The following is a 72,089-nucleotide window of genomic DNA, read 5'->3' as shown; positions in this document are numbered from 1 at the left end:
TAGATGTTGACTCTGGAATTATTGGTATATCTGAACACTTCTTAAATAAGGAGATAATTCAGACGCTTCCTTTACCGGGATACAGGTTGGCTGGCAGCTTTTCTAGGAGCTCTTTGCGGTGTGGGGGAGTAGCCACGTATGTGAAAAACGGTATCCCATTTGAGTCAATTGATGTTTCAAAGTACTGCACTGAAAAGGTGTTCGAATGTTGTGCAGGTGCGGTTAAATTTAGTGGAACTAAACTTCTAACTGTTGTTATTTATAGATCCCCAGACTCCGATTTCACAACATTTTTGCTAAAGCTAGAGGAGGTTCTTGGTTCACTTTATTGTTGTTGTTGTGGTCTTCAGTCCTGAGACTGGTTTGATGCAGCTCTCCATGCTACTCTATCCTGTGCAAGCTTCTTCATCTCCCAGTACCTACTGCAACGTACATCCTTCTGAATCTGCTTAGTGTATTCATCTCTTGGTCTCCCTCTACGATTTTTACCCTCCACGCTGCCCTCCAATGCTAAATTTGTGATCCCTTGATGCCTCAAAACATGTCCTACCAACCGATTCCTTCTTCTAGTCAAGTTGTGCCACAAACTTCTCTTCTCCCCAATCCTATTCTATACCTCCTCATTAGTTACGTGATCTACCCACCTTATCTTCAGTATTCTTCTGTAGCACCACATTTCGAAAGCTTCTATTCTCTTCTTGTCCAAATTAGTTATCGTCCATGTTTCACTTCCATACATGGCTACACTCCATACAAATATTTTCAGAAACGACTTCCTGACACTTAAATCTATACTCGATGTTAACAAATTTCTCTTCTTCAGCAACGATTTCCTTGCCATTGCCAGTCTACATTTTATATCCTCTCTACTTCGACCATCATCAGTTATTTTACTCCCTAAATAGCAAAATTCCTTTACTACTTTAAGTGTCTCATTTCCTAATCTAATTCCCTCAGCATCACCCGATTTAATTTGACTACATTCCATTATCCTTGTTTTGCTTTTGTTGATGTTCATCTTATTTCCTCCTTTCAAGACACTGTCCATTCCATTTAACTGCTCTTCCAAGTCCTTTGCTGTCTCTGACAGAATTACAATGTCATCGGCGAACCTCAAAGTTTTTACTTCTTCTCCATGAATTTTAATACCTACTCCGAATTTTTCTTTTGTTTCCTTTACTGCTTGCTCAATATACAGATTGAATAACATCGGGGACAGGCTACAACCCTGTCTCACTCCTTTCCCAACCACTGCTTCCCTTTCATGCCTCTCGACTCTTACAACTGCCATCTGGTTTCTGTACAAATTGTAAATAGCCTTTCGCTCCCTGTATTTTTCCCCTGCCACCTTCAGAATTTGAAAGAGAGTATTCCAGTTAACATTGTCAAAAGCTTTCTCTAAGTCTACAAATGCTAGAAACGTAGGTTTGGCGTTTCTTAATCTTTCTTCTAAGATAAGTCGTAAGGTTAGTATTGCCTCACGTGTTCCAACATTTCTACAGAATCCAAACTGATCTTCCCCGAGGTCCGCTTCTACCAGTTTTTCCATTCGTCTGTGAAGAATTCGCGTTAGTATTCACTTTATAGGAAATACAAAAAGTTAGTTATATGTGGTGACTTCAATATTAATTGTGACTGTGCAAGGGAAAGAATGTTAGTAGACCTCCTTAATTCATATAATCTTATGCAAACCGTATTCTTTCCAACGAGAGTGCAAGGGAACAGTAGAACAACCATAGACAACATTTTTGTTCCTCATTACTAGATTTAGCAATAAGGTGAATGGCCTTTCAGATCATGATGCACAAATTTTAACTCTAAAAGATTTTTGTGCTGCAACACATGTTAAATATAGTTACCAACGTTTTAGGAAAGCTGATCCAGTTGCTGTAGAGACTTTTGTAAACCTTATCAAGGAACAAGAGTGGCAAGATGTTTAAGTGCTGATACAGTAGACGATAAATATAATGCTTTCCTCAAGACTTTTCTCGTGCTCTTTGAAAGTTGCTTTCCGTTAGAACGTTCAAAACAGGGTACTAGCACAAACAGGCAGCCTGGGTGGCTGACTAGAGGGATAACAATATCCTGTAGAACAAAGTGGCAATTACATCAAAACGTTAGAAATAGTCAAAATCTAAATGCAGCAGCCCATTACAAACGGTATTGTAAGGTGCTTAAAAAAGTTATTAGGAAGGCAAAAAGTATGTGGTATGCAGATAGAATAGCTAGGTCTCAGAATAAAATTAAAACCATATGGTCAGTCGTAAAGGAAGTGACTGGTCTGCAGAGACAGGTCGAGGATATAGAATCAGTGCGTAGTGGGAATGTCCGCGTTACTGATAAGTCGCATATATGTACAGTATTTAATAATCACTTTCTGAATATAGCAGCTGAACTAAATAGAAACCTAGTCCCAACAGGGAATCATATAGCGCTCATAGAAAAAAATGTTCCGAGACTGTTACCTGAAATGCTCCTCCATGATACTGACAAGAGAGAGATTGAGTTAGTAATTAAATCACTAAAGACCAAGAACTCTCATGGATATGACGGGGTATCTAGCAGAATACTGAAGTATTGTTCTATGTATGTTAGCCCAGTATTTAGCCATATCTGCAACTTTTCCTTTAGGAGTGGTCGGTTTCCTGACCGATTAAAGTACTCGGTAGTGAAGGCACTTTATAAAAAGGGAGACAGGGATATTGCTCACAATTATAGACCTATTTCTATGCCATCGGTGTTTGCTAAAGTTATCGAGAGGGTTGTATATACAACGTTACTGGAGCATTTAAATTCACATAATTTGCTGTCAAATGTTCAGTTTGGTTTTAGAAATGGTTTAACAACTGAAAATGCTACATTCTCTTTTCTCTGTGAGGTTTTGGACGGATTAAATAAAAGGTTGCGAACGCTACGTGTTTTATTTGATTTAACGAAGGCTTTTGACTGTGTTGACCACAAAACATTACTGCAGAAGTTGGACCATTGTGGAGTAAGGGGAGTAGCTTACAATTGGTTCGATACTTACTTTAAGAACAGAAAGCAGAAGATAATTCTCCGCAATACTGAGAGTGGTAATGATGTTCAGTCCCAATGGGGCACTGTTAAGTGGGGCGTTCCCCAAGGGTCGGTGCTGGGGCCATTGCTGTTTCTTATTTATATAAATGATATGCCTTCTAATATTACAGGTGATTCAAAAATATTTCTGTTTGCTGATGACACCAGCTTGGTAGTGAAGGATCTTGTGTGTAATATTGAAACTGTATCAAATAATGTAGTTCATGAAATAAGTTCGTGGCTCGTGGAAAATAATTTGATGCTCAATCACAGTAAGACTCAGTTTTTACAGTTTCTAACTCACAATTCAACAAGAACCGATAAATTTGATGAGACGGAATGGGCGTATTATAAGCGAGACGAAACAGTTCAAGTTCCTAGGCGTTCGGATAGATAGTTGTGGAAAGCCCATGTTCAGGATCTTGTACAGAAACTAAATGTTGCTTTATTTACCATTAGAGCAGTATCTGAAATAAGTGACAGTTCAGCACGAAAAGTAGTCTACTTCGCATATTTTCATACGCTTATGTCATATGGTATTATTTTTTGGGGTAATTCTTCTGATTCAAAAGGGGTATTTTTGGCTCAAAAACGGGCTGTTCGAGCTATGTGTGGTGTAAGTTCGAGAACCTCTTGTCGTCCCCCATTCAATAGTCTGGGAATTCTGACATGGCCCTCACAGTATATATTTTCTTTAATGTCGTTTGTTGTTAGCAATATTAGCTTATTCCCAAGAGTTAACAGGTTTCACTCAGTTAATACTAGGCAGAAATCAAATCTGCATGTGGAATGCACTTCCTTGACTCTTGTGCAGAAAGGAGTGCAGTATTCTGCTGCATCCATTTTCGATAAGCTACCACAAGAACTTAAAAATCTTAGCAGAAGTCCAGACACTTTTAAGTCTAAAGTGAAGAGTTTCCTCATGGCTCACTCCTTCTATTCTGTCGAGGAGCTCCTGGAAGAGCTGAAAAATTAAGCAGATTCCAGTGTTACATTGTTGATTTTCTTTATTTAAACTTACGAACTATCGCCTGAATATGTTACTTATATTTCATTTTATCTGTCTCTATTAGCGTGTTATAATTTCATGTATTGACTCGTTCCATGACCATGCAGGCTTCTCCTTAATTTGGTCCCACGGAACAATAAACAAATAAATAAAAAAGCTTCTAAAGTGACTGACAGCACAGTTTAGCCTGCTGTCGCAGTGGCGCCGACAACGGGCGCGAGACTCCTTCGCCAGAGATCGCGCGATAATGTCAGCCTACAGCTTCGTCACAGCGCGTCCGTTCTACTTCACCAATTTTTTGATACTGAAACGACGTCGAATGTATGTGAATCAGCTACATTTGTCTAGAAAAGGACGTGGCGAATAACATACTGCCTTTCATCAGTTACTATAACAAGTAGACAAGTTTTACAAGTATATGAGCACAAAAGCCGGTCGCTGTGGCCGAGCAGCTCTGGGCGCTTCAGTCCGGAACCGCGCTGCTGTTACGGTCGCAGGTTCCAATCCTGCCTCGGGCATGGATGTGTGTGATGTCCTTAGGTTAGTTAGGTTTAAGTAGTTCTAAGTCTAGGGGACTGATGACCTCAGATGTTAAGTCCCACAGTGCTCAGAGCCACTTGAACCATTTGAATTTATGAACCCAAAGAGAGATATACCCTGTTACGTTCTCAAGATAATTCCTCGTGACTTCAGGAAATACGTATCAGCGGGAGAGAAGCCAGTCTTAACCATGGGGTAACAGTTTTTTTAGTTATTCTATTCGACATCTTATTTTAAAAATGTGGTTGTTCCTTATTAACTTCAATTTTACTGGAGCACTACCCAGGAAAGCGTCTCACACTGACACTGGTGCATTAAGGTAATAACAGGATACAATTTTGTAACTGAATTTTGCTCGCAAATTAACTGTATCCTTTAGTTAGTGCAATCAGTTCACAGCAAGCAAATAATTTTGATATATAGTGTGTTTGAAAAAGAACTCCCTAGATTTAATGTGTTCTAGAATCTGTACAAAGTGACATACACTATTCTAGTTTGTGGTGTTTGATTCATAAACTCTCCAAAGTTGGCTCCCCGGCAGTTGGCAAGTCTGCTTGACCTTGAGACGGCACCAGTGCTGTTTTTTTTTCTTCCTCTGTTCACTCAGTTCAGTGCAGGCGCGCGTGCAGTGCAGTGGAGAGCAACTCAGCATTAATGTGTACTCCACAACAGAAAGCGCAGTGTCTTATTTGGATTGTGAAAACTGAGTCAGTTATAACAGTGCAACCTAATTTTAGACGTCATTATGGTGGTGAAACACCAACAGCAAAACCTATCCGTCATTGCCTAAAGTCTTTGAAGGAAACCAGTAGTGTTATAAAAGCAAAATCACCAGGTAGACCGAGAACTTCTGAAGATGTGGTTGAAAAGATCCGTGTTTCGTGTGTTTGGAGCCCGAAGAAGTGATTGGCCTGACGTAGTCTACAATTAGGAGTGCCTAAAGGTACTGTGTATGATGTGCGTAAAAGACTTGAGTTGCGCACCTACAAATTACAACTGCTACATGGAATGAAACCTAATGATAAAGTCGAAAGGTGTGAGTTTGCAATTGACGTTAAACAAAAGTTGAAGGAATTCTCTTTCATTATATGTACTCATTTATGTTCTTTTTCATTAATTTCCCCATTAAATTTATACTTAACACTAGGGAGTTCTTTTTCAGACACCCTGTACTTATAGTGAATATAATATTTCATAAAGGAATATTCTTGCACATTCGAAATGACGATGAAGTTAAAGCAATTTATAACAAAAATATCGGATTACATTTTCGAGAGTATTTCTCAGTTTAAAAATATTTTCGGCCTTCAAACGGAAACTTTTTGATCGTCCTTGTGAAAAAATGAAGGAATAGTGATGAAAATCTAAATGGTGAGCAGGCGGGGGAGGCAGAGGGGTAGGGGAGGGGGGGAGGAGGGGGGTCAAAGATGCGTGAACAGTAGATACGAAGTAGTGGGATGGAGAGTGAGTTGGCGGGAAAGGGTGAGGAGCAAAAGGTAACATGAAATGGGAAGTCGGACGGGCAGTGGGTGGGGGGAGGTAGTGTGAGAGAGAGTGAAGGATGGGAAAGCACTCACTCCGTCTTCAGGCCACGAGTGGCCTACCGAGACCATCCGACCGCCGTGTTATCTTCGGTGGAGGATGCGGATAGGAGGGGTGTGGGGTCAGCACACCGCTCTCCCGGTCGTAAGATGGTATTCTTGACCGAAGCCGCTACTATTCCGTCGAGTAGCTGCTCAATTGGCATCACGAGACTGAGTGCACCCCGAAAAATGGCAACAGCGCATGGCGGCCTGGATGGTCACCCATCCAGGCGCCGACCACGCCCGACAGCACTTAACTTCAGTGATCTCACGGGAACCGGTGTATCCACTGCGGCAATGTCGTTGGAAGGATGAGAAAAGGAGACTATTTTTTATTTTTCTGATAACTGAAGGAACGCAGATGCAAGTAAACAGGTAAATTCTGTCTTTCTGCATTTCCGGAAGGCATTCGGTATAGTACCACATTGTCGAATAATAACCAATATACGATGATATGGAGTATCTCCAGAGATAAAGAACGTGTTCGACAGATTGTTTGGCAAATAAAGTTCAGCACGTCACGCAAGACAGCTAATGTTCTCAACAGAGCCGAAAGTAACATAACGACGAGTCGCAAGGAATAAATGGGTGCTCTCTTTAAGTGTGAACGAATGCAAGTTTTTATTTAGCAGTGCATATCAAATTGCTGATGTGTTATTTATTACAGGCTGCTGAAATTTTAGCAACAGAGATTATTTTTAACAAATTATCCTTGGAAATTTTCATTTTATCCCTCAAGGGGCAATTACCCCCAGGCTGGGAGCCACTGTTGTAGAACGTTGCGACGCCATTACCGCTGAAGTAGTCGTAAGACAACATGGACGCGAAACAAGCATTGAATTGTTGAACTACCTGTAGTACGTGATGGCTCTTAGTTTCGTTGCTATCACCTTCACAGTTTACAGAATACAATACACACTTTCTCTTTTGTGAAAGCTGTCGGGTTTTGAGTAACATCGCTACCACTGGAGGTAGATCTTTTCTGTTTTTATAACACACTGTCCACCTGCTTAGCTGAGTGGTGACGTGTTTGCTTACTATGCCGTGCGCCCAGGTACGATTCCCGGCCCGGTTGGAGTTTTTCTCCGCACGTGAATTGGGTGTTGTGTTGTCCTCTTCAACATTTCATCATCACCGACACGCAAGTCGCCAAATGTGGCGTCACCTGAAATAAGACTTGCAACTCGGCGGCCGTACTTCCCAGATAGGGCCCCACGGCCATCAATGCCACACGACCATTTCAATTATAACAAATTATCTTACAGTGATCAGAGGAAAAGTAAGGTTTCTGCAGCTGTTGACGCGCCGAGAACGGTGCTGAGAAGTCACAAGTAAGTGGGTCCAAGCAGTAGCAAGTGACCAGCACAGTACATCAACAGCTACTTAACTTGGTTCATTCATCTGCTTTTCTCAAGAAACCAACTCTGGCGTAGGAACTGTTCAACATATTTGAGCTGCCATTTTCAAGAAATTAATCCTGCTCTGATAAAGGTTGAAATTGTGACTTTGTAATCTTTCCTGGCGAAATAACTTGTGATACTTTCATACTTTCCTCAAGTTTGCAGCAATGTCTTCAAGTGAAGTTGACACAACGTTTGGTCTGTCCAACTATATGTCATCTACAGGTGAGGTGATGCCGTTGCTGTCTCTCGTCGAACTCAAGCTACGCTGGAGCAGGCCGGCAGAGAGCACCAGGTGTGATGAGCGCTGCTCCCATAGCAAAGTATAAGAGCAGCGCCGCCAGTGTAGAAGGCGGTTCAGCTAAAAACGGATGTTTTGATTATACAGGTGGATATATGACCAGCGAATATATTTTGAGCATTTGTGGTTGAAAAATTCCGGCATAAGAAGGCACCCCTCATTCCGCCAACGGCCTTGTCAACTAGAGCGGAGGAGCGGACAGAGGCTCAGGGCACTTTCTTGTCCTTGGGGCGGGAAACTGCCCCTAAAGGCGGAAGACTCAGCAATGATCAACGGCATGAGGATGCAGAAGGCAATGGAAACCACTGAATTAAAGACACGTAAGGTGTATCCAAAGGACATGTGGCCTGTAGCGGCCGCTGTGGCCGAGCGGTTCTAGGCACTTCTGTCCGGAACCGCGCTGCTGCTGCTGTCGCAGGATCGAATACTGCCTCGGGCATGGATGTGTGTGATGTCCTTAGGTTAGTTAGGTTTAAGTAGTTCTAAGTCTAGGGGACTGATGACCTCAGATGTTGTGTCCCATATTGCTTAGAGCCATTTGAACCATTTTTGTTGCCTGTAATTGAAGAAGTGTCATGATGGTCTCTCCTTTAGCAAAAGATTCCGGAATAGTCCCCCATTCGGATCTCCGGGAGGCGACTGCCATGGGGGAGGTCACCATCAGAAAAAATTGAACAATCAACGAAATAATAACGTTCTGCGAGTCGGTGTGTGGAATGTCAGAAGCTTGGACGTGGGAGGGAAACAAGAAAATCAGAAAAGGGAAATGCTAAGGCTCAATCTAGATATATTAGAGGTCAGTGAAGTGAAGTGGAAAGAAGACAAGGATTTCTGGCCAGATGGGTAGAGGGTAATATCAACATCAGCAGAAAATGGTATAACAAATGGCTCTGAGCGCTATGGACTTAACATCTGAGGTCATCAGTCCCCTAGGACTTAGAACTACTTAAACCTAACTAACCTAAGGACATCACACACATCCATGACCGAGGCAGGATTCGAACCTGCGACCGTAGCGGTCGCCGGTTCCAGACTGAAGCACCTAGAACCGCTCGGCCACCTCGGCCGGCGGGTATAACAGGAGTAGAGTTCGTTATGAATAGGAACGTAGGGCACTAAGTGTGTTACTGCAAACATTTCAGTGATACAGTTGTTCTTATCAGAATCGACACCAAACCAACACTGACAACGATAGTTCAGGTATACAAGCCGACGTCGCAAGCTGAAGATGAAGAGATAGAGACAGTGTATGAGGACATTGAGAGGGTAATACAGAATGTAAAGGGAGATGAAAATCTAATAGTCATGGGGGAATGGAATGCAGTTGTAGGGGAAGGAGCAGAAGAGAAGGTTACAGGAGAATACGGGCTTGGGACAAGGAATGAAAGAGGAGAAACACTAATTGAGTTCTGTAACAAGTTTCAGCTAGTAACAGGGAATACTCTGTTTAGGAATCACAAGAGGGGGAGATACACTTGGGAAAGGCCAGGTGATACGGGAAGATTTCAGTTAGATTACATCACGATCAGACAGAGATTCCGAAATCAGATACTGGATTGTAAGGCGTACCCAGGAGCAGATATGGACTCAGATCACAATGTAGTAGTGATGAAGAGTAGGATGAAGTTTAACACATTAGTCAGGAACAATCAATACGCAAAGAAGTGGGATACGGACGTACTAAGGAATGACGAGATACGGTTGAAGTACTCTAAGGCTATAGATACCGCAATAAGGAATAGATCAGTAGGCAATACAGTTGAAGAGGAATGGACATTTCTAAAAAGGGCTATCACAGGAGCTGGAAAGGAAAAATAGGTGCAAAGAAGGTAACTGCATAGAAACCACATAACAGAAGAAATACATCAATTGATCGATGATAGAAGGAAGTACAAAAATGTTCCAAGAATCTCAGGAATAGAGAAGTACAAGTCGCTGAGGAATGAAATAAATAGGAAGTGCAGGGAAGCTAAGACGAAATGGCTGCAGGAAAAATGTGAAGACGTCGAAAAAGAAATGATTGTTGGAAGGACAGACTCAGAATACAGGAAAGTCAAAACAACGTTTGGTGATATTAAAAGCAAGGTGATAACATTAAGAGTGCAGTGGGAATTCCACTGTTAAATGCAAAGGAGAGGGCGGATAGGTGGAAAGAATACATTGAAAGCCTTTGTGAGGGGGAAGATTTGTTTGAGAAGAAGAAACAGGATTCGATTTAGAAGAGACAGGGGATCCAGTATTAGAATCAGAATTTAAAAGATGTTTGGAGGGCTTGAGATCAAATAAGGCAGAAAGGATAGATAACATTCCATCAGAATTTCTAAAATAATTGAGGAAAGTGGCAACAAAACGACTATTCACGTTGGTGTGTAGAGTGGATGAATCTGGCGACATACCATCTGACTTTCGGAAAAGCATCATTCACACAACTCCGAAGACGGCGAGACCTGACAAGTGCGAGAATTATCGCACAATCAGCTTAACAGCTCATGCATCCAAGTTGCCTACAAGAATAATATATAGAGGAATGGAAAAGAAACTTGAGGACGCGCTATATAACGATCAGTTTGGCTTTAGGAAAGGTAAAGGTGCGAGAGAGGCAATTCTGACATTGCGGTTAATATTGGAAGCAAGACCAAAGAAAAATCAAGACCCACGCCCGGGTTCCCGGGTTCGATTCCCGGCGGGGTCAGGGATTTTCTCTACCTCGTGATGGCTGGGTGTTGTGTGCTGTCCTTAGGTTAGTTAGGTTTAAGTAGTTCTAAGTCTAGGGGACTTATGACCACAGCAGTTGAGTCCCATAGTGCTCAGAGCCATTTGAACCATTTGAGCCAAAAATCAAGACACGTCCATAGGATTTGTCGACCTGGAAAAAGCGTTCGACAATGTAAAATGGTGCAAGGTGTTCGAAATTCTAAAAAAAGTTGGGGTAAGTTATAGGGAGAGACGGTCATATCGAATATGTACAACAGCCAAGGGGGATTAATAGGAGTGAACGACCAAGATCGAAGTGCTCGTATTAAAAAGGGTGTAAGACAAGGACGTATCCTTTCGTCACTACTGTTCAATCTGTACATCGAGGAAGCAATGATGGAAATAAAAGAAAGGTTCAGGAGTGAAATTAAAATTCAAGGTGAAAGGATATCAATGATACGATTCGCTATCCTGAGTGAAAGTGAAGAAGAATTACATGATCTGTTGAACGTAATGAACAGTCTAATGAGTAAAGAGTATGGATTGAGTGTAAATCGAAGAAAGACGAAGGTAATGAGAAGTAGTAGAAATGAGAAGCCAAGAAAAGTCTACTAATATCAAATATCGGCCTTAATATGAGGAAGAAATTTCTGATAATAAACGTATGGAGTACAGCATTGTATGATAGTGAAACATGGACTGTGGGAAAACCGGAACAGAAGAGAATTGAAGCATTTGAGATGTGGTGCATCAGAATTTCTAAAATCTTTTGGTGTGTAAAGCCTGTCGATGGAAATTCCGAAGACTGCAAGAGCCGATAAGTGCGAGAAGTATCGCACAGTGAGCTTAACAGCATCCAAGTTGTTGGCAAGAATGATATACAGAAGAATGGAAAAGAAAACTGATGATCGTTAGATGACGATCAGTTTGGCTTGGGAAAAGATAACGGCACCAGACGGGCAGTTCTGACGTTGCGGTTGACAATGGAAGCAAGAGCAAAGAAAACAGCGAGAAACTTAACATAGGAATTGATGATCACGAAGTAGATGAAGTTAAGGAATTCTGCTACCTAGACAGCAAAATAATCCATGACGGACGGAGCCAGGAGGACATCAAAAGCAGACTAGCACTGGCAAAAAGGGCATTCCTGGCCAAGAGAAGTCGGCTAGTATCAAACATAGGTCTTACTTTGAGAAAGAAATATCTGTGAATGTACGTTTGGAGCACAGGATTGTATGGTAGTGAATCGCGGACTGTGGGAAAACCAGAACAGAAGAGAATCGAAGAATATGAGATGTGGTGCTGCAGAAGAATGTTGAGAATTAGATGGACTGATAAGGTAAGGAATGAGGAGGTTCTCTGGAGAAATGGCGAGGAAAGGAATGTATGTAAAACTCTGACAAGAAGAAGGGGCAGCATGTTAGCACAGCCATTTACACGTCATGGAATATCTTCCATGGTGTTAGAAATACCTGAGAACGTAGCTTGTAAGTGCTACTCTGAGATAAAGGGGTTGACAAAGGACTGGAATTTATGGCGGGCAATAACAAACCACAAAAAGAAGAGTCATGACGGTCGGTAGTTGTACCACGGTAGCCGTAATTTGACTATATCTATAGAGTGGTTTTGCTCGTTGTTGTTGTTGTGGTCTTAAGTCCTGAGACTGGTTTGATGCAGCTCTCCATGCTACCCTATCCTGTGCAAGCTTCTTCATCTCCCAGTACTTGCTGCAACCCACATCCTTCTGAATCTGCTTAGTGTATTCATCTCTTGGTCTCCCTCTACGATTTTTACTCACCACGCTGCCCTCCAATGCTAAATTTGTGATCCCTTGATGCCTCAGAATATGTCCTACCAACCGATCCCTCCTTCTAGTCAAGTTGTGCCACAAACACCTCTTCTCCCCTATTCTATCCAATACTTCATCATTAGTTATGTGATCTACCCATCTAATCTTCAGCATTCTTCTGTAGCACCACATTTCAAAAGCTTCTATTCTCTTCTTGTCCAAACTATTTATCGTCCATGTTTCACTTCCATACATGGCTACACTCCATACAAATACTTTCAGAAACGACTTCCTGACACTTAAATCTATACTCGATGTTAACAAATTTCTCTTCTTCAGAAACGCTTTTCTAGCCATTGCCAGTCCACATTTTATATCCTCTCTACTTCGACCATCATCAGTTATTTTGCTCCCCAAATAGCAATAATCCTTTACTACTTTAAGTGCCTCATTTCTTAATCTAATTCCCTCACCACCACCCGACTTAATTCGACTGCATTTCATTATCCTCGTTTTGCTTTTGTTGATGTTCATCTTATATCCACCTTTCAAGACACTGTCCATTCCGTTCAACTGCTCTTCCAAGTCCTTTGCTGTCTCTGATAGAATTACAATGTCATCGGCGAACCTCAAAGTTTTTATTTCGTCTGCATGGATTTTAATACCTACTCCGAATTTTTCTTTTGTTTCCTTTACTGCTTGCTCAATATACAGATTGAATAACATCGGGGAGAGGCTACAGCCCTGTCTCACTCCCTTCCCAACCACTGCTTCCCTTTCATGCCCCTCGACTCTTATAACTGCCATCTGGTTCCTGTACAACTTGAAAATAGCCTTTCGCTCCCTGTATTTTACCCCTGCCACTTTTTGAATTTGAAAGAGTGTATTCCAGTCAACATTGTCAAAAGCTTTCTCTAAGTCTACAAATCCTAGAGACGTAGGTTTGCCTTTCCTTAATCTTTCTTCTAAGGTAAGTCGTAAGGTCAGTATTGCCTCACGTGTTCCAATATTTCTACGGAATCCAAACTGATCTTCCCCGAGGTAGGCTTCTACTAGTTTTTCCATTCGTCTGTAAAGAATTCGCGTTAGTATTTTACAGCTGTGGCTTATTAAACTGATAGTTCGGTAATTTTCACATCTGTCAACACCTGCTTTCTTTGGAATTGGAATTATTATATTCTTCTTGTAGTCTGAGGGTATTTCGCCTGTCTCATACATCTTGCTCACCAGATGGTAGAGTTTGGTAGGACTGGCTCTCCCAAGACCATCAGTAGTTCTAATGGAATGTTGTATACTCCCGGGGCCTTGTTTCGACTCAGGTCTTTCAGTGCTCTGTCAAACTCTTCACGCAGTATCGTGTCTCCCATTTCATCTTCATCTACATCCTCTTCGATTTCCATAATATTGTCCTCAAGTACATCGTCCTTGTATAGACCTTCTATATACTCCTTCCACCTTTCTGCTTTCCCTTCGTTGCTTAGAACTGAGTTTCCATCTGAGCTCTTGATGTTCATGCAAGTGGTTCTCTTATCTCCAAAGGTCTCCATAATTTTTCTGTAGGCAGTATCTGTCTTACCCCTAGTGAGATAAGCCTCTACATCCTTACATTTGTCCTCTAGCCATCCCTGCTTAGCCATTTTACAGTTCCTGTCGATCTCATTTTTGAGACATGTATTCCTTTTTGCCTGCTTCATTTACTGCATTTTTATATTTTCTCCTTTCATCAATTAAATTCAATATATCTTATGTTACCCAAGGATTTCTACCAGCCCTCGTCTTTTTTCCTACTTGATCCTCTGCTGCCATTGCTACTTCATCCCTCAAAGCTACCCATTCTTCTTCTACTGTATTTCTTTCCCCCATTCCTGTCAATTGTTCCCTTATGCTCTTCCTGAAACTCTGTACAACCTGTGGTTATTTCAGTTTATCCAGGTCCCAACTCCTTAAATTCCCACCTTTTTGCAGTTTCTTCAGTTTTAATCTACGGGTCATAACCAATAGATTGTGGTCAGAGACCACATCTGCCCCTGGAAATGTCTTACAATTTAAAACCTGGTTCCTAAATCTCTGTCTTACCATTATATAATCTGTTTGATACCTTCTAGCATCTCCAGGATTCTTCCATGTATACAACCTTCTTTCATGATTCTTGAACCAAGTGTTAGCTATGATTAAGTTATGCTCTGTGCAAAATTCTACCAGGCGGCTTCCTCTTTCATTTCTTAGCCCCAATCCATATTCACCTACTATGTGTCCTTGTCTCCCTTTTCCTACTCTCGAATTCCAGTCACCCATGACTATTAAATTTTCGTCTCCCTTCACTACCTGAATAATTCCTTTTATCTCATCATACATTTCTTCAATTTCTTCATCATCTGCAGAGCTAGTTGGCATATAAACTTGTACTACTGTAGTAGGCGTGGGCATCGTGTCTGTCTTGGACACAATAATGCGTTCACTATGCTGTTTGTAGTAGCTTACTCGCACTCCTATTTTTTATTCATTATTAAACCTACTCCTGCATTACCCCTATTTGATTTTGTGTTTATAACCCTGTATTCACCTGACCAAAAGCCTTGTTCGTCCTGCCATCTAACTTCACTAATTCCCACTATATCTAACTTTAACTTATCCATTTCCATTTTTGACTTTTCTAATCTACCTGCCCGATTAAGGGATCTGACATTCCACGCTCCGATCCGTTGAACGCCAGTTTTCTTTTTCCTGATAACGACGTCCTCTTGAGTAGTCCCCGCCCGGAGATCCAAAATATTTTACCCAAGAGGACGCCATCATCATTTATCCATACAGTAAAGCTGCATGCCCTCGGGAAAAATTACGGCCGTAGTTTCCCCTTGCTTTTAGCCGTTCGCAGTACCAGCACAGCAAGGCCGTTTTGGTTAGTGTTACAAGGCCAGATCAGAAAATCATCCAGACTGTTGCCCCTGCAACTACTGAAAAGGCTGCTGCCCCTCTTGCTCAGCCTCCCTGTATTGTAAGTATTTCTAGCTTAGTGGCACTTTGTCCAATCTGGACTAATCTACTGTATGTATAATAGATTTTGATGACCCTGCCTCCCTGGTCAGTAATCTGTTGGCTCCGATTATATTGACGCTGCTGATTATTTTCTGTTTAAGACATTAGTGTTGTGGATATTGATTATCCTGTTGTATGTGTGTGCCTTAAAATGTTACCCTAGCGGACTTACTTTTTATTGCCGCTCTGCTGTATAACTTGCTTCCTTTTGGAGAAAAGAATAAAGTGCAAATTAATTGATATAATAATAACTTATTTATCCTGGGGTGTGCGTGTTCAAATTTTAAAAGCAGGGTGAGCGAGCCTACTTAAATTTGCTAGCACTTGGTGCTACTTCTTGTGCGCTGTCCTTTCCCGTGTTACATTTAATCATTGGTCTAACCAAACTTCTTTCTGGGGCTCCTCGCGACTCGCTTACTATTCCGAAAGACAGATAACACCTTACACAAATTATTCATTGTGTTCTTAGCTCGCCGAAGATTATGTTTCGTCAATCCGTCCTAAGCTGACTCTAGACCCGACATTGCGACTGCTTGCTTAAATTGATATTTAATTGGCATGCGTGTTTCTAAGAGAGTATTTTGTGTTTAATAGACATGTTCTGTTCTAATGCTTAGCCCAAAGGTCAGTGCAGAGAGTCAGTTGGCCAGTCGGCGCCGAACGTAATAACGTACTTCCTCCTGAGCGACTAAGGCGATTTGTGCTAATTCTTATGCTTTTCTGTATTTATGATACCACTGCTATTCTGTTACTGCTCTTAGTTGTAAAATTTTATTTGAGATTTAATACGGCTTTTGGAACAATTGATCTTTCCCATTTGGGACTCTGATTAGTAAAAGTATTTCTTGTTCCTTTAAAGTCCAAACTAAAATCTACTCAATATTTCTTGTTTCATTATATTCAGTTTGGGTGTTGGTTTGCCTTAGTATTTCAGGATAATTGTTGTTTCAAAGCTCTAACGAAACCTAAAGACTCTTGTTCTATATTTATCGGAATATTGTTCTCACTACTAAATCCTATAGTAATTGACTTAAATATTCTCTGAAGACAGAATTGCAAATCTCTTCTGTGGTTTTAAGTAAATTTTATTATGTATTTTACGAATGGTGCTTAATCTTTATTTGGATCTAGTCCTTTCACTCCGTGAGCAATCAATAAATCGCTGGTGGCATGCCAATACAATGTTCAAAGTACTTCACATCACTTTTATAATCATCACGGACTCATACAATAAATTCACTTCCTATATTAATGTGGTAAGTGACTCTGAACAGTCCAAATTTCTAGGCGTTGAGATAGATCGTAAGCTGCCATGGAAATTCCATGTACAGTATCTTATTAAAAAAGTGAAGGCTGTTATGTTCACCGGTGTTCACTATCTGCAATAAACGAAAATTTTTGTACCTTACTTAGTTTCATTCGTTTTAACACATGGAATTATAGTCTTCGGTAACTATTCCTATTACAATGGTACTTTTGGCTCAGAAACGCGCCGTTCGAACAGTGTTGGATGTAAGTTCAGGAACCTCTTGTCCACTATATTTCAGAAGTCTGGGTATTCTGATATTGGCCTCTCAAAATAAATTTTCTTTAATGTCGTTTATTATTAACAATATGAACTTAATGTGAAGAATTAGTAACATTCCTTTAGTTAATTATAGGCAGAAATTCAATCTGCATCTGGGTCGCACCTCCTTGATTATTGTGCAGAATGGCGAACAGTATTCCGCTGCATTCATTTTCAATCAGCTAGCACAATAATTAAACAATCTTAACAGTAACCCTGTCAGCCCCCGGTAGCTGAGTGGTCCGCGTGACTGAATGTCAATCCTAAGGGTCCGGGTTCGATTCCCGGCTGGGTGGCACATTTCTTTTCCGCTCACGGACTGGGTGCTGTGTTGTCCTAATCATCATCATTTCATCCCCATTGACGCGCAAGTCGCCGAAGTGGCGTCAAATCGAAAGACCTGCCCCCGGCGAATGGCCTACCCGACGGGAGGCCCTAATGACACGACATTTATTTATTTATAACAGTAACCCTCACACTTTCGTGTCTAAATTGAAGAATTTCCTCATGGCTCATTCCTTCTACTTTGTGGAGGAGTTCCTGGAAAAAATTAATCAAATTAACAAATTTTATGGCTGGTTATGCTAATAAGAACAGAGCATTTTGTCGCCTGCATAGGATAAAAAAAAAAAGAGGTCGCGTTCAAACAATCATATGTGTGAGAGCTCAGCATGATGTGGAATGTGTCGGTAGGTTTGCAAATAAGATCAGCTTTTCTTTGAAAATATGACAACAAGCTGACTTTTTACATACCTAGATATTTTAAAATTTTGATCTACAACGAAATTTGAAGTGTTTTACCATGCAACATACTTCTGTCTACACTAAAGTTCGTCCATGAAGCAGGAAGAATTGTCAAGTAGAAACGATTTAAATTTCTTTTTAAATTTTCATTACCTTCTAGAGCATTTAACTAATAAGTGAGGCAATCAAATATTTTGTGACTGCATACTTAGCTAACATCTGCGCAATAGTATGGTTAAGTGGTGGATAGTGGAGGCATTTTTTTCCTAATATTGTACTTATCTTTTGATAGAAATCGTGCTGATTTATGGAACATGAAATTATCAAACCAGCTAAGTTTGCTGCAGGATGGATCACCATTAAAAAAAAGCAATGGGTGCACATTATGGGTCTATCGAGGTTCCCTATCGCTTGCTGGTGACAGTAATGGCAAACGAATTAGAGACCATGTTTCATGTAATGTGAACATCTGCCACACTAGACGACCTACTCCACTTGCCTATGTGGTGTCTTGTTGAAACCCATCTGCTACAAACGTCTTTTACGTCAGTAGGTATTCTATGTGGTTTCTGGCACAGTGTGTGTGACGGATGACATAACAGATGACATCACTGATGAGTCATGTGATTTCCTCACCCTCACCACAACCCCTCCTCCTCCATTTCACCTCTCGCTACTTCCCCTTTCCCTCTCAGCCCTCCCGCTCCGCCTTTGACAAGGGTCAAATGCCTCATGTATAAAATAGAAGGAAATTCAAATTTTGGTGGGAAATTCAAAAATGGCGGGAAATTCCCAAAATGTCCAAGAGCACAAGTGTGTTCGTACTACTGTGGTAGTAGTGTTGTTGTGCTAAGTATAAGCCCAAAATGGTGCATTGTCATACTGACTGAACTAGAATAGTGGCACAAGGTCTTTGACATCAAAATCCAAGATGGCTGACCGAGAATACTGGCTCTATAGCGTCAGAATCCAAGACTTGGAATGCTGAGACAGGATCTGTGACAGGTACAGTGTCACTGACAGTTTGTAGCAGAAAAGTCGAAGATTTAGATTGCAATTTATCTTTAGCTATCTAGTTAGTTTAAAATGGCCATTTAGTATCATGTTGCCCTTTCAAAGTTGGTTCATTACCGCATATTTCACTAAAAGTAATGAGATAGCGTTATTGTTCATTAGGGAGCCAAATTTAATACAAGGGGTAATGTTTTCAGTTCATTACAACAGGTGCCATAACATTCTGTGTACTCATAAGTTAAAGTTAGATATCAGTGGCCACTTTCACTGTGGGAAAGTAGGAGGCATTGTCTCAACTGGTTTTCGATGTACTCGTACCTTGCACTGGCGTTTACCAACTTCGTACTTCGCTCACCTATTCAGGTGGCTATTTTGCATGCTACGAATGATCAATGGCGTTCCTGCATTCTTTGCTTTGTGATGTGCGTACGTGAAGGAATTACCCTCTACAGTCCTTAGGGGGCGGTGGGTCTGAGCGGTATGGCTGCTCACAGGTTGTTGTCCAGAATTCAATTAGCGAGTGATTTGCTGCACTGTGGTCGCTTCAGGCTATTAAAATACACACATCAAAAAAAGTTTTGCATCACCTCTGTTCCGAGAGTTCCGGAACCTGTACAGAAAATTGGAATAGAGATCAACATAAACATCATTTCCACCCATTTTATTGCTAATGAAAACCACACATTGGATATTGTACCACCATATAACGAGACCTTCAGAGGTGGTGGTACGTCTAATACCCAGTAGCACGTCCTCTTGCATTGATGCATGCCTGTATTCGTCGTGGCATACTATCCACAAGTTCATCAAGGCACTGTTGGTCCAGATTGTGCCACTCCTCAACGGCGGTTCGGCGTCGTCACAGTGTTTGGTGGGTCACGTCGTCCATAAACAGCCCTTTTCAACATATCCCAGGCACGTTAGATATGGTTCATGTGTGGAGAACATGCTGCCCACGCTAGTCGAGCGATGCCGTTATCCCAATGGAAGTCATTCACATGGTTGCACGATGGGGGCACGAATTGTCGTCTATGAAGACGAATGCCTCGCCAATATGCTGCCGATATGGTTGTACTATCGGTCGGAGGATGGCATTCACGTATCGTACAGCCGTTGCGGCGCCTTCCATGAACACCAGCGGCGTACGTCGGCCCCACATAATGCCACCCCAAAACTTCAGGGAAACTCCACCTTGCTGCACTCGCTGGACAGTGTGTCTAAGGCGTACAGCCTGACCGGGTTGCCTCTAAACACGTCTCTGACGATTGGCTGGTTGAAGGCATATGCGATACTCATCGGTGAAGAGAACGAGATCCGAATCCTGAACCGGCAGGGGGGGCTGAGCCGTTCTAGGGGCTACAGTCTGGAACCGCGCGACTACTACGGTCGCAGGTTCGAATCCTGCCTCGGGCATGGATGTGTGTGATGTCCTTAGGTTAGTTAGGTTTAAGTAGTTCTAAGTTCTAGTGGACTGATGACCTCAGCAGTTAAGTCCCATAGTGCTCAGAACCATTTAAACCATTTTTGAAGCCAATCCTGAGCGGTCCATTCGGCATGTTGTTGGGCCCACCTGAACCGCGCTGCATGGTGTCGTGGTTGCAAAGATGCACCTCGCCATGGACGCCGGGAGTGAAGTTACGTAACATGCATCCTATTGTGCACAGTTTAAGTCTTAACACGACGTCCTGTGGCTGCACGAAAAACATTATTCAACATGGTGGCGTTGCTGTCAAGAGTTCCTCCTTGCCATAATCCGTAGGCAGCGGTCATCCACTGCAGTAGTAGCCCTTGGGTGGCCTGAGCGTGGCATGTCGTCGACAGATGCTGTCTCTCTGTATCTCCTCCATGTCCGAACAATATCTCTTTGGTTCCTGGCACAAAGTAACAATCAGACGCGATCGAACCGCGGTATTGACCGTTTAGACATGGTTGAACTACAGACAACACGAGCCGTGTACCTCCTTCCTGGTGGAATGACTGGAGCTGATCGGCTGTCGGATCCCCTCCGTCTAATATGCGCTTCTCATGCATGGTTGTTTACGTCTTTTGATGGGTTTAGTGGCATCTCTGAAGAGTCAAAGCGATTGTGTCTGTGATACAATATCCACAGTCAGTGTCTATCTTCAGGAGTTCTGGGAACCGAGATGATGCAAAACTTTTTTGATGTGTGTATTATCTTAACAGCGTAATGCTGAATGACTTCATTCAAAAATTCCGCTAAAGCTGTGGACCCAATCCTCATCAAGGTTCATCATCTATTCTTTGCTAAATCCCTTTCCGTCAACTATCTTTAACGCGTTGTTGCCTACTCCTTTGATTCCGAATAGAGGCACTCATGATATGCAGTGGACACGACGGCAGGTGTAAAATCAAGTGCCTGCACTTTCTCAGAGGTGGAAATTTCCCTGTGTTGGACAGCCACGATCTGGCCGTTACCTGTTGAGCCGCATCTTGTCCACCCCGCACTCGACCGACCGTCAAGAAGTACCCCAAAATGTTCAAGTTGTCGCGGGTAGACGAACACGCTTCCTCGCACCACAGCAGCCAACTCAATTTCCAGTAACTGTGATATACAACTGATAACTATTGGCTCCATAAACATCGCTTAACTGCGACCACTCTCGTGATCCTTTAGAGTCTTATCTGTTTCATTAGTAATTTAGTCCATGAAACGCTGACGGACGCTTACCCATACCTGAAGTTTGTACCCGGAATTTCTAAGACCTTTAAAATTAAATACAGTTGTAAGATAAGGTAACTGATCCTTCAACTGTATTAGAATAAATAGAATGTGGCATGAAAAATTAAAAACATCAAGTACATCAACGAACCTGGGAACAAAGAAACAGCGAATTGAAACAAACTGCCTGGTATTTGCAGCCAATTCTGCTGTACTGTCTGAAAATATAGCAGATGAGGAAACATAAGTCAGTCTCTGGAAACAATCTCTCTGGAAAGAATCTCTTTGTAGAAAACCAAGTTTATCACTGACATGAAAGAGGCACAAAATTTTTTGGCGACAGACATTATTCAAATATAATAAGGTCAAAAAGTTACGTGTCTAAGCCAGATGTTGAAGAAAGTGGGGTAGAAAATGTGCCACAAATGAAAGTATTTGGAAAACGAAAGGGCATATGGAATAACAAGAAATATTTGCTAAGGAAATACATGTTAAGAAATGCAAAAAGAGTATAGTACAACAAAGTAGAGTAACCAAAATGCCTTGGGGTAAGCAGAAGGCCTCTGTGCAAGTGAACGCTTATTATAAATTATGCGAACTAGAAATATTAGAGAGAAGGATCATGAGGAAAATTTTGGCTACAGTAAGAAGCACAGAAGTTTAGAATTTGAGAAAAATGATGTAATATATCAAAATATAGAATCACAGCAACAGTTAAGAAGATAAGACTGACATCTTGGACATTGATACAAAATGAACAACAATCGACTAACGAAACAAACCTTGAAATAATTAACAATAAGTTCCATCCGAGAAGCTATAAAAGATTTAGAAATACATAAAAAAACAGAAGGAAATATTTTCAGTAGGAAAGTGTTAAATTTAGTAGGATCCGATGGCAGAAGCAGTTAAGAGAACACGAGTGAAATGATCTGAAGAAAGAAAAATCAAGACTTTGTAAAAAGATGAATAGCTATTGAAGGAAATGGAAGGAACAAATGAAAATGGTTCCTTGCTTATAACTCTAATTATATAAACAAATAAAAATTACTCTTGTTGCTGTGTATTTGATTATTCGCCTTCTCAAAAATTCTCGTAAGGAAACGCCTCCACTTGGAGTTTAGCGTATAAATACACTGTGCTGCAAAATTTAATGACGAGATAGACAAAGTAATACAACAAATTAATAAATTTGTAGAAATTAGTGAAAGTGCTGGAGCATGTTGTCCACTCATGCACAGAAAGCGGTTGAAGGAACGGGAAAAGGTAATGTGTGAAAGGTAGTGTGTGTCAGTCAGTGAAGACTTACAGTGCACTGCATTGGTGCTCTTCAATACAAAATGACCCAGAGACAACATCTGGATGACGTCAGATGGGAGAAGATTCGTCGGGAAACTGGAAGAAGGACAAAAGTGACGAGTGTAGCCACACAGTTTGGGATTTCTCGCAGCTTTGTTTCACGTCAAACACCGACTGAAATTGCAACCACATTTTACAGGACTGCATGACACGCTATATCACTCTCCACATTGCCACGGCGACTGCATAGCGATGATCTCTTTGCTCGACGATCAGTACGTTGTGCCCCGTTGACGCTCGTACATCGGTAGCACTGTTTGCGATGGTGCTAAGAGCATAGGGACTGGAGCAACGACTAGTGGGGTCACGTGCTCTTCTCGGATGAGAGCAGATACCATTCGGTGATTCTGGACATACTCTCATATGGCGGGATGTGGGAATACGTAATGCACTCAGGAACAGTGTCGAATATTTTGGTGGTCCAGACATTGCGATAAGGAGAGTCATACTGTTGCATGGACATACTGAGCTACGTCAATTAAGATCTTTAAACCTAAACGAAATTTGGCGGTATCTCATTCCATTTCAGATCTTTCAGCAAACTTATTGTGATACTGTACTCCTTCCGAAAGTTCGTCTTTTCGGAGGTGCATTCGGTTTTGACTTCCTTTCTGTGGATAACAATGGCCGGCCGCATCGAACAGTGCACGTGGCGGATTTCATGGAACGACAGGATATTCGGCGAAAGGACTTACCTGTCCGTTCCCACAACTTAAATCCTACCGAGCACTTGCGGGATGCTTTGAGCAAACGTATCGCAGCACGTCAACATGCAATAATGACCATTCAGCATTTGTCAACCGCTCTGGTGGAGAAATGGAACGTCTTACCTCAAGAACTCCTTCCTAGCCTTGGGGTCAGCATGGGAGAACGCTACAGAGCGCGTGTTGCTGTCTGTGATGATCACACACTTTATTAAGAACCATCCCTCCTTTTGTAATGTCCAGCGGACCATCAATTTTTTTTCTCTCTGTGTATAGTCCAAGTTTCATTGAGCTATGATACTTAGGAGTGACACTTCATGCGAAAGTTACTTCCGTCCTTAAGTTTCGCACATCAGTGTAGCATCATCTGCGTTTCGTCACGGATGGAGGAGCGCCATTTACATCGATGATACAGACGAGTAGTAGCGCAGGCACGGCGAATGATGTCCTCATGCACGGCTTCTTAGCGCCGTAGCACAAGTTGTAACATAATTTTCTTCCATGTAGCCCCTCTTCAACTTAGTCTTGCTCTTTGACACTCCGTGATCCATACGGAAGCTGGCAACCAGCATTAGGTGTCTCCTTAGTGTCCTAGAATCCTCCTGGTGTTCCACCTTTAGCGGCTTCCAGATGAATAGGAAGGTGCACTTGCTGCCATAGTTTGAACAAAGCTCTGCCGTGACCTCATCGTTAAGGATAAAGTACGTGTCGAAAAACTCATTGTTGCTTCACATCAATAAAAATACCTGGTTAAAGCCATCGTTATAATAGGAAATGTTCATCTTATATATGGGATAGGGATACAGTACATTTATATTATCTGTTAAATTGTTTCGAAATTATAGTTTTCACTGGGAACAAGGGCCACCAATCAAGATAACTAGCACTTGGTTCCAAAATATATAAGGGGCGTGTACTCAATTGTAATTCGTCTGCATTCATATGTCAACACTGTTGTTGTGAAGGACATGCAGTCAAGCTCTATACAAACTCTATATAAATCACAATTTGTTACATATTCAATAAGCTGTATAAAACTGCACAGGTTGCAACATATGATTAATTATAGTTCATTATATGATGAAATGGAGTGACAGTGTTGGTGTTGTAGACTTCAGTCAATATTCTTCCAAACTTTTATTGATAAAAAGTTTGTTGGTGTGGTCATTGTATTTACATTCTTATTAATAATTTGCATTTTTAATTCTCCAGTTCGAATTAATATTAATGGATGACTTCTTGACACAGTAATGGGTAAAAGATTTATTTATAATAAATAAAAATATTATGAAGATAAGTATTTCACTTTGCTCCTCTGATATGTGTTTCTCAAATTCTACAGTATGTACATCAGTGATATTCACAATTCGGGATTCCTTTCATTTACTGTTACACCGAGGACAACTTCCCTCTTCAGTCTGATGTTACTTTCTTCCCAGATTTTGATCCATGGTTTCTTGCAGCAACCGATCACACATTTTAGCAGAAATCTGCCGTAAATTCCTTTCCTCTCTTATTTAGTTCAGTACCTCTTCATTAGTTATCTGGTCTAACCGTATAACTTTCGACATTCTTTTGCAACAGTCAAACTAAAAATCTTGTCTACATGTCTTTGCTGTTTATGGTCCACGTTGTCTTTCCATAAAGGCTGTATTGCAGACACACTCTAAGTTGTAGTTTTGAAATACAGTGTGAGTTTACCAACAATTCTACCGGTTATTTCACACTCTACTGGATTGTCCTATAATCTGTAGCAACACACACTAGTTGGGACATTCATACAGTTCTTACCATATACCCTAAGAAAAAAAAGAACAACGTATCACGAAGGTGTTATCAGAATGGGGACAGAAATCGGTAGATGTGATATATATGTACAGACAAATAAACGGTCACAATTTCAGAAAAAAATGGATGATTTATTCAAGAGAAAGAGCTTCACAAACAGAGCGAGTCAATACAGCGTTGGTCCACGTCTGGTCTTATGCAAGCAGTTATTCGGTTGGGCATTGGTTCATTGAGTTACTGGATGCCCTGCTGAGGCATATCGTGCCAAATTATGTCCAACTGGTGCGTTAGATCGTCAAGAGCCCTAGATGGTCGAAGGCCCTGCCCATAATGCTCCATACGTCTTAAATTGGGGAGAGATATGGCGAACTTGCTGGAAAAGGTAGGGTTTGGCAAGCACGAAGAAACTCTCGCCGTGTGCGAGAGGACATTATCTTGCTGAAATGTAAGCCTAGAGCGGCTTGCTATGAACGGAAACGAAACAGGGCGTAGGATATCGTCGACGTATCACGATGCTATAAGGGTGCCGTGGATGACAATCAAAGGGGTCCTACTATGAAACGAAATGGCACCACAAACCATCACTCCTGGGCGTCGGGCCGAATGTCGGGCGGCATTCAGGTTAGTATCCCACCACTGTTCGGGGTGTCTCTAGACAAGTCTTCGCTGGTCATCTGTGGTCAGTTTGAAGCGGACTCGTTACTGAAGGCAATTCTGCCCCAGTCAATGAGATTCCAGGACCACAATCATAATTACATCGATTTATGTAGTTTAGTTGCTAGACTGGTCAACAAATTGAGACATTTTTTTCTGTATTTGGTTAATAAGTGAATGGAACTACCTAGGAGAACCGCGGCTATTGTGGGTCACTTTAGGTTCAAATGGCTCTGAGCACTATGGGACTTAACTGCTGAGGTCATCAGTCTCCTAGAACTTAGAACTACTTAAACCTAACTAACCTAAGGACATCACACACATCCATGCCCGAGGCAGGATTCGAACCTGCAACCGCAGCAGCAGCGCGATTCCGGACTGAAGCGCCTAGAACCGCTCGGCCACTCCGGCCGGCTCACTTTAGGGAAACTTCTGAAACAAGGTATAATTGCATGAAAGCTTTGAACAGTTGTTTTCGTGAAAATGGTGAAAAACTATTTCTGACCATTACGACACATAGGAAGAAAAGATCTTCTACGACTACAGTAGTACAGATGTAGATGTACAGAGCATAAGCAATCGAACCAGACTGTGAAATACTGCACATCCCCTTATAAGAGGAAGGCAGTCCAGAAGCTCAAAAACGAAGATTTGTAATTTTTCTCATAAATGTACTAATAGTTGCCATAGCAACCAATTTCTCAGTCAGCGTGAAGTTTTGACATTAATATGTCTATGATGTTCTTCTGACGTTTGAAGTATCAACGTCTGAACACATTTTCGTGTTTTTGTGTTGCAGTTACCCTTATCCAGTTTCCAGGCAAAATGCGAAGTTTTGGCTGAGTGTTGCATGTAAACAGACAGACGATAAGTGATAAGTGAATCTTCATCCGAAACGAAAATCACTCAGGTATTTTTGTAATATGACATACAGTTAGTTAATTCTATAATCCTACATATCATCCGCAAGATTTGAATCGAAATGACGGGAAACGGACCAGTGTGCAGACTATGTTAGAGTGCTATTTTTGTGTGTGTTGCTAAACACTGCTCATTCACAAATTACGAAGTAGCAAAGAGGCTTAAATGTTGGCAAAGAAACAAATTTTCATGTAACAACAGAGCACAGATACTAAACATGCTACTAGTTTCCGGTAAAAAAAAAAAAAAAAAAAAAAAAAAAAAAAAAAAAAAAAAAAAAAAAAAAAAAAACTGGAATTTAAAAATAACAACGACCTGAAATTGAATTTGAAATTTGATTTGTTTCCTGACAGAAATTTTATTTTATGTGACAAATGTTCAAAAATTACAGGCGCTACATTAACAGCTTTAGAGACGGCGAATGAAGTTTGTTCCCCGCAGCAAATATTCAAAAATTCCAGACGCTACGTATTAGTCATCTCATTGACCCATTAACAGTTTTAGAAATGGCCAATAAAGATCTTCATTTTAGAGTCAGAACTGACGTAATTACTATTCTCCTGGTATTATGATCAGATATCTAAGATGAATTTCATTAGTAAATGTACTTATTGTAGTGTACTGGTAGCGGATTTAACTTCTTCAAGAGGAGGCTACAAGATGACTGGGTGAACAGCACTTACTAACATTGAAAGTTTTTCTGGAATACTTTCCTTGAAATTGATAGGTTACTCCAAAAAATTTTACCTGGCGACATTAATGAATGGAAATTTGTAAAATATGTCAAGCGGTTGAACAGTTTGCCTCAGTAACTAGCAAATGTGCGAAAAGGAAAAATTGCTGAAGTTAGCTGTTTGAGTATGATTCTGCGGTTCAGATTTTCATCAATATATACACCAAAAATATGGAACATTTTTCCGTGTTCCGTTATTATTGTTAATGTGCTTCATTAACTGTTGATATCTCAATTTGTGGTTTCTCCTCAAGATTTTCCACAGCTACTTTCGAGGAAGATAAGACTGTAAAATATTGCACTTAACAATTTGCTTTTTCTTTCTCTTTATACTACAGAAGAAACAGAAGATGAACTTGCTTTCAGTCGAATGAGTCTTACATATGTGTAAAACGACCCACTCAGGTGGAAAGGTAAAACAATTTTTTGAAATAAAATTCATACAACAAAATAACAGATAAAACTGTTGGGTGAAGCGTTTCAAGAAAGTTAAGGCACACTGGGCAATATGTTGAGAAATGAGACAGCGAAAGGCTCATGCATTAAATGTAAAGCGATTACGTCTATGTTCATCATAGTATTAAGCTGTGACTAATGAGCTGTTATAGTAACTGATATTGGGAGTTGAAGACACATGCTGAGCAGTCTGTTTGCAGCCAGCTGATGGAGGGAAAAATTAAGATTTAACGTCCCGTCGACATCGAGGTCATTAGAGGTGGAGCACAAGTTCGGTCAGGGGAGGGACAGGGAAGGGAATCGGCCGTGTCCTTTCAATGGAATCACCCGCCATTTGTCTTAAAAGATTTATTTGAGTCACGGAATTGTTAAATGTGGATGGCAGGGACATTTCAACTGCCGTCCTCCCGAAGTCGGGCCCAGTGTGCTGATCACATTCGGTACAGTAGAGACATAGCAATGAAGTTGAGAGAATAGAGTTTGTTTAACCTTGTATTTCGTTACAGTGTCTACCTAAGAATGTCAAGCGTTTCATGTAAAACAATGAGTACGGGAGTGTAGTCTAATATCCTTCCTTGGCACCTAGGTCACTTGAATGGCTGGACGTCCTGGGTCGTATCCATGGCAACACAGGTCGCAATGTGTCGCGCAGGCACGTGGCACGCTCGTTTACCAGACGAGCTCGACTCGGCGCAGACACGTGTCGGACCCCTGGTGAACTTACGTTCTTGTAACGCAGCGTCATTTATAAGGAGACGTGAGCTGGCTTCTCACAATTGCTGGTAGAAATTCCTTTACAGTACCATCACATAAATGACCGATGTATACGCAAAAGGTACAGTGCGTGTTGAAACATAAAATTAACATAAGCATTGTCGTCATCCATCTGAAGAGAACCATGCTAAGTGTTTAGTATTTGCCGAGAATCAGTTGATTGTCCATCACCTGGACAACTAGTTTACTAGATACTTTATCCAACCAGTCCTCTAAGGCAATATTAAGTTGACTTAGTAATAAATCAAATTCATACATCATACTGCCGGGAACACAAACTAGCGAAACTATTTATTCCATGATATTTACAACAAGAGAGCTCAAATATGAAAACAACGAACTACTACAGGATATCAGCAAAGAAAAACATAGTTGCTCCCAACACACACACAAGTTAACGAGAGAGAGACAAAAATTTGCTTCCTGCTTGTCAGTACTTACCGCTTTGACACTGAACTTCCCCACGTTAATGAGCTCATGAATACAGTGGTACCTCACGTGGATGTGTGCAATTCGTGCGTGATATAAATCGGTGTTACTCAGTACAACGGCACATCTATTACCACAGAAGACAGTTATTGGTTTGTCATTGTGTTTGACATATAATTCACAGAGAAGGCACATTGATACTTGCGTTAAAGTTGTTAGGACAGTGTATTCAGCTTTTGAGGTAGATAATCTACCGTTTGTTGCCATTTGAATTGCAACAAATTTCTGCCAAGCTAACTGTAAAATATGTACCATCAATGATCGCAGTTGATCGAGGTATAATGCATAATTGATATCGCGGGTGCCTTTAATTTTTGTTGTTCCACTTTTTCGGAATTTGTCATATGTTGATACTTTGCTGTAGCTCATAATTCATTTGGCTGTTTCCCACTGGATTTTTCAGTAATTGAAATTATATTTACTTACAACACTTATGGCAAGTGCTGTGCCATGAGCCAAATCTAGCAGTGAACGACGGCTTGCTGATAAGGAAGACACTCTAGTACAAGTTCTTCCTCGTCTGTCAGTTTTTCTTCGAATTTTTGTAGCTTCAATCCAGATTTGAGTAGATGTGTAACCGGACTATAATCGTCCATGCCACATATCTTGAGAATGTTCGTTGCATACTTGCGTTGATCGATATTAATCGTTCCTTGTTTTCTGCGTTGTTTTACTCTCATCCAAAACACCAACTCAGTTCACCAAGCTCTTTCATCTTAATTGATTCATTAATTCTTTCCTCACTTCTTTATTCAATTTTTTCTATTCTGTTCAATTATCTTCGAGAAGTAATGACGTTGTCTACACAAACGGTCACAGTAAATGTATTTTACTTCTCAATTCTTTAGTAAGTACATTGGATCACATTCTACCTTCCTTAGGCTTGTTTTAGGCGGTGTTATATCTAATTTCTGATGCCAAACGCATGTAGCCTGTTTTAGACAGTAAATTGCCTTCTTTAGTTTGTAAACCTTTGTCCGCCCCCACTTCTTCACGTAACGTTCGAGTCGACGAATGGAAACTTCCTCGTCGCGATAACAATGTAGGAACGCGGTTCGAACATCTAGATTTAATTCATCTACTAAAGCTAACAGGGTACGAAGTGAAGAATGGTGAACAACAGGCGAGAATGTTTATCAAAATCTACTCCTGGTATCTGGATTTAACATTTTCTGACGAAACTAGCATGATAAAGTTCAGTTTCACCTTTTGACTTTTCTTTGGGTTTGAATATCACTTCGAGTTGATTTCCTTTCTGCCTATCGGTAAATTTGTCAGAGACGAAGAATCGTTTCCAAGTAATGACTTATATTTATCATATAAGGCTTCCTTTCATTTTTCACAGTCATCGTGACTCATTGCGTCTTTTGCAAAACAAGCAAAAAAATCATTTTATCTGAGAGGATGATTTTCTAGTTTGATTGATTGATCAGTGTCCCTACCGACGTTGCCGTTCACTGCCTGCTCAGAGTCACTTTGTACCATTTCAGGATGAACTGCAATTCTGTCAACATCAGCAAGATATGCTGGTCCCGCTGTTTTTCCAACGATGTTATGTAATGCCGCTGGCTGAGCGCTGCCTGTACCACTATCGTCAATCGTATAACCGCCCGACATGTTGTTCCCATAGCTGTATTTTGAATTTACGATGAACTGCTATCAGGGACCTTTACAAATGTCTCTGTCGAATTTGGATCAACAAGTCGGTTCGCATTAGGGTCTTCACAATATCTACCAGAGGTAAGTTCTTAGATTTTGTCTTTTACCTTGGTTCGTTTTTCTTTCAGAACTTGTAGACATGGTCCACATTGGAAGATTTTTTAAGAGATCCACACTTATTCGACGACAGCTCCATAATTCTTCAGGAGTAACATTTTGAACAACTTTTGTTGGAGGTAGATTCTTGAGATAAAGCGCTGCCTCCACGGCCTCAGCTCAAGACCGTTTGTTTAGTCTTGCGGCTCTGAACTCTGGTCTTACCATTTCAGTATCATCGATTCAGGTGTCCCGCAACTCCGTTTTATTCTGGGGTGAAAGGAATCATTGTCTCGTGTCGATTTCCTTTCGTCATTAGGAATGACTTCATGCGCTGATCAACAAACTCGTTTCCATTACATGTAAAAAGTAATTTAACTTTTCGACCAGCTTCATCTCCAACTCGTCCTTTAAACTTATTGAGAGTATCGAGAACTTCTTTTTTTGGTTTAGCATGTAACAAAAGTATTTTCTTTACTGATCAGCTGCAAAAGTGAAAAGATAACGAATTCCTCCCCACAAAGTCATGTTCATTCGTCCACATACGTTGGAATGTACTACATCAAGCAGTTCTTTTGCTCTTTTACGTGATGTTTAAGGAAAAGATTGTTGAGATTATTTTCCTTTTATGCAGTAGGTATACTGATTTAAACTGACATAATTTTTTCCTTTTATAACGGCAGAGTTACATGATTCAGTGCCCCAATCTCCGACGACATAACCAGCTTCTTTAGGACTCTATTAAACGGTGCTATCTGAGTACCGAAGGCATCACAGTAATTAATAGTTACCTACTTATTCTTGTTATGACGGGCAACTTCAAAATCAATGCTGTCCTCTGCGGCTGTCTCAAGACAGCTGTTACCCTTCTGTAACTGTGGTAGATCAGAAATTGTTAAACTAGTTTCTTTTGTCCGTCATGTGTCGCATACATCTGGAATCCACTTACCAGCCATCATCATGATATCAAGAAGCAGAAAGAGTAGTCAATGTATTTTCATTTTCAGTTTTCACGTCGTTCTCACGATTTAAAGATTTTTTGATTTCTTCTTAGTTATATACTCGCACTAGATTAATTTTGGACCGCTCTATCGAATGGGCACACGAAATTCCGCTTTAAAAAACGTTTTGTTTTTAACGGGAAACAAATTGACGTCCAAACTGGACGCCGCTTGAAAGACTTGATGAGCAGTCTTTGTTTGGGCTGACTGCAGATGCACACTGAAGATAGGACATTACAAATACCTGACGAAACACCAGAGAAAAATCGCCTGATGTCTCTTAGGACAGACACCCTGTTTATGACCTGACTGAGTCCACAGGCAAATGCGGCAGAAGCGTATTGTTTCGTGATGCCGTTGTGAATTTGCTAATGGACATTGCAGTTAATGTAATTTTAAGATGAGATTTTAACTGTTTTTGAACGACAAGATTAGATTTAACAGGCACATGGATACACCCTCGCTCTTGCTCCGTAGATTATACGTGTATCAGTAGCCCCTCGACAAGCAAGCTAGGCAGAATTTACATTAGGACAGCGTTTCTACGTATTGTAATTGACTGCGAGTATAGCTAATTAACTTTCTGGGCCACTGAGACTGCCACATCACGGCTCTCTACATCAAACAACAGTGCTTGCTGGGACGCGGAGCCTGGAAATAAAACCTGTCGCTCCTGGATGACGGGGAGCTGCACAAAGAGGTCACAGAGACTTGGGCACGACGCACACGGAGCCAATAGAGGTAGCCAAGGCGTGGTATCTGATGGATTCAAGCTGAAAACCTGCAAATATGTAAGAAAAATCTTAGTTTGTTGGAACAAAGACCTATGGGCGGGAGTAGACGCTAAAATTCTATTTCTGAAGTCTACGCAACTGTACCATCACCTAACAGATTAAGTCGCTAATATTCTTCGAATAAAACGCTCCAAAACGAAAATTACTGCTCTGGTTCTGCAGTCTTTGGAAGACGGCAAAGAGTGAGGCGTCTCGCAACTGATATCGTCCAAGAAAATATTTCGGCACAGTCTGTGGCGCGGGAAGCAAAAGCAGGCAAGCAGAAGATTCTTCAACACCTTTGAGACGACCAAGGAAATAACTACGATGATGAAAGTGCAATCAAGCGGCATGTTATGCGGTATTACACGGATCTCTATTCTGAAAAAGCGTCAGATTTGACCGTGAAATACGCTTTCCTCTCCAATATAAACCAACAATTAATCCTGAGGCTAACGAACAGCTTGTGAAGAAAAAGCACGTCTCTGACGAAGATATAAAAATAATAATTATGCGATTACTATGAAAAATACCTACTGCATTAGGTGGCTTACCAGTGGACTTTTACTGCACTTTTGAAACGTTATTGGACATTAACTAATGACAATGTAAACTGACCTGTAGGAAGACAATGACTTTCCGAAAAAATTGAATGAAGTCATGGTCGTGCTTATCCCAAGAAAGTCACACAGCTCCAGATGGAATATTTTCAACCGATTGCTCTCCTCAACTTTGACTTGGAAATTTCAATTCGCGTCTCAAACACCAAAATGGAGCCTCTCTTCAAAACGATACTTGAACAAAATCAAAAGGGAGGTAACACAGGAAGGTCAATGACGAACTCTTGTGTGAATATAGATACATTTTATATTCAACTTGGTTACGAAAATGTCAAATTGCACGGATACTTTTAGGGTTCAACAAAGCTCTGACAGGATCAACGCAAATTTTTATAAAAACTAACTTTAATGCGAATGTAGGTACATTTTGTATTTAACTTGGTTACGCAAATGTGAAATTTCCCTGATGCTTTCAGAGTTCAACAAAGCTTTTGACAGGATCAGAGACAAGTTTTTATTCAATGTGACGCGTAGAATGAGTTAGTTTCTCCCATTTGATAGAAAAAAGCATAGTCGTAATACATTCCAGAATAAAGGTCAATGGTCAGTTAAAAGGCCCTGCGTGTATCAGTAAGTCTGTTGAACAAGGGTGACCTTTATCTGTGACTGTGTAGCATAGCCGTTGACCCGCTTCTTTTATATCTGTACGTAAATATAAAAGGTTTACTAGTTTTTAACATCAAACGGTATTGCAAGTCGGATAATCGTTTCTATAAATACGAAGCTAGAAACTGAAACAATTCTGCAGAGGGAAGTTAAACTAGCATAAATCCAAGATTATGTCCACAGGGCCCCACAGTGATAATAAGCAGCATCCTAATTACAGTGAACTGATAAGATAAACCAGTTATGTATTATCTTAACACCGAATCGGCATGACATGACTGAATTAAATTGGGAGCTTAAGGTCAGTGCTTTGAAGTAACGCTGAAAGAACACAAAAACCGGTCACTGAATCGTTTGCAAGGAGGGCTGTTTGTTAATTCTTATATCCTCAGCAAGAAGTATCACTTGCCGCCGGTGCTGCCAGTTCCATCTGGTATCGTACGCAAAATGTTGATGGCCGCGTACTGGTATATATGGAGAGGCAACATTTTTAGAGTCTCACTTCAGACGAAGACTTTGGCTCGTGGCGATGGCGGTTTGGGTGTTGTGTGGACGCCCCTTTACGGTGTACTGCAGTGTTGATAAACCGAACTTTTAAAATACAGCAGCATGTGCTCTTAGGCGGAACCAAAAGGCTGTTCACTATTTTAACCCCAAAAGACTGCATGGAACCAGTTAACGTGGGACACAGTAACGCCCGACTAGAATATGTACGTAGATATTATATGGAAATGAATTACCTCCAAGAAGCACTTCATCGCTATGCCACTTCCAAGATATGCATCTCACTGAATAGAGGGAAAGGCAAAACGCTATAGATCTGAAACATCCAACAAATCATCATCATCATCATTTAAGACTGATTATGCCTTTCCGCGTTCAGTCTGGAGCACAGCCCCCCTTATACAGTTCCTCCATGATCCCCTATTCAGTGCTAACATTGGTGTCTCTTCTGATGTTAAACCTATTACTTCAAAATCATTCTTAACCGAATCCAGGTACCTTCTCCTCGGTCTGCCCCGACTCCTCCTACCCTCTACTGCTGAATCCATGAGTCTCTTGGGTAACCTTGCTTCTCCCATGCGCGTAATATGACCCCACCATCTAAGCCTGTTCGCCCTGACTGCTACATCTATAGAGTTCATTCCCAATTTTTCTTTGATTTCCTCATTGTAGACACCCTCCTGCCATTGTTCCCATCTACTAGTACCTGTAATCATCCTAGCTACTTTCATATCCGTACCCTCAACCTTGTTGATAAGGTAACCTGAATCCACCCAGCTTTCGCTCCCGTACAACAAAGTTGGTAGAAAGATTGAACGGTGCACAGATAACTTAGTCTTGGTACTGACTTCCTTCTTGTAGAAGAGAGTAGATCGTAGCTGAGCGCTCACTGCATTAGCTTTGCTACACCTCGCTTCCAGTTCTTTCACTATGTTGCCATCCTGTGAGAATATGCATCCTAAGTACTTGCAACCGTCCACCTGTTCTAACTTCGTTCCTCCTATTTGGCACTCAATCTGTTTATATTTCTCTCCCACTGACATTACTTTCGTTTTTGAGATGCTAATCTTCATACCATAGTCCTTACATTTCTGATCTAGCTCTGAAATATTACTTTGCAAACTTTCAATCGAATCTGCCATCACAACTAAGCCATCCGCATATGCAAGACTGCTTATTTTGTGTTCACATATCTTGATCTCACCCAGCCAGTCTATTGTTTTCAACATCTGATCCATAAATAATATGAACAACAGTGGAGACAGGTTGCAGCCTTGTCTTACCCCTGAAACTACTCTGAACCATGAACTCAATTTACCGTCAACTCTAACTGCTGCCTGACTATCCATGTAAAGACCTTTAATTGCTTGCAAAAGTGTGCCTCCTATTCCATAATCTTGTAGAACAGACAATAACTTCCTCCTAGGAACCCGGTCATATGCCTTTTCTAGATCTATAAAGCATAGATACAATTCCCTGTTCCACTCATAACACTTCTCCATTATTTGCCGTAAGCTAAAGATCTGGTCCTGACAACCTCTAAGAGGTCTAAACCCACACTGATTTTCATCCAATTGGTCCTCAACTAATACTCGCACTTTCCTTTCAACAATACCTGAGAAGATTTTACCCACAACGCTGATTAAAGAGATACCTCTATAGTTGTTACAATCTTTCCTGTTTCCATGTTTAAAGATTGGTGTGATTACTGCTTTTGTCCAGTCTGATGGAACCTGTCCCGACTCCCAGGCCATTTCAATTATCCTGTGAAGCCATTTAAGACCTGACATTCCACTGTATTTGATGAGTTCCGACTTAATTTCATCCACCCCAGCCGCTTTATTGCACTGCAATCTATTGACCATTTTTTCCACTTCCTCAAACGTGATCCTATTTCCATCATCATTCCTATCCCATTCTACCACGAAATCTGAAACATTACTGATCGCATTTTCACCTACATTGAGCAACTCTTCAAAATATTCCCTCCATCTGCCCAAGGCATCCACAGGATTCACCAGCAGTTTTCCTGACCTGTCCAAAATACTTGTCATTTCCTTCTTACCTCCCTTTCGAAGACTGCTAATTACACTCCAGAATGGTTTTCCAGCAGCTTGACCCATAGTCTCCAACCTGTTTCCAAAGTCTTTCCATGATTTCTTCTTGGATGCTGCAATTATCTGTTTGGCTTTGTTTCTTTCTTCAACATAACTTTCTCTGTCTACCTGGGTTCTGGTTTGTAGCCATTTTTGATAGCCTTCTTTTTCCTTTTACAGGCTGCCTTGACTGTATCATTCCACCAAGCTGTTTGCTTCATCCTACTTTTACACACTACATTCTTTAGCCACTTCTAGTACTGTGTCCCTGTACCTTGTCCATTCCTTTTCCAATGACTGTAATTGACTACATTCAACTAACTGGTTCCTTTCTGAGGTCGCTGTTATGTACTTGTGCCTGATTTCCTTATCCTGAAGTTTCTCCACTCTTATCCTCCTACATATGGACCTGACCTCCTGCACTTTCGGCCTCACAATCCTAATTTCACTGCAGATTAAATAATGATCAGTGTCATCAAAGAATCCCCTGAATACACGTGTGTCCCTCACAGCCTTCCTGAATTCCTGATCTGTTATTATATAGTCAATGACAGATCTGGTTCCCCTGCCTTCCCAAGTATACCGGTGAATGTTCTTATGTTTAAAAAAGGAGTTTGTGATTACTAAGCCCATACTGGCACAGAAATCCAAGAGTTGTTTCCCGTTCCTGTTGGCCTCCATATCCTCTCCAAATTTACCCATAACCTTTTCATACCCTTCTGTTCGATTTCCAATCCTGGCGTTAAAATCACCCATGAGCAGAACACTGTCCTTGTCCTTTACTCTAACAACTACATCACTAAGTGCCTCATAAAAACTATCCATCTTATCTTGATCTGTCCCTTCACAATGCGAATATACTGACACAATCCTAATTTTCTTGCTAGACACTGTCAAATCTATCCACATCAGTCGTTCGTTTACATACCTTATTGCAACTACGCTGGGTTCCATTTCTTTCCTGATGTAAAGCCCTACACCCCATTGTGCTATTCCTGCTTTGACTCCTGACAGGTAGACCTTGTATTCTCCCACTTCCTCTTCTTTGTCACCCCTTACCCGAATGTCACTAACAGCTAAAACGTCCAGCCCCATCTTACTTGCAGCCTCTGCCAGCTCTACCTTCTTCCCAGAGTAGCCCCCATTGATATTAATAGCTCCCCATCTCATTGCCATTTGTTTGCCAATTCGTATCTTTGGAGTCCCTGGTTTGTCAGTTAGAGGTGGGACTCCGTCACCTCCAAAGTTCCGAGGCATTTTGCTCTTATTGTTGCCAGCATCATATTTAAAGTACCAGGGAAGCAGGTTGCTAGCCTTACTTGCCCCGAGTCTCATTGGGTTTTACCCCTAACGGCTGAGGGGCTAACCGGTGGATTTGGTAGTCTTTGCTGTATGAGCACAAAGGTGACCACGACTCCGAATATGTCCGAGATGCCCAGCCTTATTCCAAAGTAACTGGTATCCCGACTGTCGGGACCACTTACTTGGCCACTCATACGTTGCCCGTGGTTCATGAACTAGGACATGACTACAGGAACCCACACCATGAAGCACACATCCAACAAAGAGTTAGAAAAATATTTGGAAGAACATAAGCTACAATATCCTCACGTCAGACTTAAAACCCGGCATGGTATGATTTGTCAGTGAGAAAGTTCTAACGGGAGAAGATTTGTGAAAGATTTAACTGAAACGTGACCCATACTGCGGCTACTGCCCACTGGTAGATGCGCTAGCACTTTCCATTGTTTGCAGAGATCGCACTAAGATCTGGCATTGGACACGAAAGGAACTAGCTGTTATCAACAGAATGTTGGAAGTCACATCACTGTGACTTGTGCAACTACACTGCCCCCCCCCCCCCCCCGAGCGCTCCATACTGAACTGTCAAAAGTTGCAATTTATTTTGAACGCACTATAGCTCAAGTATTAAAAAAAATTGCTCTGAAAAGAAATTTAAATAGTTATGTTGTTGATCTCAGTCCCTGTTGACTGATGAGTTTGGCTGCAGTTGTTCTAGAGAAAGCAGAGAAAACCGAGGAACCGACAGATGGCACGCATAGCTGTGTTTTACTGAAAATATAGTAGAAAGAACTCAATTTTGGTTTTTAAATCACACTCCTTTATTATGCTTTCTTTCTATAGCAATGTACAATGTAGGAAGTTTTGCAGAAATACAAATAGAAGTGAAGCTAAACTTCTTTTTCGATTTCAAGCAGAATACACTTTTGCGATTATGTTTTGTTATTCGCTTCCAGACATTATTTCAAAAAATGAGTAACAATACCGTTTAAGCACCAGTCAGACAAATAAAATCAAACAGATAAAGATGATGTTACATCGTGGCAGTGCGCGGTGTTCTTTTCTTGGCCGGCCATTGTGGTCGAGCGGTTCTAGGCGCTACAGTCTGGAACCACGCGACCGCTCCGGTCGCAGGTTCGAATCCTGCCTCGGGCATGGATGTGTGTGATGTCCTTAGGTTAGTTAGGTTTAAGTAGTTCTAAGTTCTAGGGGACTGATGACCTCAGATGTTAAGTCCCGTAGTGCTCAGAGCCATTTGAACCATTTTTTCTTTTCTTATGCAAATAATGTCTTTCTATTTTATTAGAAAACAAATGACAGAATAAATTATTTTTCCACATTGCATTGCATTGAATCAGTTCACTAGCAAAGAAGAAAATTTTTAAATTTTCCTTTCGTGTAGCTGGCCATAGCTGCCCACAAAGACGTATATAAATAGATATTCAGTTTTTTTTTACTAGGCTCTGACTTTCATGTACTATGGCCTGGTGCCGATTTAAAATGGGGAATCACAGGACCTGGTCTTACAATAGAATCAAATGTATGTAGTAACACAAACCTGGTTGCTTCAGTGAAGGAAAAGGAGAAGACAGTGAAAAATGATATAGCTTTATCAAGGTAAACATATCAGTACTATGATTATCATTTTGTTGAGCTTTTTTAGTTTTTTCTGTCGCTGAGAACGATGTGTGGCAGCTTTATTACCACTCTTTAGTTGCGCGCCCTGACGACGAGCTACAGAATATTAAAATTTACGCGACCGTCTGCGATTTGCGTTACAATAAGAAAAATGGAGCTCGCAGTGGCTTCGAAAGTTTACTATTAATTGTAAACACAGATTAAAGCTTAAGTATTCCAATTTTTTTGCAATGGAGCTGTAGCGCAGTTTTGGTAAGTAGGAAGCTACCCCATATAAAAAGATGGCAGTCGGACCTAACTGTTACAGGTAGTCAGTTATTAACGCTGCTATATCGGCAAAAGCTTCAATAATAATCCTTTGTATATAGTCAGTTGCGCTCATTTACACTCTAGTAAAGAAAATGCCTCGGAGAAAAATAGAAACAAGGAATATAGAGAACGGCCTATGGACAAGGACTTGCGATTTGGAACTTGGAACATTAGGACTTTGGCAACACGTGGAGCTCTCAATAGTCCGTCAGAAGATCTCACAGATATGAAATGGATCTTGTACCTCTGCAAGAAATTGGATATCCAGGGACAAGAAAACTGGAAACGGACAGGCACATTAGATACTGCAGTGGATCGGAAAATGGAAAGTTCAAAATGGAGTAGGTTTTATGGTCAGAAAAAGTTTAGCAGCGGCAGTAATTGATTTCCAACCGATTGGTGATAGAATAGCTGTCAGGAGATTAAAAGGTAGGTTCACAACTGTAACAATAGTTAACACTATATGCTCTGATCAAGGAACCGGAGGACGAAAGAAAAACAGTTTTTATGAAATTCGCGAAGAGGTAATTAATAAGATATCAGGATATAATGTGAAGCTCATTGTGGGATATGCCAAAGCTAAAGTTGGAAGGGACATCATCTGGAAAGGATTAAGTGGGATTGAAAGCCTACATGTTGAAAGTAATGATAATGTAGTGAGACTACCTAAGGGTTATGAGCACACACTTTCCTCGGAAGGACATTCACTGGGTGACTTGGGTATCACCTGATGGAAGAACAAAAAAACAAATAGACGATGTCCTGGTAGATCAAAGACATAAAGGCAGTATAATGAGTGTAAAAACCACATGGGGACACAAGGCAGGCACAGACCATCATCTAGTCGTAGCAGAGGTACGCCAAAGAATATCCATAGAAAAGCCAAGGGGGCAAAGACCATAGCCTTGACATAGACAGATTGAAAGGTAATGGCAAAGCACAGGAGTTTGTCATCAAGCTGCAAAACAAATTTGATGTTCTAACAATCGAAGAGAACCTTGACATTGAAGACCACAATCACTAGATGTATGCGGAAAAAGAAAATCAAGGAAGAAAAATCCACGGTTTTTAGAAGAATATGAGAAAAAAGTGAAAGAAAGAAAAGCAGCGAAAGAAAAATACCTACAGGGAAATTCCAACGAATGTAAAGAAGCTTATGAAAATGTTAATAAAAAAAGCACTTCATCTTCAGGCCACGAGTGGCCTACCGGGACCATCTGACCGCCGTGTCATCCTCGGTGGAGGATGCGGATAGGAGGGGCGTGGGGTCAGCACACCGCTCTCCCGGTCGTACTATAGTATTCTTGACCGAAGCCGCTACTATTCGGCCGAGTAGCTCCTCAATTGACATCATGAGGTTGAGTGCAACAGCGCATGGCGGCCCGGATGGTCACCCATCCAAGTGCCGACCACGCCCGACAGCGCTTAACTTCGGTGATTTCACGGGAACCGGTATATCCACTGCGACAAGGCCGTTGCCCTATGAAAATGTTAATGGAGAAATTAAAAAATTCTCAGATAGAAAAACAGAGAACATGTGGATAGTTTAATCAAAAGAGCAGAGGAGGATAAAAGTGCAGGGAATGCAAGAAATTTTTACAGATCAATCAGATTTTTCAGAAAAAGATATATACCACGGATGTATAGAATTAAAGATAAAGGTGGCAATACAGTTCTGAAGAGATCCAATGGTACGGAAATTTGGAGAGAATATTTCGAGGAGCTTCTAAATGTTGAAGACAGAAGTGCAGAAATGGAGCAACAATATCATTATTACAATGTAGATGTCTTCGTGGAACCGCCGATAGTGAAAGAGACAACAGACTCAATCAAAATACTAAAAAACAACAAAGCTCCAGGGAGAGATGGCATAAAAGTTGAATTGTGTAATAAGGGAGGAATAAAAATTGCAAAACAAGTACACAAATTTGTTACGAACATCTGGAATGAAGAAAGAATGCCAGAGGAGAGAGCAGAAGCGATAATAATGCCAATTCATAAAAAGGGCGACAAACAGCAAATCAGGAACTACAGTGGCAACTCATTAATTAGCACTGCCTATAAAGTGTTCTCCAAGATCCTCTAGAGAAAATTAGAACCATATTTAAAAGAGATAGTAAATGAGAAAGAAGCGGGATTTATGAAGAACCGCTCAACTTCTGACGAGATATTTACACAGAAAGAAGCCATATCCAAATATCGGGCGTATAACAAAACAACGGCAATACTATTTGTTGATTTTAGAAAGCATGCGACAGTATATGCAAAGAATAGCTGTGCGAGAAAATGCAGATATTCGAAATATCGAAGAAGACCATAAATCTTGTGAATTTGAAAGGCTCGAAAGGGTTAATGAAAATGGATGGAGAATACTCCAAGGCGTTTGACATAAAAACATACGTCAGGCAAAGAGTTGGAATATCACCCCTCTCGTTCAACATTGTAAGACAGCAAGCACTGGACGCAGCAAGTGAAGTAGAAGAGAGAATTAAAATAGGAAGAAAAATAAATGGACTGGCCTTTGCAGATGACGTAGCACTAATCGCTGAAAATCCGGAGGACCTTAAAATTCTGGGCAAAAAGACTCTTTCAAAAAGCAAAGAAAGCTAGATTAGAAGTAAATGATGAAAAAACAAAATCTATGAGAGTAGCAAGAAATTACGTAAGAAAAGAACGGGAAACTCTGCAGATCGATAACCACTTGTTTGAAGAAGTAGATGAGTTTAAATACCTGGGGGTAGTAGTAAACAACAAAAACGACGAGAAGCAAGGAACAGAGGTGAGGATCAAAGCTGCATCCAGAGCATCATATTCACTCAACAAATTCTCTCTTTCCAAGCGTTTATCTCGACTTGCGGGGTCTGCTTTGTAAATACTGATTTGGCATGGTTAACTTTGAAGGGGTGGCTGGATGCCCTTCCTGTCACCACCCCACGCCGCCCGGGATGGAAATAGTGGACCCCAGCTGTCTGCATCAAGTGTAAATCATGAAATAGTGCGAATGTGTTTCAGATATCTGTGAGTCGTGTAACTGAGGCAGGACGTGGGGACCAGCCTGGTGCTCACCTAGCGGGATGTGGAAAACCGCCTAGAAACCACATCCAGGCTGGCCGGCACACCGGCCCTCGTCGTTAATCTGCTTGGCTGATTCGATCCGGGGCCGGTGCGCCTACCCGAGTCCAGGAAGCAGCACGTTAGCGCTCTTGGCTACCCTGGCGGGTTCACTCAACATTGTCATCTAAAAATTTGTCAAGATGAATCGAAGTAAGAATATATAAAACCATAATCAGACCTGTAGCACTATACGAAGCAGAAATATGGAGAACAGATAAACATCTGGAGAGAAAGATAAAAGTTTTTGAAAATAAAATCCTGCGAAAGATCCAGACTGGAGGAGAATGTCGAAGAAGAAAGAACAGGGACCTCAGGGAGCTATACAAAGAATCATATGTAGTTGCGGAAGCTAAGACAAGAAGACTAAGATGGGCCGGCCACGTGCATAGTAGGGAGCAGAAGTCTCAGAGTATAAACCGGAAGGGCGAAGACCTCTAGGCAGGCTGAAAATGAGATGGAGAGACCACGTTACCAAGTATCTCCAGGTACAGGGAACAAGAGAAGAGAGTGCCGAAGACAGAATACTGTGGAAGAGGCCACTTGACGAGGCCAAAAGCAAACTGCGGTTTTGTGGGGCCAGGAGAGTAGGTCATTTACACACGTGCGATTTCCGGCAGCGCTGTTGAGCTGCGTGGGGGCAGCGGTCAGCGTTCCACAGTGCGAATAGATGGGACATTTACACACGTGAAGATTCGTACGCCAGCGGCAGGGGCAACCGCGCGACCATCTGTGCACGAGCGGTACCCCGCTACTGGCAGAGGCGTTTTCACACCTGTTACCTTTCACACATGGCGTTTCATTGGCGTATCAGTCGTTCTCGCAGCACCATGAGTACTGATACTGAGCATTTCATTTGTGAGGCAGAAATGAGTCCTACTATTTGGGACTCAAGATGTAGCGAATACAACAACAGGTTGTAAAACACAGAACACGGGAAGAATTGTGTGAACTGTTTATTCCAGGATTTGCAGATGAAACAAGAGATTCAAAAAACCAAAAAGGTATGTATTTAGAATCATATGTACAATATCTTACATTATTATGTACAAATATTAGAAGTCCCCAGATCAAATTTTGAGCACCTTCTTCATTTGCAAAGAATTCAGCAAATTTATCTCTGATAACAGCGGCTGATTTGTTCTTTGTGCTCAGCATTAGGGCTTCCTCGACTCAACGTAGTCCAACGATGTTCAGTGTGTCTACGAATGTACACCTATCTCTACGGCGAACGAGATTATGTAATATGCAGCATGCTTTTATTTTATGTGAGTGGATGATGGAGTATTCGCCATTTGTTGCTGAGTATTCCAAATGTACTCTCTATGAAACGTGTCGCTAGTGATAAACGATAATTATGTATCTTTTTATGATTGGCAAATTATTTCCACCATAGGGTCTTTGCATATATTCTATCAAACCAAATGCTTCATCAGCAACGAATGTAAATGGCAGTGGCTCTCCTCCGGCTCATATTGGTTTCGGTCTAGGAATGTTCAGTTTGTTGTCTCATATGTTATTGAATAGTGTACTGTTTTTGAACATTTGTGAATCTGAACTTTTGCCGTAAGACCCGACATCCACGTAAACAAAATTATAAGTTGCGTTACAAACTGGTAATAACACAATTGAGAAAAAATGTTTGTAGTTAAAATGAAGTGAGCCACTATGCCGGGGCTTAATCAAACGCATGTGTCTACTATCTATTGCCCCTGCACAGTTTGGAAAATCAGCATTTGTCTTGAAACATTCTGCAATATTCAACCTGTCCTGTTGAGTAAGCATCGGAAATGTAGACCCTTTCAGAGTGTTCCAAATATTTTGACAAGTATCCTTTACTATGCTTGAGATGGTAGGAACTCCACATTTAAATGTGGATCTATGAATGTATTTCCTGAAGTCAGAAAGAAATCTTTTTATTTCAGCAAGACAGTTGCAAAAAGGGTGGAAAAATGTAAGAGATTCGTACACTCGAGAGCTGCAAAAACAGAAAAAAGTGAAGAGTGGTTCAGCTGCAGATGCTAGAAAGCAGTACATTTTCTTCAAGTAACTTTCGTTTTTAGCGCCTGTATGTGAAACTAAACCTCCGGTTGAGAAAGAAACAGACAATATGACAAATGAAGAGTCAAGCACTTATCAAGAACCATCTCCTACCGTCTCAGGCTCTAGTGTTCCCAAAAAGAGACTTTCAGAAAAACAGAAATTGTTTAGGACACTTGCAGAAAGTGTTCAAAAGAAGTCAAAATTCAATGCCATATCTGAAGAAAAGCGATTTAATGCGAAATTCAAACTTATGAGGGTGCTACAAAAACACATTACAGACTATACTGCTCATGGAAACATGGCTGTATCACAGGGAACTGTAAGTGGAACGCACTTTGTGGAATATGGCTGATCTGCTTCCATGGCGACTTATGAGGAACAGCTGGCTCAGGCAGCACAAAGGGCGTCGTTGGAATCACCATCTCAGTTTTCCGATACATTAGTGTACGATGATTTGTTTTAGGATGTCTACACATATTGTAATTTTCTTATGTAACACAAATCGCTAAATTAAAATCATTTTACATCAGCTATTTGTACTTACCTTAATGTGGTCAACCTTTTCTCAGGAGAAGTACTATTTCTCATGCAAGTGTTCTGGCGTGAAATATGCGTTTTCAGCAAATGTAGTAGTTCCTCAAAGGTCGGTACTGACATCCAGAAGTAGCTGAAGAACCTGGCACTGTCTTCACGTAACTCAATATATACGGTATAGAAGTGTTCGTATTTTATGGGAGTGGTGCACACTGGGTGTTGCCAGCATTTACGTTTACAACGTTGGCGCCTGAATTTTGTTTTGATCAACAAAGCCAAAAGCAATACCTCATCGTCTGAGTCCATATTATCGACTGAGCGGGATGTACACGGCGTGAGCAGGGCCGATTACGCGCTGCAGGAACGCTGCTAAGCAGAGCAACAAAAAGACGGCGGGGAAAGACGCACGCCGCTCAGCAGCGCTGATGAAAATCACCCGTGTGTAAAAGGCTTTAGAGTAAATAAGAGTAAGTAAAGAAAAGAGCGCTGAGAGTTAAACGATGCCGTCTGTACATTAAACATTATATCACTGTGAGACGAAATAATGTTTTTCCCGTTATAAAGAGAACATGTAGTACAGCTTCATATTTAATCATTTTCACAGTGGCGTGTATCACGACGATGCGTAGCACATCCATTAAAAAAAAACAGCAACAGGATACGAAGTTATTTAGAAAGCGTGCGTTATTAGCGCCATAACTGCTACAGCAGTAAGAATTTTGTCTTGAACATATAGTAGACCTACTGCTTTAAGTGTACATGCGCACATGAAACTAACGAGTTTAGACTTATAGGTACGTTTGGTTCAGAACTGTGCGCAGTTATTCAGGGCCAGCTCATACAGTGCAATGTAATTAATTAATATTAAAGATCTCTTTGCGCGGCTGAAATGTAGGAATATAATGCAGAGTGGCATCTGGAATTTCGTAAGACTAAACATGATGGGGTGGAAACCGATAAGCTCCTATTAACTGCTTTGGACGACTCCTTCGTTCCTTACAGTTCACAATATCTTCTTATTTATTAAATTTTCTTACATTTATTTATTGGTCTTTAAGACTAACAGACTCTAAATAAAGTCTCTGCCACATTTGTATCATTTGGTTCAGCATAAAACGATCATCCTTACCTGAAATTACTCTTGAGTGTATAAAAAAGTCATCACCGATAAAAAATTCCTAAAAAACGAACACCTAGTTCAGGTCTTGAAGGCGCAAGGGATGTCGACCGGCCACTGCGTCACTCTGCCTTGCGGCGTCTCGCCGATACTGTATGGAGGGGCACGTGGTCAGCTCACCGCTCTCCCGGCCGTTTTCCCGACTTTACAGACCGCGGAGCCGCTACCGCTCGGCCAAGCGCATCCTCAGTTGTCATCACGGTCCTGCCACCAAAGAAAAAACCTTGGCAGTACCAGGAATCGACACTAGGTCTTCCGCATGGCTGCCGTTTACGCTCACCACGCAGCTACGGTGGCAGACTGAAAAGTGTCTTAAGCTATTACCTAAGCCTTTTCTCAATGATTCCATAATACATTATGAATGATTCGTTCAACTGGCAAATCATTCTGTAAGTCTCACCTCAATTCAGTATCCTTTTCCCGGACATGGACAGTGTTTAAATTTTCTACTGATGTGATAACGTTACACGGTTTTTGCAATTTTATAGTGACCGTCTTTGGTGAAGGAAAGTTCAATAAGGCGAGTACACAGCAAGAGAAGTTTTAAGGGGTGTTTCGGAACTGATGGTCAGTATTCAGCGATATGACACGAATAATCATTCAGAACAAAAAAGTCATGTAAACAAAGGCTTTAAAATGCATACTTTAAGATCTTTGAGGAATTATTTATCTTCGATAGTGTGAAACAAATTACTTCTACTGCAAGCTCTTTGTTTTCCGCATTTTGGGAAGTTATAATATGGACCAAAACAAGAAAAAAAAGTCCAGTAAACATGTGCTCTAAAATGCATACCTTAAAAGTTATGAGCAATTGTTCATTAGAAGAGGTGTGTTTCAAAGTAGCAAAGATGACCAAGTGCCCATAGCTCTTAAGGTATGCATTTTAGAGTACATGTTTAATGGAAATTGTTTTCTTGTTTTGTCCCTATTACCACTTCCCAAAATACGGAAAGTAAAGAGCTTGCAGAAGAAGAAATTTGTTTCACGCTATCAAAATGCTCATAGTTATTAAAGTATACGTTTTACAGCCCATGTTTACTTGACTTTTTTGCTTCGAATGACCATTCCTGTCATATCCTTGAATATTGACCATCACTTCTGCAACACCCTGTATACACAGGTCCAGAAAGGAAGTGTTAGAACAGAATAGTAGGAGAAAAAATCGGACAGTAGTGGTTACAGGAGAAACGAGGAAGGAGTGACGACTTATGTGTAACAAAGAAAGTAAAACTACAATGAATGGATAAGAGATGGCTGTTCCCTGTAACAGAGTTCGGGCTGATGAGAAACTTACAGCGGGATTATGGCGGTGCATTAAACCGAAACTCGTAATGCGATCAGGGAGGCGCTCCATCAGCTCAGCTCACTCTGGCGATCGCACTCGAAGCCGTGGCCTGCCGGCACCTCTCCCTCCCGTGTGCCCCAGCTACACAGGAGCTCGCCCCTCGCAGGAGTGGCACGGATCACAACAGCTTAGCCACAGCCGACGGGATGATTCCAGAGTTAATGCTACACGCTGTAGGCCGACGGCGTGATGAGTGGGCAGTGCGGTGTCCGTGACAAGTCAACAGAGGTTACTCAGACAATTGCCGAAAGTTGCCACAATGCGACATGAACGCTCCATCCGTGGGAATCTTCGCTTCATCGTCTGACCCCTGTTTATGTACTATGTACGATAAACATAAAATTCGGTGCAAAATAAGCATATGTGTCAACATTCTTCTTAAATATATTTGAAGTACACAACGCCAAGCTTATGTGAGAAATGTATCTCGTTAACATGATCTAACGTTGTGGTGAAGCAACTCAAATTTGGTAACCGAAGTATGTGACTAACTTTCAACACTATCAATGATGTGACGACGATTTGCAACTCTGTTTCATTTGATTTTCCGATGTTGTGGAAATACTCCACAAAAAATTTCACAAAATTCGTTTCAGTGACTACGATAAAATTTGTAACTTACGGAACGTATCAATCTTGTCCTGATGGGCGTCTATGCTCTTAGAGTATGGCATGTAACTCCTGCACAAATAATTTCACGCCAGGGGCAATTTGTCGTCAGAGTTTCGGTTTACAGGATGGGGTTGAATAAGTTTACAAAATTAGATAATCATTGGATGCAGATGCGGGTAAAAGACTTGCATGATGCCGGTGCGCATAGCATTTCTCTAATCCTCTGCGACTACTGTCGACAAGTTTGTAACGAGCGTTGACTTCCGATAGCGCACCACCCTCAGAAGAACTTACACACCGCTTCGTGGGAGGAAAAGGGCAGATTTCTGCCTGTCGCTAACCTACGGTCATAAGCCCCAAAGTAAAGCATGACCTACTGTCGCAAAGAATTTTTTACGAGCAGAAGTCTAGGAACGATTGAGGAAACCTGCGTGAATGGATGGAGATAGCAAAAGAGTATGTGTCCGGCGGCTTAAGTTGCTGTGTAGCTCGTGTAGGGTATAACAAAAGCGTATGGCCCAACTATCAGGAAACATGCCTTACACGTAGAGGAAGAAAATGCAGTATGTTGTATGGACGTAGGTCTGGAAACGCTTTATTTCCATGTTAGAATTTTCTACAACTGTTCAACACACTACTCATCCACTTTGAAACGAAGCCTCATCCGCGTATAGCGTATTTGCACTTTAGTGAGGGTTGACACATTGTTGAATAAACCATTCCGGGAACTGTACTGTTGCAGGGAAAATCGGCTGCTGAAAGTGCCTGCAGACTCTGTACGTGGTACAGATACATCAGTCATGTGGTTAACATTGCTTGTTGCAGCCAGTTGTCTTCCGCTGACACTAAGGTTGTCAACTGAACGAAGAATGTCCTCTTCCAGTCGAGGTATCATCGCCCTTCTAGGCTTCTCCCGGTCGCGAGAAGTAGGCTTAAGCGTCCCATGCTCCCGAGGACGACGATCAGTTACTGTAAATGTCCTCCTGTTGGTGCACTGTCATTCTAGAAATCTCTCCAGGTAAAAATGTCGGGAGCCATCTGCTGATCTATACAGCAATATTGGAAATCTGCCAACTCGGATTTGAGAACACTTCCACTGTGCTGTACCGGAAACCCAGTCCGCGATGAACACCAAACAGTTGATGCCACTTGCGTGATACTAGTAGATCAACTAATTCGTCACATCCCAACACAGGCAATGAAGTAAATCACATGTCTACGTGACCTTCGTTCACTTGGAACAAGCAAGACTGCCGGTAAACCTAAGAATTACAGCTTTCTGTACATTCTAGCCAAACGTAACCAAGAATGTATTTTGAGCATTCCAAGTAAGAAAACGTCTCTTGCTATGCTGGTACGTTCTGTTTCTGTGTTTTTGCCGTGATTAAAGTAATTATGAAGAGGAGTGGAAAATGAGTTCTAACATGGAAATAAAACGTTTCCGAGCCCATATTCATGTAGTACATCTTATTCCTCTATGTATGAGGAATACGTCGTGAAGTTTAGCCATGCGTTTTGGTTACCCCTTGTATATCCTGACGGTTGAGCTGCGCCTGATGGTAGTCCACCTCCACTGACCTCTCCTGCTGCCCTCTGTGCATTATGAAAAGGAAATATCCAAGGATCGGCATCATTACGTCTACAGGTAGTAATTATTATAAACGCTGCGCTGCTAAAAATATACACATTGACGATATTAAACGTTGAAGGGAACATCAATGGTCTCCGACAATAATTAACAGAGTTAATTCATTTTAATTCAATTCCACGTACCTTGATGGATGCTAATACGGGCGCTAATACGAGGTAATTATGAAAGTGGATTTGTGAGTGTTTTGTAGTATTCCTTCCAAAAACTGCGCTATGACCCCATGTACTTCGCATTTTGTTGACGTTACGTATCTCGTAGTGTGTGTGCTTACAACAGGCCTCCGAACATTATAGTAGACTATGCGTCGTTGACTCCACTTTCTATTACTACTTTTATTTTCAACTCCTGTATTCAATTTAAAACGTAACTACATACACACCCTGCAAACCGTTGTCAAGTGGATGGATATGTAGCGTGGTACCGTTCCTGTCGGGTATGGAGTGTGGGAAGGATGCCTCAGTGCGTGAATTAATTAGTATAATCTTTTCCTCATGATTCCTGCGGAAGCGATATGCAGGGACTGAAAAATACACGACTACTGTAAGTCACAGGGGAAAAAGAATTACAGGATTTGGTGGACGCCATTGAAGCTAACGGAAAAAATTATGGAAGGAAAATTAACACAAAGAAAACAAAAGTATTTGGCACTACGAGGAAATAAAGAAATAAAAATTATACTGAATGGAGAAATATTGGAACAGGTGCAAAATTTTAAGTATCTTGGCAGCAGGGTAGACACCGACTGGAAGTGCACCACAGAAATTAAAACAAGGATAGCAATGGCAATAGAGGCATTTTATAAGAAAAGGAGAATTTTCTGCAGCGATCTGGACAGAGAACTCAGGAAGAGACTCATAAAATGCCTTGTATGGAGTGTTCTTCTGTATGGCGCTGAAATATGGACTTTGAGGATGAAAGCCAGAGAAAGGCAGGAGGCTTTTGAGATGTGAAATGGCGGAGGATGGAGGATGGAAAGAATAAGTTGGATGGACAAAGTAAAAAATGAAGAGGTACTGAGAAGAGTGGGAGAGAAACGACAGTTAAAAGATGTAATAAAAAGAAAAAATGAAATTGGATTGGGCATATATTAAGAAAGAATGACGGATTGATAAAACAGTTTTTAGAAGGTTATGTAGAAAGGAAAAGGAAGCGAGGAAGGAAGAGATTTCAGATACTAGATGACGTGATGGACGGTACAACATAAAGCAGCCTTAAGAAAGAAGCAATGGATCACAGAAAATGGTGAGGCAAAGGACGTGCCAATATAGCAGAAAACTGATGATGATGACTGTAAGTGATTCATTCGTTGTCGAAGTTCTGTATTTTCCAACGGATTACATATAGACACACAACTGATGTATGAAAAGGTTGCGTCCACTAGATGGCGTTTCGAGCGTCGTGTCTTGAAAAAGTGGCGACAAAGAAGAAAGAGCTTTCGTATGTTGGAATCTGTGGGATGTTTCTCTTTTAGAAAGGTGCAACCTGCATTCAGAAGGAATTATGGAAAAGAACCGCCATGTAACCAGAGCACTGTGCTTTGGTATCAACAATGTACGGAAACTGTTGTCTCTACATAGGTAAGTGCCGGGCGACCAAGTGTGCCAGACACAACAGTGGAGAGGACAATAGTAAAAAAATCAACGGTCCGCGCAAGCCACAAATTGGAATGCTTCAGAAAACTATATGAAATATTTTCCTAGGGCGTGTGTCTTTCAAACCGTACCATCTGTAGCTCGTGCAACAATTAAAACATGAAGAGTATGCTCAGCGCCACCAATTTTGCATCACAGTGGAGGAAGCACTTGAGGATCAACATCTCGCCTACAAGCTGATATTCTGCGAGTTAGCAATCTTCCATTTATCCGAAAAGGATAATCACCACAACGTGAGACTGTGGGGCCCTGAAAATTGTCTTGGAATTGTGGCGCAAGAACGAGATTCGCCAAAGGTTAATGTCTTCTGTGGAGTGTCACAAATGAAACCGCAAACATCGTTTTTCTTGAGTGAGGAGACTATGTTGGGTACCTCTTAACTCGATATGGTGCAGTTGTGGTTGTCTCCACAACTGACTGCCGATTCCGAGAACTTAGTCTTCCAACTAGACGGGGCACCCCCTCATATGAGCATCGATGTTCGTCGCTACATAAACGACGAACTTCCGCATCGCTGGATTGAGCGTACTGGTAAAGATAATGTGGCCCCGTTCCCTTGGCCTTCCACATCGCCTCACCTAACGTCTTTCGGCTTTTCCCTTTGGGGGTATATTAACACCGTGTTTAGCCGGCCGGGGTGGCCGAACGGTTCTAGGCACTACAGTCTGGAACCGCGCGACCGCTACGGTCGCAGGTTCGAATCCTGCCTCGGGCATGGGTGTGTGTGATGTCCTTAGGTTAGTTAGGTTTAAGTAGTTCTAAGTTCTAGGGGACTGATGACCTTAGAAATTAAGTCCCATAGTGCTCAGAGCCAACACCGTGTTTACGTACCCCACCTACCAAGAACACTGGAGCAGTCAGAGAAAGCATCTGTGCTGCTGAGATGGTCATTGACAGGATATTTCTATGCAAGATATGGACGAATGTCCTGTGACAAGAGGGGCACGCATGGAACATTTATAGAGTGAAAAATGCAAACTCGGTAAATTTACGGTTTTATTTATACATTAACCATATTTCGTACATGTACATTGGAAAATACAGAACGGTTTAAACGAATGAATTACTTAAAATAGCCCTATATTACTACAATCTTCACTTTGTACATTGTAAGCAGGCTTTCGTGGGAAATTAGTTAGCAGGTATCTCATCATTTCCATGAGATATCTCAACATTTCCATGACACTGACATTCTCGCATAAGCCAAAAAATCCTGTGAGCATTCGTGTCAGCCTTTCTTGTATACGTTCGATATGCGCTATTAGTCCTGTCTGTTGTGAATCCCAAACACTGGACCAATATTTTAAGCAGTCACCTGTGTAGGCAGACAGCCTTTTCCCAGTATCCTGCCAACTAGACGAAGTGTACCTATTGTCTTACCTACGACTTACCAAAACAATTATGAATTTAAGAACTGAAATGTAAGTCAATTTAGCGAGTCTGTTGTGCGATTTATTACAATCATCCGCCTAAATCGGACTGTCAGTAAAATCTTCTGACATAATGCCTAACACGAGTGTTATTCCAAGGTGCCCGTTTTAGGTTGGTCAGGTTCATCTTACCGATAGTTTGACTAAATTAAAATCGGACACTAGTTCTCCAGCTGAGATGGTGGTCCAGTGTCGTCTTGATATTTTGACGTATCTGATGGTCGTATGCACTCCAAAGCTAAGTTCGATACACGGATAGATACTAGTAAATAAGTAATTCATTATGGCAAAGAGTAACATCTGCGTTTACAGATGACGAATTTTTCAGATTTGTAATGTCTTAGCAAGAACACTGTCAGTTATAGATAGCACCAAATAATCATTCGACAAACTGCTAGATGAAGCTTTCTACATCTTTGGAAGATAGAGCATAGAATTTAAATTCGCTAACGAACGAATAAAATCAGTAAAGCTGCACTACGAAGATCTTTGGAGGGCGTGGACGTTGACAGTGCCAGCAGTTAGAATTAGGTTTCACCCAGTGACTGGTGAAGCTATTTTGATTTTTGTTTTAGTCATCAGTTTTCTGACTAGTTTGACGGGGTCCACCACGAATTCTTCTCCTGTGTCAATATTTTCGTCTCATCTGCATCTACATTTACACTTAAGTGTCTGGCAGAGGGTTCATCGAACCACTTTCACAATAATTCTCTATTACACCACTCTCGAACAATAAGTGGAATAAACGAGCACCTATATATTTCCGTGTGACCTCTGATTTCCCTTATTTTATTATGATGATAGTTCCTCCCTAAGGAGGTCGGAGCCAACAAAATATTTTCGCATTCGGAGGAGCAAGTTGCGAATCGAAATTTCGTGAGGAGATCCTGCGGTGACGAGAAACGCCTTTCTTTTAATGATGTCGACCCCAAATTCTGTATCATCCGTGACACGCCCTCCCTTATTTCTCGATAATACAAAACTTGCTGCACTTCTCTGAAATTTCTCGATGTACTCCGATAATTCTATTTGGTAAGGATCCCACACCACGCAGCACTACTCCAAAAGAGAATGTAAAGCCTACTGTAGGCAGTCTCTTTAGTAGATCTGTTGCATCTTCTAAGTGTTCTGCCAATAAAACACAGTGCCGAGCGAGGTGGCGCAGTGGTTAGACACTGGACTCGCATTCGGGAGGACGACGATTCAATCCCGCGTCCGGCCATCCTGATTTAGGTTTTCCGTGATTTCCCTAAATCGCTCCAGGCAAATGCCAGGATGGTTCCTTTAAAAGGCCACGGCCGACTTCCTTCCCCATCCTTCCCTAATCCGATGAGATCGATGACCTCGCTGTCTGGCCTCCTTCCCCAAACAACCCAACCCAACCCAATAAAACACAGTCTTTGATTCGCTTTCCCCACACACTTTCTATTTGTTATTTCCAGTTTAAGTTGTTCGTAATTGTAATTTCTAGCTATTTAGTTGAATTTGTGGCCTTTAGATTTGATTGATTTATTGTGTAACCGAATTTTAAGAGATTCCTTTTAGCATTCATCTGGATGACCTCACACGTTTCATTATTTTCGCACCATACAGGTATCTTATCTAAATCGTTTTGCAATTGGTTTTGATCTTCTGATGGCTTTACTAGACGATAATCGACAGCATCATCTGCAAACAGCCTAAGACTGCTGCTCAGATTGTGTCCTAAATAATTTATACAGATAATGATCAACAGAGTCTATAATACTACCTTGGGGGTAACGCCAGAAATCACTTCCGTGACCTCTCTGACAGGAAATCACGAATCCAATCGCATAACTGGGACGATTTTCCATAAGCAAGCAATTTGATTACAAGCCAGCCGCTTGTGTGGTACGGTGTCAAACGCCTTCTGGATATCTAGAAATATGGAATCAATTTGTAACCCCTTGTTGATAGCACTCAACACTTCGTATTGCTAAGAGCTACATTTATTTCACAAAAACGATGTTTCCTAAATATTGACCGTGTATAAACAGACCGGACTCTTCGAGGTAATTCATAATGTTCGAACACAATATACGTTCCAAAATCCTGCTCTATGTCGACGTTAATGGTATGGGCCGGTAAGTTAGGGATTCCTCCTATTGTATTTCTTGAATATTAGTGTGACCTGTGCCACTTTCCAGTCTTTGGGTACTGATCTGTCGTCGAGCAAGCGGCTGTATATGATTGTTAAGTACGGAGCTATTGCATCAGCATACTCTGAGAGGAACCTAATTGGTATACAGTCTGGACCAGAAGACTTGCTCTTATTAACTGATTTAAGCTGCTTCACTACACCGAGGATAACTACTTTTAAGTTACTCATCTTGGCAACTGTTCTTGATTCGAATTCTGGAATTCTGCAGGTATTTCGGATAGCTGTTTTTAGTAAATCTGCTTTAGCAGCTCTGTCGTCGATAGTATTTCCATTGCTATAGCGCAAAGAAGACATTGATTGTGTCTTTCCGCTAGCATGCTCTACATACGACCAGAATCTCTCTGGATTTTCTGTCAGATTTCGAGACATGGTTTCGTTTTGGAAACTATTATAAGCATCTCGCATTGAAGTCCACACTAAATTTCGAGCTTTTGCGTTCGTTTAAATCTGGCATGCTTGTTACGTTGTTTCAACAATAGCGTTCTGATTTATTTTGTGTACCATGGGTGATCAGCTCTCTCGTTTGTTGATTTACTTGGTATAAATCTGTCAAGTGCTATCGATACGATTTCTTCGAATTCAAGCCACATCTGGTCTACACTTACATTGTCAATTTGGAAGGAGTGAAGACTGTCTCTCAGGAAGACGTTAAGCGAATTTTTATCGCTTATTTGAATAAATGTATTTTTCGTTTAGTTTAAGAGGATTTGTAAGTTATGATATTCAGTCTCGCTAAGACAATTCTGTGTTCGCTAGTCCCTGTATCCGTTTTGATGTTCGTTATTAGCTCAGAATTATATGTTGGTAAGAGATCAAGTTTGTTTTCACAACCGTTTATTCTTCATGTGGGCCCATGAACTAACTACACGAAGTAGTTTTCAGTGACTGTACTTAGCACAATTTCGGATGATGTTTTATGGCTGCCTGCGGATTTAAACAAGTATTTTCGCCACCATATCGAGGGTAAATTGAAGTCACCGTCAACTATGATTGTATGAGTAGGTATGTGTTTGAAATTAAGTTTTCTTTGAACCTTTCAGCAACCGTATCATCTGAGTTGGGAGATGTACTTCAATTTCGCTACTACTTCTAACAGCAACAAACACGAGACTGCCAACTATATGTAGCCTATCCTTCCTGAACACGTTAGGTCCTTCGCAAAAATTTCAGCTGAGCTTATCTCCGGCTTTAGCCAGCTTTGCCCGCATCTCGTGGTCGTGCGGTAGCGTTCTCGCTTCCCACGCCCGGGTTTCCGGGTTCGATTCCCGGCGGGGTCAGGGATTTTCTCTGCCTCGTGATGGCTGGGTGTTGTGTGCTGTCCTTCGGTTAGTTAGGTTTAAGTAGTTCTAAGTTCTAGGGGACTTATGACCACAGCAGTTGAGTCCCATAGTGCTCAGAGCCATTTTTTTTTTTAGCCAGCTTTCAGCCTACAGCGATTTGAGCAACAGTGCATTCTATTAGTGCTAGGAGCTCTGGTACTTTCACGATACTGCTACGGTAATTTACAACTGTTATACAGACTGTTCCCACATCTACGTTATTTCGGTGTTCTATCTGAACCCTTTGTGACTGAAACTCTTTTTGCGTTTCTCCAAGACCGTCTGATCCAAAAAACCACCCAGTCTACAACGCACAGCCCCCGCTACCCATGTAGCTGCCCCCTACGTGTAATGGATTCCTGACCTCGAGCAGCAATTGCAACCTACACCATCAATTATTTGCCCGATGTATTCCAATTTCTGTCTTCCTCTACAGATTTTATCTTTCACAGCTTCCTGTAGCACCATGCAAGTATTCCCTTTGACTTAGCAGATATCCTAACATCCTGTCCCTTCTACTTGACAACGTTTTCTATATATTTCTTTCCTCGCTGATTCTGTGGAGAATCTGCTCACTCCTTACCTCATCAGTCCACACAATTTTCCACATTCGTCTGTAGCACCTCGTCTCATATGCTTCGACTGTCTTCTTTCCCTGTTTTCACACAGTTAGTGTTTCACTACCATACAGTACTGTGTCCCAAGCGAACATTCTCAGAAATTTATGTCTCAAATTAAGGCCTATGTTTGATATTAGTAGACTCTTCTTCGCCAGGAATTCCCCTTTCGCCAGTGCTAGTCTGCTTTTCATGTCCTCCTTGCTACGTCCAGTCATGGATCATTTTGCTGTCTCAGTTGCAGAATTTCCTAAATTCCTCTATTTCGCAAACCCTAATTTTGATGTTAAGTTTCTCGATGTTCTCATTTCTGCTACTTCTTATCAGTTTCATCTTACTTCGGTTTACTCTCAATCCATATTGTGTACTCAAGACACTGTTCATTCCATTCAGTAAATACTGCAATAGTTCTTCACTTCCTCCGAGGATAGCACTGTCATCAGCGATCCGTTTCGCTTTGAATTTTAAACCCACTTTAAAATCTTTGTTGTACTCCCGTCATTGCTTCTTCGACGCACACATTGAACAGTAAGGGAGGAGGACTACATCTCTGTCTTACGTCCTTTTTAATCCCAGCACTGTGTTGTTAGTCTTCCAGCCTTATTGTTCCCTCTTGGTTCTTGTGCGTGTTGTGTATTACCCTTCTTTCCCTTACCCCTACTTTTCACAGATTTCTGAACACGTTGCATAATTTGACATTGTCGAACGATTTGTCCAGGTCGGCAAATCCTATGAAAGGGTCTTGGTTTTTCCTCAGTCTTGCTTCCATTATAAACGTTAACATCATAGCTGCCTCTGTGGTGCCTTTGTCGTTCCTGAAATCAAACTGTTCTTCATCTAACAGATCTTCAACTTTCTGTTCCATTCTTCTGTATATCGTTCTTATCAGCAAATTGGGTGCCTGGGCTGTCAAGCTGATAGTGCGATAATTCTTGCACTTGTCGGATATTTTCAGAATTGTGAGGATGATGTTTTTCCTAAAGTCTGATGGTGTGGCACCAGTCTCCTACACGCCAACATGAAATATGATTTTGTTGCTACTTCACCCAATGATTTTAGAAACTCCGACGGAGTGCTTTCTATAGTAGGAGGGCAAAGACAGAGCTGGGACATTTTCAATTTATTCAAAATAGCGGCGTCCGTTGGGAGGGGGGATGAGTCCTCCACCTCCTTCTCCCCAGGGAGGGGGCAGGTAGATATGGCAACATTGCACTGCTCCCTCCCCCACTTTCTCTCCACTCTTCCTGTGGTGTCACCACCAGATACCACACTTGCCAGGTGGTAGCCTTTAAATCGGCCGCGGTCCGTTAGTATACGTCGGACCCGCGTATCGCCACTATCAGTGATTGCAGACCGAGCGCCGCCACACAGCAGGTCTAGAGAGACTTCCTAGCACTCGCCCCAGTTGTACAGCCGACTTTGCTAGCGATGGTTCACTGACAAAATACGCTCTCATTTGCCGAGACGATAGTTAGCACAGCCTTCAGCTACGTCATTTGCTACGACCTAGCAAGGCGCCATTACCAGTTACTATTGATGCTGTAAAACATGTACCATCAAGAGCGATGTTCACCAATTATGGATTAACGTTAAGTATTCCAGCAACTACGTACGTTTTTTGTTAGTCTCATTTCCTTGACCTGTTCCAGACCTCCTGCGTGAGCTAAAACGCGTGCCTTTCGGCTTCCTCTCATAGTGGGTTGGCTGTCTTGCCAATCCACAACACTTCCACTTCCCCCCTCACCTCCCTCATTTCTCCTCCAACCCCCACTTTTGAATTGAGAGGAAAAATATTCAGTCTGTGCTGAGCTGCTGGAGAGATAGGATACAAGGTACTATCTTTATTTTTTACTTTATTTATTTTTGAGGGTGTTATCCTACTGCCGGATTGTCCTACAGCTGCCTCGATGCTCCACTGCTCTCTGCTTCCACTTTCCACTGTCTCGTGCCCCACACCTCCACTCTGTTTCTGATCGCACATGCGTATGTTCACCTTGAAAATTAGATACCTACTGCTCTAGTCCACAATAACGCCACCAGAGGGTACTCAGAACTGTCTACAGCCATCCCTCATCTGGCTCCACTTCCCACCATCCCCCTACATCCACATTTGCCTATCACCTGTGTGTATCACCTTGCTGTGTGCCCCAGACCACAAGATTGACTCCAACAAAAACGATATAAGTATTAGGCACAATCGCTATATTAAAGCAGGAGAAACATATTTCTTCCAATCCAGGACAGTGTTCTCCACTATACCATAAAAATAGATAAAATACTGAATTATACACGATTCTCCTAAGCATGTTTTTCCCACAAGTGTTAAAGAGAGGAACCAATGTATCGAAGAGACAAACTGTTACCTATTAAGAAACCTACTCCTCTAAGTACTATGGACGTGCTATGTGTATGAAAAGAAAAGTGGAGCTGCACAACATCGAAGTCATGAAACGAGAACTGGTATATGGAAAAGACAGCTGTAACTGGGAAAAGAAAGGACAATTGTAGATGTGTGAGCAGGATTTATATATGGCTTTAAACCTCGTGTATGGGGAAATATGGTTATGGTGGGGGAACTATTAGCACTTACAGTAAGTAGTAAAGGAAACTGGACACATATTGGAGTACTGGGCGAAATCAGTACAACTACATGTTCTGTGGGGTAGAGTGGACTGATGATACACATACATGTATTAATAGTGGAAGGAGGTTGCGTTATAGAGACGAAATGGCCATACCCCTCTCTGCATGAGCAATACCACCTAACATCAGACCAAGAATACTGTCACACCAAGAGCTCCCCCATATCTGGTTACACATTGTAAGCCAAAGAAATGTATGCTCTCTGAAAGATGCAGAAGGTTGTAGTAATGTTGACTGTGTTAGAAGTTTTTGGGGTCAGGACACTCAATGAGATAGCATTTCCAGTCGTCCTAAGTGACGTTTAAATGCCAGATCCTTCCAAGAAAGCCGTTTAAGACGCTGCTACAAGTTTGCAAGAATAAGACGTTTGGGGTGAGTCTGACTTTCTGGTATACATGCATCTTTAGGATCATATACGTATAAAACCTTTCGACGTTTATCATTTTCCATGAGGGATATTATGTGTTGTATGATGTCACTCAACGTCACAGACTCTTTAGTAATGGAGGGGTGGTTTAGGAATGAAACAGAAATTGAGAACCACGCTGCAATGTCATTGGTTGGGAGCATCACAGAACCAATGTGATGAAACGTTTTGCTGACGTGACAGGTCGACGAGAGCAGTAGTTTGGAACTAGAATTATTGGAGAAAATGTGTTTAAATGGTAGAAAACCTGGTTAAATTTGCTTCAAAATACCTGAAAATGAGGAAAATTCAACAAAGTGAGGGTCCTTACATATTTGCCTGGGTGTGTGAAAATCGTTCTATCCCACTACTGGTGTGACTGACAACTGATGGTGCATACTGTCTGTCGTTTAATGGTCCGAATCCTGTGAATATCCCCTTTGTTTCACATGTAGTTATGCATTGTAAGCTATAGAAAATTGAGTAGCATACATTGAAATTGCAGAAAACCTGGTAAAATCTCGAAAATTGATGGAAAATATGTAAAATTGAGAAAATACAACAAAAATGAGGATAATGTATAAAATGCCTCTTTGGTCATCAGCTGCTTTTTATTTAAGACCCAAGTACCAACCATTTTCAGTCACAGATATTCTTCAAGGATTCTATCCAAAGATACCAAAAAAACATATAGTATACAGGAAATGCTACAAAATCTTTTCCAAGGCAGTGCAAAATATAAGTCAATACTTACAGGGTTAAAACAGTTTAGGTCACAACATCACATCTATCATTACTTACGTAGTGGCCATGACTCAAATGTAGAGCATGACATGAATTCCAGTATAACATGCAAGAGTTTTAAAGGCAAACACAGTAATAACATGTGTAAACAGAGCAGTATTGAAGAGAAGATCAGAGGTATAGGTGCTATAAAATATTGCTACAAAATATTGAGAAGCTGGTCAAAGATCTTTAAAAGTATTTTCGTCACCTGGTACAAAAATAACTCAAAAATAAGGTTCTTGCTGAATACAGAGGACTGGACTCTGTTTGGCGAACATCTTTGGTATAGATTTACACTTAAACAGAAAAACCAAGTTGCTATACTCAAACATTGATAACATTGATCTTACAGTATAAGGTAGAAATCATTATAAATCCCTAAAGCTAAGCAGTAGCATAACCATTGAATATACTCCATGAAATGTATATAAAGAAACGTCAGTTATATCACAAATGTAATGAAAATAGTGTCCATAACATAAAAAAAGTTAAAACATAGTGTTCAGTTAAAGTGCTCAGTTGGAAGCCTAGTGTAACAGTAAGACTAAAATCGGATTTGGCATTAAAGATTATCGGTAACACTTTTATATAACAGTGGTAACAATAAATAACTACTTTTATCAAAGTCAAGCTTTAGCAAAAAGGCATTAGAGGCTCAGCCACTATGGATATATGTTGAGAGGGAAATAGAAAAAAAATCTAATCCAGGCAAGTGATCACTAAACAAAACATGTGCTTGCTTATGTTAAGACTTAAAAACATTAAACGGAACATAGATCTTTGGCTACAGATGACTTACCTAAAACATCATATGAAATGTAGACTATGAGCTAACAGATGACTTGTCTAATATTTGTCCACGTTAAGTATTTGTTATAAAATCACAAACAATGTAATGAAGAATATGTAAATCCCAAATTCACATATTGTCTAGAGTGAACACATTTCCTGTGATTTCATGTGTATGTACATGAAGTTATGCACATAATCGAACTTGACAATAAAAGTTTTAATTAAAAAAGGAACAAGTAACACATTGCTCATTAACATGGGAACTACATCATGAGAATAAGAACATACTTCACACAACAGACAACTTATTGAGCAGAATTTCATGTCAAATTTAATAAAAGTTAGAAGTAGAATCGTTGAGTGTTTAACATACTAAATGTAAAATAACAGGAGTGTGTAAAATAACAGGAAATAACTTACAGACACTCTATAAAACATGATATAATCAAATGGAAACTACTGTAAATTTGTACCTTTAATGAAATGTTGGCACATAGGACCTTGAGTTATACCATAACTCTTGAAATTGCTGAGTGCTATACAACACATTCACAACAAAATCTAACTTCTTCTGAATATATTACAGTGCAAGCAAGGAATTAATACTATACTACTGTTTAACAGGAGAGACCAATATAATAATATTAATAGGGTACACATATACATAAATATGCAATAAACATATGCTATTGTATTTATTTCATTAAAAGGAACAACAAAGGAGTAGACAGGGAACATTAATAGTGGGTCTGACAGCAAAAAATGCATGTGATGTAATATTGTATTATAAACTGTGTGTTATTAGCAGATATGACAAACCTCCCTGCCTACGACTTGTATACACCTCTATGACAAGTAAATCATTTGGATATTAAGCAACATTTTATAATGAATGACAGCAATTACTTAGTAGGTGAATAACGAACCATAATACAATCCATATGTAGTGTAGTTGCATCTTGAAGAAACATAACAAGAGATATAGGAAAATTATGGGTAATAAAATGGGCACTGGCATCAGGTATTTACATTAAAACTTTAGATAAAAGTTGTCACCTGTATGTCAGGCAATCTCTTCATATTACAAAACGAAGCCATAAAGTTTATCATGAAGACAAGCCTAAGGGAATTGGGGTGGGGGGAGGGGGAGGAGTAGTGTTAGAATTCGAGGGGATGGGTTATGGAATAGAACCAGGTAAGAGAAAGACATCAGAAAAATTCTCTAACAAGGCCTTATTTTTCAAATCTTTTTGTTCATTGGGAATATCATTTGGATTTTTTTATGTTACAAAGGTTTTTAATTTTCTCCAGAAGATTCATACTTAACTTTTTTTCTTGATGCAGTATTTTCATCTGTGATACCTATTGAGTGGTTACAAGCTTTGAGCTGATGAGTTTGTTTGTTTGTGTATGTTCAAGAAACCTTGTCCTTAGTTTTCTCCCAGTTTGCTTTATATAAAATTTTTCACATTGTTTACATATATAATGATATCTATCTTAGACTGCAAGACAGATGTTAGTCTATGTTTGGATATAGAAACTTCGGTTTTCTGTTTACATGTGAAACTGTACCAAAGATATTTGCCAGACAGAGTCCAGTCCTCTACATTCAACAAGAATCTGATCTTTGAGATGTTTTTGCACCATGTGATGAAAATACTTTGTAAAGATCTTTGACCAACTTCTCAATATTTTATACAATTGTCACACTTTTACCTCTGATCTTCTCTTCAATACTGCAGTGTTTACATACATTATTAGCATGTTTGCCTTTAAAAGTCCTATATATTATACAGGAATTCATCTCATGTTCTACACATGAGACGTGGCCACCATTTAAGTAATGACATACATGATGTTATAGCCCAAACTGTTTTAACCCTACAAGTATTGACCTATATTTTGCACTACCTTGGAAAAGATTTTGTAACATATCCATTATAATACATGTATTTTTTTATCTTTGGATAGAATTCTTAAAGAAGGTCAGTGGCTGCAACCAGTCGATATTTAGGTTCTAAATAAAACAGCATCAGATGGCCAAACATGAATTGTATACATTACTTGAAAGCTGTCAGCAATCACCTACAAAAACGTTAATAAAACGAGGGTACTTACATCTCAGCCTATGTGTACGAAAATTATTACATTGCTCTGCCAGTTTTTTTGAAAATTGATGGCGAATACTGTCCATTCTTTGTGGGTTTAAGTCCTGCATAATGCATCGTGTTCCACATTCAGCTGTGCACTGTAAACCATAAAAATGAAAGATGTAGTATCCAGTGCTCATATATCTTGGTGCAATATGAGTGGTCAATGCTCATGGTTACTTTAAAAACAGAACACCAAGACATTTGCTACACTGTCAATGTGGAATATAAGATTAAATGTAGACATTATCACCTTTGGGAAGCTTTTTGGAAGTGGCTTACAATACTGCAAACTCCAGACTGTTCCAGTTTCCATATGTTCTGATCTCTTCCACATTTTTGTCAATAAGAAACACTGTCTCTCTCTTTTATTTCCACCACTGTATGTGTTGTGAGATCAGCGTATCCTAAGCACTGCAATGTCCAGCTTTCAGTGCGAGCCAATGGACTGAAATGTGTTAAATCTGGTTTAGCACCTGACGTAGACCTCAGAGTCATGGTATGAAAAGAGAATGTATGGTGGCACACAAAGCTGTAGTCATACACTGATTGGATGTATCACAGTAAAAAACGATGTATCAAACTGATTATGAAATTACAACACAGGGACTCTCTATTCTGATTGATAATTTGTGGGATATCGTTTCCTTTCAGTGCAGGTGACAAAATTTTACACAGGTTTGTGGAAACAACTTGCATTATTGGCAACCGTCTCCAATGGATCAATATGTGTGTACTTCATGGGATCATCATATATGCTCTATATCAACATACAGATGGTAATTGTTTTGTATGTGTTTGATGAGACAGATGCCGCAAACTCTTATCAAGTTCTCTACCAGGTGACGTTAGTGAAACTTTCATAGTTCATAGTTTTACTCCATTAGATGTTGCAAAATAATGAGGAAAGACAGGGGTGAGTTTTACTTACTTGTGAATGTAAAAATAGCTGTGTTTTTTCCGATATGCAAATAGAAAGCGTGAAATATAGGTTCTATATTCATATTTAGTGTGTCTGAAATTCATGTAATACCCAAGTGCACCACACACACACACACACACACACACAAACACACACACACACACACACACACACACACACACACACACCAATTTTGAACATGAGGAATGCTCTCAACTATGCCAGTTTGTCTATCAAACTGAAAGAAATCTGTTGTATCTGTTCTTGTGGAAACATAACTACTTTATTATCATCGTGACCCTGTTTGTTTAATAGCTAGTCGCTTATAAGAGGTAAGGTGACGTCAGATACATGTGTTCTGCTGAAAATTTCTGTCACACAACAGTTTATAACACAACTGTTTCGGCAGACTGAACGTTTTCAGAGATTAAAGTTCTCATTTTTACTCAGATGGACGTTCTGAAATAACAAGCAAGTTCTTAAGTGATCGATAGTTTTCACAACAAAATAATGGAGGTTTTGGATTCATTTAGAATGTGTTATAGATTTCATACACGGTAGACATGTACAATAGATGCTGGATAGGTTAATAAAGGTGTCAGATGTATCGTTTTAGTGCTCTGAACTCGGAAGTTTGCTCATCCATCATAGACAACAGTATTGTAGACCAAATTCGTAGTTTTACACAGTTCGATCTTACAAAATAATGAAAACAGATGGGGCATCCGAATCGTAGCTTGTTGTTTGGTGTAAAATGACTCTGCTTCGATTCCAACATGCGAAATGAAAGCGTGAAAGCTCACTGTCCTGTACTGATATTTGTGGGTCTCAAATATGCGTAATACCGACATGCGTGACAATTTATTTGCAAGACATCCACAGACATCAATACTGAGTGCTTGGAGGCTAGGAAATCGTGTGACGGTATGGGAGTGCCAGAAGAGGCTGGCGGCAATGTGTGCGGGAGGCAGTATGCGACAGTGTATTTAAAAGTGACCACCTGCAGTTGCTGCAGTGGCCACTGTTCATGGCATTCGTCACCTCTTCCTACTGTGAGGTATAGCTGAGTGCTGTAGCATGCTGTTGGCCATTCTTCTTCCAGTGAGTCATCTTTGCTTCATCTGTAACAAATAGTCAACTAACTCACTATTGTTACAGGGGTATGCATTTGCTAGAAATAATTTGGTTTCTGCGGAGCTGAAACAGTACATCACTGTCAACCTGACACCGACTAAATCAGAACACCTACAGTGGATGGCGCACTTTGTGTACCATCAGCATCAGAGTGGAACAGGCCTGAAAAACTGGAAGGATTTTTGGAAGGTTTTTTCTCTAGTTGTGTGATGTTATGACAGTGTTTCATCTTCCTGTAGAACCAAGGCTAGGATGCGCTGATAGCCTACCATAGTCGTTGCTGTTGTATTTTTTTAATAGCAGCTCACTTAGAAGACAGTTACGTATCTCCTCGTAAGACACACTGATACCACACACAAGAATAACATGTCTATCCGTCCCTGAATGTTCAATAAATATTGGTTATTGCGTTGTTGTTTTGTCCTACCAGCATTATGTTATTCAGAAAGTCTTCTATTTACCATAGTGTATTTACTTGTTAGCTGAATGTATGTTCAAGGACTGTTGGATGGTTTTATGTGCTTCTTTTGCAGAATATTCCACGAAGATTCAATGTTCTCGGTTCAGAATTCATTGTAGCAAGCATAAGTTCATACCACAGGAGTGAGTTTACACTTGTTTACCTGGAGATTCCATTGATTTTAGTTCAAATGGCTCTGAGCACTATGAGACTTAACTTCTGAGGTCATCAGTCGCCTTGAACTTAGAACTACTTAAACCTAACTAACCTAAGGACATCACACACATCCATGCCCGAGGCAGGATTCGAACCTGCGACCATAGCAGTTGCGAGGTTCCAGACTGTAGCACCTAGAACCTCTCGGCCACCCCGGTCGACTTGATTTTAGTACTATATCCAATATTTGCACTGTTGCCAAATCTTCATTTTAAAAGCTTGATTACTTCCTTTACATGATGTGAGGTGAGGTGTGTTGGTATAACATTCGTTGTAGCAAGCATAAAAATCACACCTGGAGAATACACAATGGTAATATTTCATGCAGCAAATGAGTGTTCATGTTTATTTAGTCACTTTTTTTGAAAAAAATAAATGAGCAGGCATTACAGCAATTGAGATGTTAAGAACACTCTAGGCAGACATGCAGTGTGTTGCTCCATGAGGAGCAAGTGACCTGTGTAAAATTTCTCCACCCTCTGTTACTCCACGGTCTGTACAGCAGCAATGCCCCTCTTTCAACACCATGTCATTGAGTGCTTGCATATGCACATTAATTCTGGAGCCTATTACAACGGTCCACAGATGAACCTAGAGCACTGTCAACAAAGCATTTTTCTTAGGTGGATATTCCTAAATAAAAGAGATAAAGACAACATTCTGTGAGGCGACTGGAATGTCTTATCCTTCAACAGCATACAAGGACACACACACACACACACACACACACACACACACACACATAAAGCTGTTATTGAGTACAGTGGAGCATCTGTAACTTCTGCCGAACAGCCTTTGGATAGTTTATCTGAAGATGTAGAACAAACGTGAGAACTGACAAGTTGTAACTGCATGTAGCAGCGGACGCTACTGAGTGTGGACACTGCTCACCACCTGCTGGGGACAGAGCAGGTGGACTGGCACACAGTGATGTGACTAGTATAAAGATTCGTGTGCGTCTAATTTATATGGGAAGTGTTATTTCAATGTTTTTCCTACATGAGACTGATTTTACTGAGCCGACAGAACTTTCAGATGGTGCTGGCATGTGTAGAAAGTTCGAAAGCATACTGCTGTTGACCATTCAGTTCTTCATTCATGAGGTTAGTCAGATATTTTGTATTTGTTCCATGGGAGCCAATCTTTCTGAGAAAGATAGTTTCTAGCTTCCAGGAAGCGTCCTGTTCTTGAATCTTTTGTTCACCTGTGACTGATTTCTACAGACTGGAAACAGTATATCACTGGCAGCAGATGGATCTCTTTGTGTACCATCAGCAACGGGTTGGGACAGGCCTGGAAAATTGGCATCCCTACCTAAGGGGAGGGGGGGGGGGTAGAGGAGAGGGAAGGAGGAGGGGGCGTAGGAGGCGGGGTAAGACTGGTTCTAAGCTTCTTATTCTGTATCCATACTTTGAGGTGAACATACTTGCAGCTGCTGGCATTCTAGAGAGATATTTACAGGTCGGTTATTGTAGTAGTTGTGTTATTACAATAATTTTTCCCAATCTCTGTGTGTGTTGTAATATGATCTGTTATTTATGAGTGGTGGTTTTTTCATGGCAATTTATGACATGATGTGTAATTACAGCAGTGAATGATTTTCCAACTGTTGTGGTGGTGTGTAATGGGCCAAGATTTATGTGCGTGTGCGTGTGTGCGTGTGTGTGTGTGTGTGTGTGTGTGTGTGTGTGTGTACAAGCTCCTCAGCTGGTATACACTTGGAGATTGGTAGGAGGTAATTCTTTTGTTAGTGGCTTTACGATAGTTTCCTATTAATTTCGAGTGGTGTTGTGGACTAGGCGACACAGTAAGGTAAAATTAAACACACACATGATCGGCGAAAGTGTGGGTGGAGGACGGTGATAAGTGGAGGTGGGTGAAGATGTGGCTGTAGGATAGTTTCTAGCACCCTCTGGTGGTGTTATTGTGGGCTAGACCAGTCGGTCTCGAACTACTTGGAGAAAGTGGTGTTGGTGGAAGGGTGTGGAAAGTGGGGGCGTTGGCGGCGGAGTGTGGAGGCAGCTGTAAGGCAATCCAGCAGTAGGATGGCACACTAAAAAGTAAATGAAGCAAATAAATAACGACAGCACCTAGCATTCTTTCTCTCCAACAGCTCATTACAGACTGAGTGGGAATGTGGAACGGGGATGGTGACGTCTTCCCCCCAGGGAGAGCCACCATCTTGAATGAAATAAAATTATCTCAGCTGCCTCTTTGCCGTCCTTGTGTCTATCCCTTCTGCTTTATTTGATCTGAAGGCGTCAAAAGCTCTTTTAAGTTCTAATACTGAGTCCTCCATCTCTTCCCTGTTGACTCCAGTTGCTTCTTCTTTCATGTCACGATTCAAGTCCTCCCCATTGTAGAGGCCAATGGACTCTTTCTACCTATTCGCTATCTCCTGTGCGTTTAGCAGTGGAATTAACATTGCACTCTTAAAGTTACTGCCCTTGCTTTTAATTTCGTCAGATGTTGTTCTGACTGTTTTATATACTGAGTCAGTCCTTCCGACAATCAACTCTTTTTCGATTTCTTCACATTTTTCATGCAGCCATTTCACCTTATCTTCCGTGCACTTTCTATTTATTTCATTGCTTGGTGACTTGTATTTCTGTATTGTCGTATTTTCCTGAACATTTTTGTATTTCCTTCTTTTGTTGATAACCTGAAGTATTTCCTTTTATTCACGGTATTTTAGCAGTTACTTTTCTTGTATCTATGTTTTTCTTTCCAACTTCGGTGATTGTCCTTCTGAGAGATGTGCATTCCTCTTCAACTGAACTGCCTACTGAGCCATTCCTTATTGCAGTATCTGTAGCGTAAGAGAACTTTAAGCTTATCTCTTTATTCTTTAGTACTTCCGTATCCCACTTCTTTGCGCTTTGATTCTTCCTGACTTGTCTCCTAAACTTCAGCTTACTCTTCGTCATTTCTAAATTGTGATCTGATTCTATATTTGCTCCTGGGTTCATTTTACAATTCAATATCTGATTTTGGAATCTCTGTCCGTCGATGATGTAATCTAACAGAAATCTTCCCGCGTCTCAAGTCCATTTTCAACTATATCTTCTCCCCTATGATTCTTGAAAAGAGCATTCGCTGTTACTAGCCGAAATTTATTGCAGAACTCAGTTAGTCTTTCCCCTTTCTCATTCCTAGCACCAAGCCCATATTTTCTGGTAACCCTTATCTTTACTCCTTCCCCAACAACCGTATTCCAGTTCCTCAAGACAATTAGATTTGCATATGCCTATACGTATTGAATTACCCGTTCAGTATTCTCGTATACGTCTCTAACTCATCTTCTGCTTGCGACGTCGGCATGTATACCTGAACTATTGTTTTCGGTGTTCGTTTACTGTCGATTCTGATGAGGACAAACATCTCAGTGAATTACTCACAGTAGCCCACTCTCTGCCCTACCTACCTATTCTTGACCAATCCTGCTCCAGTTATACCATTTTCTGCTGCTGTTGATATTACCCTAAACTCATATGAGCAGAATCCCTTGCCTTTACCCTATTTCACTTCATTGATCCCAACTATCTCTAAATTGAGCAACAACATTTCTATTTTCAGTTTTTCTAATTTCGCTGCCACGTACAGACTTCTGACATTCCACACCCCGATTTGTAGAATGCTACCCTTTCGTAGGTTATTAAATCTTTTTCTCATGGTCACCTCCCCTTGGCAGTCCCCTCCCGAAAGTCCGAATGGGTAACTCCTCCCGAATTTTTTGCCAGTAGAGAATCGTAATGACACTTTTTGAGTTCCAGGCCACGTGTCCTGTGGATACAAATTATGTGTCTTCAATGCAGCGGTTTCCATTGCCTTCTGCATCCTCATGCCGTCGATCATTGCAGATTCGTCTGCATTTTAGGGGCAGTTTCTCACTTCCAAGCGCAAGAGAGTGCCCTGAACCTCTGTCGGTCCTCCGTCCTCTTTGACAAGGCCCTAAGCAGAACGAATGCGACTTCTCATGCCGGGCTTTGTCGGTGGTCGTTGCTGATGATTTTTATTCAGAATTTAGCAGTCGCTCGGTACGAACCCGGGACAGAGGACATTTCGATTACTAGCTAAAGGCGCTACCATTTTTTTTCTAAACGAAAGATGCGATAAGCAACAAGAAAAAAAAATCGTTGGACCAATCGGGGATCGAAACCTCAGAGCTTTAGTTTCGTAGTCTGGAACTTAAGCCACTTTTTAATTTTTTTATGTTAATAGTCAGCTACAGGTTTGAAGAGACAAAGAATGCACGGATCAAATCCCGAGGACTGGCTACCGTGCCTCCCCCTCAAATTGCTGTGCTGCACCCTCACACTGCTGATTTTTTTACGTATTTATTTATTTATTTATTACACATATAGACAGTGGAAAAACAAGTTCAAACTAGTCCACCCATCTGGAAGCCTGATTATCCCGACAAGTGATAACGGATGGAAGGTAGGACGAGTCCAGTGTGTAGGCGCTTCATGTTCCGTTTCGAATAGGGCGGGAGCCCGCCACGCTGGAACACGCCAACTTATTGTGGCCTTGGTGAAAAAGCTCTTAAGATAATTCGCAAAATACGATCGATGACGGAAACAGCTCACAACCTCCGCATATACAGTCTAAAAGTACTGTAAAAAATCAGAGTGGTAATGATAAGCATCTCAATATAGATATGCCAAGATCCAACCCTTTATGCAAAGAACCACCCGAGACTTGGTTGCAGAAAGATATTCCACCGCTATGTAAAGCAAAGACTCTGGGCCAATAACATGCAGTGGCACTCGTAGAAAACACGCGACCATGTGTCTCCCCAACAACCAGACATCCGCAACGGCTACACAGTTGAATCAAAAAATGGCTCTGAGCACTATGCGACTTAACTTCCGAGGTCATCAGTCGCCTAGAACTCAGAAGTAATTAAACCTAACTAACCTAAGGACATCACACACACCCATGCCCGAGGCAGGATTCGAACCTGCGACCGTAGCGGTCGCTCGGTTCCAGACTGTAGCGCCTAGAACCG

The sequence above is a fragment of the Schistocerca americana genome, chromosome 3 (genome assembly GCF_021461395.2).
Source record: "Schistocerca americana isolate TAMUIC-IGC-003095 chromosome 3, iqSchAmer2.1, whole genome shotgun sequence".
NCBI classification, from domain to species: Eukaryota; Metazoa; Arthropoda; class Insecta; order Orthoptera; family Acrididae; genus Schistocerca; species Schistocerca americana.
This window is presented reverse-complemented; position numbering follows the sequence as displayed.